The following is a 63,199-nucleotide window of genomic DNA, read 5'->3' on the forward strand; positions in this document are numbered from 1 at the left end:
GCATTTCTCCCATAAACCCCTGCTGCAAGCATTGGTTTGATTCACATGTACATTATATCAACTTAGCATATTTGAACCCAACGTTTCAAACACTAAACTCATTCCCCTTTTCATTGGCAACAACTTCGATATCTGGCATTTAATTGTGTCTTTGCCATCATCATGGCCTGCTTTCAATTCAACAGCAAGATTCAATAAGTATTTACAATGCAGCTGTGGCCCCTCCCTCCCCACTGCCTTCAGTCAGCAATATTAGCAAAATATGTATTTACATGAGAAATAAATAAACGGAGAAATGAAACTATACAAGAAGTATAGTAGAAGTATCATATTGCATTACATGAATATAAAAAAATAAATTGTGATGCATTCACTCGATAAGTCCGTCCACACAATCTCACTGAGGTGACACAGAAAACACAAACAGGACAAATAAATAATAAAGTACCCACACACACACACACACACACACACACACACACTCTCTTCAGCTGGTCGGATGGAAAAAAAGCATCTCATGTCAATAAAATGGCCGTTGCATGTTAAGCATAGACAAACGAGAGATGATGAAGAAGTCATCAGCTCAAAGAAAGAAACAAAGAGAAATGAATCGACAGGGAGAAGCCCCCCCCCCCCCGGTCACTGGTCAGCTTGGTTTGCCCCATACGATAACCAATCACAGCTGACTGGCCATTGTTCATATGTACATAGGCGTCTCCTGTCCTGTGAGAAGTCTGAACATGGCTGCCGGCATGGTCTTCATGTGAATCTGGCAGTGAGAGGAAGAAAGAAACAATCTCAGTTAAAAGGCAAAACATTTTCAAACAAAGTATTTTCTTAGAGATATTTTGAGGATTGTGTGCGCGTTTATTTGAATGTCTAATGAGAATCATTATACCCTAGTATACCTCTTATACCCTCGTTACTCCAGCTTCTGAAACGTCTAAGGAACTGAAGTTGTTTACATTATGATGGTTTCAAAGTATAACCCAAAAAGCCAGAAACTGCAAAAATACCTTTGCACTTTTTTTGGTGTAACTCTACTTTTATATGTTTTAAATGCTGGTTGATCTCCTGGTTTCTATACAGCAGACTTAAATTATCCCACAATGCAACATAAAAAGTAGTGTGAAATCAATGGTCACTAAAGAAGATTTATGTACCATCACGCAGTGCGCAGACAGTTAAAAACAGCTAAATTTATATGGCAGCTGGGTGAGAGGAATGACCTCAGTCGAGTTTTTGACTTCGCCATCTTTTACACTACAACGTCCTACTGTCCAGTTTCCTGTACAGTGAGTAGTGAATGATGAAGGAGTGAATGGTTTCAAACTCTCCTACTCAACACAGAAAACAACTCGACAAATCCTTTCCTTTTAAAAGCTTGTTGAAGCCATCCTTCCACAATGAGAGAAACTTGCATCCACATTTGCAATGTTTTTTTTCAGTAGTGTGACATGTTTGGCTCTGACTACTCTAGTGATATATTGCACCTCCAAAATGTTACAGGACTTGCCAGAGATAGAATTAAAAAAGAATCAAAGCAGCGCAGAGATATCCTGACGTTTAGCGTCCAAACACGCTGAATCCTACACTTATACCCATAATGGTGAATTGTTTGTAATGCAGGATTTCTGCGAAGCCCAGTCTGAAATAACCCATCATGGTTATCTTCTTGCTTAACTTCTAAGTTTCTCTATATATATACATTTGTACATTATTGTCCTCTGTGTGTGTGTTTGTGTGCATCAGTTTAACCTCGCCGACAGAGTTCGAGAGGGCCTGGACAATCTTCTCATGTGCTGTGGCCACGACACTCTGCCCATTGATCTCTATGATCCTGTGACCCACGCGGACCCCACCTCGCTCAGCAATGCCTCCTCGCATCAGGCTGCATATCTGACGGGCACACGCAAGGAAAAGTTCATTAATTACATGAATGCCACTGGAAGGGTAAAATGTCTGCAGTGATACGGTGATGGCATCTGAAACTGAGGCTGTGGGACCAGGAGAGATAGTTTCAACTGATAAACTGCACATTACATCCTTGCTAAAGATAATGGGTTTTTTGTAGCAGAGAATGTATTCGGTGTATAAATATTGTTCAAGGAAAAACAGCAATTTATCACAACACTGCAAATGACACAGTGTTTCTTCAGTGTATCCAATACAGAGAACATAAAATAATGAGCACATTAATCTAAACGGAGACAGGAATGTGAAACATGCACCTGCTGTTCGGTTCAAAATATATCAAACTAAACATCAAAGTTAACAATTTACACAACAAAGCAGTACATTTTAATAATAGTTTGCAAAATTACAGCTTTTGTTAATATTACTAATATCAAAGTAACCAGCATACATGTTCCTGGGTGACAGAAAGAAGTCAGAATTATACTTACAATGCCGTTCTGGACACTGAAGCCCAGCTGATACTTCAGATCTGGTCTCTTGATGAGGACAGTGGTAACAGGAGGGCAGCTGACAATGTTCATCTTCACCTGAACCTGGTTCTTCAAGCCCTTTAACACAGAGAAACACACACACACACACACACACACACATAAATAAATGGTTTATTGTGTAAGCACAATGTTTAATTATTATTTATTTCATGTAACTTTCAGCCACACTCTTGTGTACATCCTCAGTATCTCTGTACCTTAATGATTCCCTGACAGGTGGCGAGTGGCAGCCCCACTAGGCTAGTGTTGTTGATGGACATGATCTGGTCTCCGATGCTGAGCTTGCCAGAGCGAGCCGCTGGCCCGCCGTTCATCATATTGGCTAAGATAACTGTGGGCAGGATGGAGCCCCAGCCGGACTCCACAATCACCACACCCAGGATCTCCCCTTTACTCTTCTCCAGCTGCAGCTGTGGGGAGACAGGAGGACAGTTTGTTGGTCATTTTTATGTTTCATCAAGGACAGAAATATTTTTGTGTTGCTGCAGTTGATCTGAGAAGCACCTCATTATGCTACAAATTGCTGTAAAATGCGTAGAGAACTCGTTTTCAATGAAAACTATATGATTTTCCTTTTGATACCTGTCAGAAATGTCACTTTTCTAGCCCTCTTTCTTGGATATCTTTTTCTAAAGTTTCTGCTAGAGCCCTAAACATATGTTTGTATATAGCACATAAGTAGATGTGTAGATCAGTATATCAGTATAAGGCACTTTTGGTTAGAAAAGTGCTTTACAAATAACATAATACTATATCAGTCATTAATTTCCACATCAAATCAATAAACAGTCTTGAATCTGCACCTCAAACCTCCACCTGGTGTTATCTCAGTGAACAGTGTGAACCACTTCACCAAAATCAAGCTGATCTGAGCTGCAAGCCAGAAGAGTTATTTCTACATCAAGTTCTATTTAGCTTGAATATGTTATTTATATGTATTTATTTATGCATAAACTGTAAAAGATTACCGGTGATCTATTTATAGTAATTTATTACATCAGCATGTTAATTCACAGGCCTCACAGCAGATGCGTCTCGTGCACACGTGATGCCTTGAGAAATGAACTTATTCTCAACACAGTTGGTTAGGAAGCTTTAGTGCTTTAAGACAGCCCAGTTTCCCCATCACTAAAAATTACCCAGGTGCCTCTGAAATAGCAGCGGTGCGGTGGTGCCCATGCAGCCTCTCTGCTCATACAGCAGAAACTGTTTCACCGCTTCTAATTCTCCAAAAGCCTCCAGTAATGCTTTCAGGGCAGAGTGTTAGCTAAATAGGAAATGCTGCAGCAAAAAAAAAACAAGAGTTGACATGCTCTGAGTAGATTTTACTGCACCATCTGCCTCTTAATCTGTCTAATTAGTTAACAGCTACTATATACTTGTGTGTTTCTCTGATGGCCCTGCAGCATGAGTGCTGTTTGTGCCACACATGTTAAGTCTCACAGTGTTTATGTCCTGTTTTTTTTTCTTACACTGACACAAAACAACACACATCTGCAGAAAAGTCCTGCAAGTTGCAAGAAATGTTTGCGTGTACTGCACACTTAATGTAGACCAACCTCTTTGCAGTTTTCAGAGTTGGAGAAGTGAATGAGGTCGTCATTGTACATCTCCTGTGTGTTGATGATGTCACTATACTCCTTCTGGCTCAGGTCCTCGGGGTTAATGCCATTGGCTCTCAGGAACTCCTGGTAAGCGACGCTGAATGCCTGGCCGATGGACTGAGCGATGAGCTGGGCCTGCAGACAGAAGAAAAGCAGGAATCATGACATAAACATGTGTTTGTGATCTTGTTTTGTTAGATCCACAGAATATTCAATGAGTTGTGTATAAACAACAACATAGTGGAGGAAAAAAAGCATCCGGTGGCATCAAACAATAGTTGCACTGAGTGTGCTAAGAATATGTTAAAGCATAATATAAATTGATTTTCACTGCCATCAGCTATTTGTTCCCTTTGTGAGAGCAGAAAAAAACAGGTACACGTTCCTGCTCTAGTTTCAATGAGGAGGAATGAAGGTTAATGAAGACAAACAAAATCTACACAAAATGAATTGTCTGTCTTTACAAGTACTCAAGTGTGAGGTTTATCGATGGTCACAATAACCAATAACCTACCAGCTACAACACGTTACAACAGATAAATGGTTGACATGTGCAGCTTCAGCCACCCTAAGTGGTACTCATATGAAAGCAAACAACTATTGTAACAATATCCACTTTTATATAATTAACAGTGTTAAAAGACATCCAGTGAAAACATGACAGGTGGTGTGGGTGAAGGGGTACTTGAGCTCATCTGTTGGGACTGTGGGGGTGTACAAAAAAAATACAAAATACACCAAGGAAGAAGGAAAAGTGAATTTGGTACAACATGAACATGTAAAAAAAGATGAACATGTAAAGCTTTATCTTGGCTGTGAGCGATAAAATAGATCAAGAGAGTAAAGACGGTACATAACATGTCATTTTACAAGCTGTATTTTCCTTGTTAATAGAATTCCATACTTGCATATAAATCTCGCCGAATTTGCAGACATTAACGGCCCAAACTCTCAAAATCAGTCACTGTGAATTAGTTTTGCAGAACAATAAAAAACACTGCAAACAACCAGTGGAGCCACAATAACACAAACAGTTTATAAGTTGATGGATGAGCGGCTGAATGGTTCTATTATAACTCTGGCCGGCCTTTAAAACCTGGCAGCAAAATTAGATGAAGAAAGGACAGATTGGAGTCCAGCCTTTATACTGACTGGCAACAGACACTGAGTTGCTGGCTCCTCTGTTCATCACTGTACATGTTGCCAAGTCTTGCTGAATCTGCTTCAACAAGACAAGCAGCAGTTTGAAAAAAAAAAATAGAAATAAATAAAAAATGCCCAGCCAATTTACATCATTTCATGTCAGTGGGCTGCTCTAATCAGTTATTAAAAGTCGCACAACAACATTTTTCTGTATATTAGCAACAATATTTGTAATAATGTGGAGCAAATATGAAAAAAACAAAGTACAGTAAAGCAAATAAGATGATGTCCTGGAGATAAATGGAGAAAAAACATTAATATTGGTGATAACCGGGAAGCTGAAGCAATATCCGACAATCAAATAACACGTGTCATCTCTTCACTGTCTTTAGATGTTGGAGGATTTATCTACCAAATGAGTCCTCTTACATAATGACAGAAAGATAAGAATGTGACTTCCTTTAGTCGCTGTCGTCTGTGTGACATCTCACCTGCTCCCAGCCAGGGGGATTTAAAATAGACACATTAACAGACACAGCAGGTTTGTGAACTCGAAAACACACGGAGCACTTACATCTTCAGACTCAAAGACATGGCATATCATCTTGTACTGCTTCTTTGCCTCGGGTGCCCCGGGCGTAGTTTCAATACAGTCCTGTGAGGCTGTGCGCGGCATCCGACGTCTTGCCATCAGGACCACAATGTTCCCAATATCGGCAATGTAGGATATAGTGCGGAGTGCGTTGTCCATCATCGTCTCCTGTAGGGCACATCAGCCAAAATCACAAACGTCAAAGGCAAAACCATTAAACATCAACACTATTTTAGTTTTTATAACACTCTCCAGCTAAGTACAGTTTCAATTTGTGAATTTAAAAGCTGAACAGTAGAGGAAGAGACTGTAATGATGGCGTAGATATAAAACAACTCCTGTAACTGTATGACAGCGCGCATGTTCATTTTACCGGGATATAAAGACCTTTTTGATTCACAGCTGTGAGCCCTGGAATAAAATAATAAAATCCACCTGGACCTAACATCTGAAACAAAAACACAGAGGCAGTTAATAATTCAGTGTCTCCGGACCAACTCCCAAAAAGCTGGTGATGTCATCAATACAGGTCTTTATTCGCTGATTTCCAGTTGATAGAGACGACTGGGTTTATTACTGTAAATAGACTGCAACAGCTATGCACTGTAATGCAATGTACATACTACATTTTTTAGATTTGGTTCAATATTTGTATGCTGGAGCAACTCAGTATGATAAACCACTAAACTACAACCAGATGTATATGATATATGTACTAACAATATGTGCTGGAGAGGCTAGAGCCAATAAATAGACAAAACACTAAATAATTATCACAATTACACATTTTAATCAACAAAATGGTGTAATAACACATATCTATTTGCTCTATTTCCTTTGATCAGTCATTGTTGAGAACTGCAGTTCACCAGAGTGCAGCGTATTTGTTTCCTTTCTTTGCCAAAGCTGCATGATCCTTTTAGGGCAGAGAGTGAGATGAAAGTATTGTTGATAGAAAACATACAGGCCTACTTTTGAAAGTAGATCTCGAGTACGTGTTCACCTGAAAATAATCAACAAGTGCACAAAAAACTCAGAGGGGGTTTGATATCAGAGTGCTTGTGTTGATGAAACAAAGTGATTTCAGCGGTGTAATCATGTTTGTTCACTCAGCCAAATAATTGTCTTATGTCATAATGTAGATTTTATGAGGCGTTGTTTTCTGAACACAGCTATGGAACTGCAGTTCAGAGACGATGTGGACTTGGAATCTGTGGGTTTGCGGAGATGAACTTGTATTTGTTCGTGTTTCATGATAATATGCTAAATTCTATTTCCGTTTAGTTAACTTCACTTCATTAACTGTGTCTGGTGGTTTTATTCCATTAGCCTAATTAGTGTTGTTGTTCCAGCCCACCTTCGGAGTTGTTCTTATTATGAATCAATGTCAAAAACCCCATGCAAGCTTTTAATTGCAAAACGAAGGCTTTTTACTCCGAATCTTTCTCTCATGAGTGCCAGGACCAGTGGCAACCAGATGGAAAAGGGAGGAAGATAGACACTGCATTGCAGCACATTAGTTTCTGCCAGGCGGCTGCCCACACACACACACACACACACACACACACACACACACGCACGCACACGCACACACACACACACACATTCAGACACTCTGTTCAGACGGCCAGACAGCAACTCAGAGTGAAATACTGCAAATGAATCATCTATCACATATACATTTAGCTGTTACTGTAAGCACAAAGTCTCTATTTATGATCCCGAGAACTGCAAAGCTCTCAGAAACATATCTGCTGCTAGCAAAGACTCCACCTCCTGTGAAGACTTGTACTGCCGCGCCACACGGCTGCTTGTTGTGAAGCTAAAAGGCAAGACAACTTTGACAAAGCTTCTGCAAGCGTGGAGAGGAAGAAAATATCATGTAGTCAATATTGTAAATTTGACAGCCTTTTTACGAATGACTAAGTATAGATGTGGTCATGATTTGGATATCTATACTAATGTACAATTATGAAGAAACGTTCTTCTACAAGGAGGGTGGATTGTGCTGCAGTCACAGTCCATGCTCCCCGAGTCACCCTCCATGCGCAGATGTTTGTGCAGTATTTTTTGGCTTTGCATAGTTTATTCTTATCCTCAGTCAAAGAGAATTCTGACATCATGAGGTTAAATAAATAAATAACAATCAGTGTCGGGGTTTCATAAGAAGCAGTTTGTGTCAACAGTTAAGCTGCAGTTATGTCAGCTATGACACAACAACACTCCCCCGATGTTTAGCCCTGTATAGCTCAGTAGGCGGCCGAGGTACTGTCGGGGCAAACAGCTTTTATTCTCACTGGAGAGAAAAGACACTTTGGACAGAAACATGGTGTGCATGTTGGTACTCACCTGTGAGTCTGCGTTGAGGACTTTGATCCTCTGGGTGGAGATGAACAGATCCACCTCAGTCAGGGTTTGAGCATCTCCGTCTGCGTTCTGCGGAAAGATGAAAAAAACCAGAAGAGTTGGTCAAATCGTCTCCTTCGACTTTGTTCAAGTTGTTGTTGACTGTTCATGGTAAACAGTTAGTCACAACTGCCTGAATGGTGTCTGTGTTAAATGTAGGAAAGCATTAGTTTTGATATCCAAAAGGCATGCATGTATAGTTTAGGGTCCAGCTAGGGAAATGCTTGTTAAGATGGACAGGTTGTTGAGTCTAAAGGTGAGGTGGAAAAAGGCAGATAAAGGAAGCATTTGGCAGTGGTGTTACTTTACATCAACTGTCCTGGCACGAGGACGGCAAGCTGGCACGGAAACAAGAAACAGCTCAACACTAAACCCTTACCAGCTGGCTGTTTGTGCCAGTGAGAGCAATGTAGCTTCAGCACGGAACACACATTCCCCTCTAATCACTGTGTACGGCAGACTAATACAATTATATTCGATTTTGCTTGATTAAAATTGCCTGGTGCATTTCGAAATAAGGCAGTAGTGCTAAAAATATTAATAAAACACATATAGTTGTAATTAAATATTTAGTGTAACGAATGGTGCCATGTATTTGAAGCTGTGACTTGTAAAATTAATTAGTTATTTTATTTTTATCCCTACCAAGTGTCTGAAGATGCACGGAAACTAACCACAGTTGGAAAAAGATTATTATTACGAGATATAATTCACTTCATCCCATTGTCTATTTACATTAAAGAAGTGCAAGTTTCCTTTTGCCCGTCCCCAAAGAAAAGGTGTGTAGTTTCCAATCAGCTTGGCATACGGGGAACAGCTAGCTAATTTGTGATTCAAAATCCAACTTGTCTTGTGAATTTAAGGCGTAACGGTCTGCAGAGGCTGCTGTTACAGGAGAAATGTGAATCAGCCTCTTCTGTGACAGACTTCTGCCTGTATGATTGATGCCGTGCCAGATGATAAGTCTATGTGATTCTGAAAGCTCATACTAGAACCTGATGTTGCTAAACTGTGATGTCAAGTTATACAAAGGTAAAAAGAAATAAAACCAATATAAAACCAATAGACCAAAAATGGACAGCATCTTTTCTTTCTTTAAACAGTGTTTAATTGTTGCACGATTTGTATTTTAAGCTCTCCTCAGCTCCTCATAACATTAAGCCTAAAATGCAGCATGCAGTCGTAGCTGAGGTTGTTTACGGATGCTCCTTCTCTCTACTGTATCTCAGGATCATCAGAGTGTAAAGAAGCATGATATGAACTGAGAATTATAGCAAGAATTATTTTCTGCTCTAGCTGATCAAAACTGTGTTAATTACACAAAACTCACACGCGCTGAATTACAATCTCACACATACATAATTGAACTTACTTGAGGGTAACAGCAATGTAAGTACAAAATGTGACAAAGTACTCTTTGAAAATAGTAATTGCAAACACAAATTATTAGAGCAGCAGCTGATGACATGAGCTTTGCGTTGGGTGAAGTGATGATTCTCGCTGTATTTCTTTGGCCCTGAGGTAAAAGGTTATTACATTCACTGTGTTGTGCTTTTTTGTATTTGAATTTCTGTTATAATTCCCGGTTATCTCTGTATATTCATAATGTGAGGAAACTGTGCAAACTCACTGGCTCACTAAACCACCAAATCCTCTGATTCTTCAGTTTAAAAGAAGAAACTTAATTTGACTTTAAAGTGTCATTAATAGCACTTGAAAATTGTTCCTGCACTCAGCTAGAGAGTGAAATAGCAGGATTCAACTATACATCAAACACAACTAATATACTAAAGCTTGGGTAAGTGGTTAATGAAGTACAATACCTAATATGTTTTCTCTTAAACATACATTTATGATTTCATGAAACATAGTGCTATTGCACAGGTTAATACAATTAATTATATGGTAATTACGGCACTGTATGAAGAGAAACCCAATACGTAATACAGCTTGGAGCTTCTCCCATTGTGTCCTGCTGATATGTCTTCGGTTACCTTGTTGTCACAGTGGTTGCATATAAATTCATGTCAATGTGTTGTTTTTAAATTTGGCTTTGGCGGTTCTCAGTTCCCTTAAAACACATCTTCAACTTCAATCAGTGTGAAAAGTCCTTTTACAAAAACATTATATGATGTGTCTGGTTAAAATCTGTCATTCCAGTTTGCTGATATTGAGACATTTTAAGTTACATTATTGTAAGACATTATATAGACTTATGAAAGACCCTCACTGCCAAAATGCACAGCCGTTCACATAAAACAAAACATGCTTGTCTTAGTTCTGGAAAACCTGACAAATATTTGTTTGACTAAATTAATGAGCACGACAAATGTGACAAAGACACAGATGGGAGAGGATACATGGAAACAGACAGGCACAAATTAAATGAAAAAGAAAGGGTGAGAGTGGAGGGAAAGTGGCCAAAGGGTCTTCCTTTTGCTCTGTTTATTACACACCGCCTTTTTCTTGATTTTGGCAGCCTTCTGTACCCTCTGGCAGGCAGGCAGGCAGGCAGGCGTTGGGACAGGACAAGGTCAGCGGATACAGGAGCACAAAAAACAGGAGGAAGAGGAGGAGGAAATAAAGAAGGTAAATAAAAGAAGGTAAGACAGTAAAGCCCCAAACCAAACGGCAGGTCTGCTATCGCTGCTCTCAGAGACAGAGAGAGAGTGACACAGAGAGAGAGGAAGTGTGGGTGTGTGTGACTGTATATATGTGTGTGTGTGTGTGTGTGTGTGTGTGTGTGTTTGTTTGTGGAGATAGCGTTCGCACAGCCGTGTTGGTTATCAGATACAAATCAAAACAGCAATTACAGAGGGTAATAATTGCTTTTTCTCTTTTAAACACAACAAATCAAAAGCGTGCAGACATGAATTGACACTGTTCGTGCACTCTTAACATCTATGTAAAGCTCTATAAGGAGGGTCTAGAGGGTTTTTTGGATGTTGTTTATCTCTTACATTTACCAAAAGACAGACAAATTAAAAAAAAAATACAATCTAAAAACACTACAGCGAACAAAGACAACAAAGTCTACAATTCAGGTTGCGTGTATGTGCACTGCTCTTACAACCGTCCGTGTTCGTGTCACAGTCTAAACGCTATTAGCAGGAGAGACATGCTGGAAAACAATCAACAACACTCACAGAGGCAGGGGAGGGGATAAAGCCCCTAGCACGGATTTAAACTGTGCGCTTGGGGTTTGTCCTCTGGGCTGCATAAAAAAACGTCACTATGTTTGGAATTAAACAGCTTAGATCAACATGGAGGCAGTTTTACACAGCTAATGTGTTTGATTAGTTCATCAGTAATTCTGGTCTTGGCGTGGGCCCTACAGTTGTTAAGAACTTATACTGATAATCTTTTGGAGCACTTTGTAATCTTTCAAAATGAACCCTTCTGTATAAAGTTCAAGCTGAGCTACTGCCCCTCTCTCCATCTGCCATCGACCAGAGGAAATGATCTTGACCCTCATTACATTTCCGAGTGTGAGACTGGATGTTTGCCTGAGCCTGAAACTGCTAAGACAGTATTAGTAAAAAAAAAAAAAAAAGAGCAGAGAAAACAGCCCAAAGGGAAGAGTCTTTTTCGGGTTTTTGTTTTTAAAGTTTCCTCCTCCGTGATCAGCTCTCACGCAAGACAGACATCAGAGGCTTTCAGCATCTACTGCTCTGCTGAGGAGGAGCTGAGCAGGGAGGGGATAGACAGCAGGAACGGGTGAGTGGGGGGGGGGGGGGGGGGATGAAGCTGCATAAATATTACATCAAACAGAGTGAACATCATGCCAAAAAGATCTGCATAAATAACCTATACGGCCTTGCTACAATTTACCTGGCATCCTTCTTTTTGCTCAGTTCAGCACTACAGGGTCTAAGAGCACTCCTGTGCTTGGATATGCTACATGTGAGCTTGTTCAGGAGCAAATATACAAGTACGGCTGCACGTTACTGCATGTGTGGGTTTGTGTGCAGTCGTCTGAGTCCGTTTCAATGTCAAAGATTAAATGTTGTTTGCCGTGCAGCTACTCATTTGTCCAAGAGGGACAAATCAAGGAGATAATTGACGACTTCTTGTTCAATGGACCCGTTCCAAGCAGGGGAAAGCACTAAAAGGTGATAACTGTTGCCATGGTTTCATCCTGGCAAAACTTTTTGCGGGGAAGGCAATTGTGCATGGCAGAGAGTGAGTGAGTGAGAGAAGAACCAAACACAGATTGGATAGATGTCAAATGATGCCAGCAGACATCCTTATTGTGGTGAAGAGGGCTTTTAGGCTTTTTAGGCTTTTAGGCTGCCCCTTTTCTTTGTCTCAGAAAGCCCTTTGATTATGTTGTGACCCCTCAGAATGGGGTTATTAGGAATTTGGGGTTGAATCTACAAAATGCGATTGCACTTGTTTAAGCCAGTAGTGGATTACAAACACTTCATAATAGACTTGACGTTGTCGTCTTTCATGCCACATTCATGGTTACGATGTTGACATTGTTTAGTACTTTTTTTGTATGGAAACTGAGAGTCGAAAACTGTCAAGTACCAAAAGTTGACACCAAATACCTAGTCTTTAATCAGATCCCAAGTAATGTTTTGACATCAGTACCAAAATTCTGGTTTTGTATCTGGAATTGTCCCTTAAATTGTCATATTCCTACAGATTTTACGTTTACGTTTTTTTTGCATAATTATATAAATACTTGAAGGTATCAGTAGCTATTTCAAGCACTCTTCAGCCACAATTTGATATACATTAAGACACATTTTTTGAGCCTGCACGAGGACCACTAACCCTCAATCCTAAGTAGAAGTGGGACAAATTACACTGAAGCCTGTAAAATGAAAGGGGCTGAGTGGCAGGACTATTGGCGTATTAGGACAAAGCCTTAATCATCAGTCTGCCCCTTAATTCAAGGACCAAACTATGTGTTTATTTACTTACCGTTACCAAACATAAGGAACCTGCTAAATGTGGTTAAATTAGAGACGATGCGACTAATTTTAGAGGCCAGAACAGATCTCTTCACTGGCACAGAGAGTGCATTTAAACTGGCGTGATGTTTGCTGATATCATGTACCTGGAACCTGATCATGATTTTTGACCTAATACTTCCAACTTCAGACACATTCAGCACAATAAGTTTCTCTGTCTCTCTTTCTCTACTCTTTTAACTCCTGACGTTTCCCACTGGACAACCGCACTCACGTATATCTATCTCATCAGTGACAAGTCTCATTACAGCATGTAACTTTCTAAAAGTAGACTACTACATGGGAGGTCATTTAATATTTAGAAATACAGCCAAGCTTGTGTTCACATGAGAGGGAGATGAAAGAGACTGGTGTCTGGGTAGCAACTGTGCACCAAAACATCAGTGCAGCATTATGTCATCACGTCTCGGAAAGACCTGCTTTCATCACACAATGTTATGGACCTGGGGTTTTCTCCCTCTCTTTTCCCTGTGTTTTCCTCTCTTCCCCCTCCCTCTTGTCTCCTGTTTCGTGTGTCTCTCCCATGTGTCCGCTTGGGTGGAGCTGCTGGCCCTGCTGATTCACCTACACACCTGTAAGTCTGCTCATCACCACACCTGTCATCAATCCACAATCAACCCTGCAGCGTATATACACCGGCTCTTCTCTCCAGTCTTCACCAGTTCGTCCGTTTACCTGCGTGGTAGTGAGTCTCGGCCTACTTATCCTATGATCTCCTGTGTCTCAGGTCAACCTGCATTCTCTCCGTTCTGCTCCGCTCTGCTCCGCTCTGCTCCGCTCAAGTGTTTCCCTGGATCTCCCTCAAGCCTCCGCCACTACACCCCTCTGCACGCCAGCCTTTCTGCTCTCCTCGGTCGCCATTCACTGCCTCCTTCTCCCATCACTGGACCTCCTCTCCCTCACCTGGACCCCGGACATCTGAACATCCCCTGCTCCTCGTTCCACAGCCCTTCACCTCCCTCTCTGCCCTCACCTGTAAGATAATAAACCACTTAACTCTGTCAACTGCCTCTGAGTCTGCTCTTGAATCCAAGCTCTGTAGTAACCCTAACATACAAGGAGTCCACGACTAGGAAATGTGAAAAAGCTGAAAGTCTACCTTTCTTAGGGCAGCTGTTTTTTTTTTCTTGGACACAAGCAGTTTGGGCAGAGTAACAGTGATGAAGAGAGCAATCAAGCTAATCAAAACTAATATGAGTCGAGCTCCTCTATGCTGCACTGGTACCATCCACAGTATTTCTCTGAAACTGCACTGGAATATCATCATCACAACAACATTAGTGAACAGCAGGGAGTGAGTGTCAACGAGGGAAATATAAGGTTCACATGCCAACAGACCCATTATCCAGCCAGCTGTGTCAAATACAGGCCCTGTGGCCCAATCTGGCTAAGTTCTTTAGCTGCCCTAAAAGACCACTCATGCCTAATATATGACTGCAATGTTCTGCTCTACACGCAAACAGCACTGATGTCCACGTACATTTCATTAGGAGCAAAATGGACCAGGCTAAAGCTAAAAATACCTCATAACTATCAAGTTACAAATAGATAAAGATAAAATATTGTAACAATGTTAAAATAGCAGAGTTTCTTTACTTGAGTATGTGTAAAATGCATCTTTGTTCCCTCCCAGATATGTACAGTAATGTGAGAAATGAATTCAGATACTGTATGACAAATACGATCAAACATGCAGTATTAGCCATGTAAAGCCGCTGGACATATTTTGACACAGTGTTACCAATGCAGCTTAAATAACAACAAGACGACTGTAACATTATGCTGGCACCTCTGGGGAGAAGAGAGAGAACCACCATCATATAAAATGCTCTCTTAGAGTGGGACAGCAAACCATCAGCACTGATCGGATGCTGTCTCCTGGGGTGTGAACAAACACGTCTCAACAACACCTCTAAGAGCCTGGAATAAGTTAGAGGGGAATAGGCTCTCAAATAGCTGTTTTCTACTGCAGGAACTTTCTAGGTACTCAGGAAACACAAAATCTAAACATCTAAATTTGTTTTCTGGTTCCAAAAATGTTCTTTCCATGACTCTGGAACTACTGGGGTAGAGTGTCATTGATTGGTCAAACACAAACCTCAAGGCTGCTATAACCCTTGTATAAACCACTCATGCATACAGTAAGAAAGCATTAGTTTACAGAAATATCAATATTAGGACAAAAGATGTTTTAACATGCATGTTTATTAGATTAAAAACCAAGTTACAGTCTGTAGTCAACTTCACTCTCTTTATTCTCTCATCGTTGCTGCCTCTCTCTCGTTCATTCACAAGCTCTGTCGACCACAGCTCTCTCTCGTTTCCTTTTTGCGCTCTTGGCTCATTCACACTTTCTATTTCACTCTTTCTTTTTAACTTGTGGGAAAGCCAACAACATGACCCTGTTTTTAATGTTAACAAACAACAAGAAATGTCCACCCTCCATCCTAATATTAATACTAGTGGTGCCCAGTATTTCTTTATTATGTGAATGAAGCTGTACATCAGTTAAGCAGCTGCAGTGTCTGTGTTTGACCAGTCAGCAACATTTGGCCCTGCAAACTCCACCCCAATAGTTCCTGAATCCGAAAGTACAACCCCCGGAGCAGGGACTCTCTTTACATATGGAACTATCGTACAGGAACTAAATGTAGTCCCTGGTTCTTCTGGTCAAAATGCACTAATAGTAATTTTTTTTCTTTTTTCAGAAAATTACTATTAGTTCCTGAGGTTAGTTTCTGGGACGTTTTGGTCAAAAAGGGCGAAGGATCATTATTTCAATATGTACAACTCCTCCAGAGGAAAACAACAGCATAACTGGTAAAAACACAGCGTGCTGAATGAGAAGAAGTATGAATATGGATATCTTCAGGCCAAAAACTAGTGAGTCAGTGTGGCTGGGTCTGAGTGGGTGTGTTTTTGAGTACCTTGACCCTGCTGACAGCCTCCTGGGCCTGCATCATGCGTATGTTCTTGGAGGGGTTCCTCTCAGACAGCAGCTGAGTGGAGCCCAGGTAGTTAGCAGCAAAGATAATTCCATCAATCAGGTCTTCTGGTTCGCAGGGTCCTGGGACTGGGCCAGGGAGAAGCAGAGAGGATGATGATTAACAGGGAGACACAGGGAAGGACAGAGAGCGGTTAGACTGAAAGGGTCGGGTGTGCGTCGGAGAGGGTATGGTAATCACTGCAGTCAACGAGCTGTGTGGAGAAATAGAGCCAAACACTGTTGCTCTGGAGATGGAGAGATGGTGATAACAGGCCAGTTGGACCGAGCAGTGAGATGGCCACTGGCTGTGAGCTGATGGAGGTGCAGTGCTGGTGGGAGGCTGGGCTGAGATTAATCTGCGTCTGTGATATGTAGATGTGGACTCTCAAACACCCACTCAGGGACATAATGCGCTGTCATGATCTGAAGGAGCAGACAGGCAGCTAAGCCCCTCACACATTATTAGTCCTAGCATCTGCCCAGATGCATTGAAAGAGCACTAGAAGACTTATATCAGGCCTGCGATATGACAGACTGAAGTCAAAGCAATACTTGGAATGGTTCCATGCAATTACAATATTTTGATTTCATCACCAAACAGGTGTGCAGACAGATTGACTTACCATCGACAAAGCTGGGGAAGGATGCAACCTTCTTTGTTGGCTGGAAGACAAAAACAGGATATGACAGATAAATAGGTTTACATTGAGTTGAGCATTTCTCTCCAGTCTCGAATAAACCAAACAAAACCTTTAAGTTTCAATCTGTTTGTTATTGTTGTCAGGTGTTACACTTACACTAAGATCTGCTGCACAAAACTGTATTCAAATGGCATGTGTCAGTTCATGGAATCAAGGAGAAAATCCTATAGATTTAATTTTAAAGAGCACCTCCCAATTTTTGACATGATGAGCTGCTGCTTTACTTCAAGTTAAGTATTAGAAAACCTGGATGAGGAGAGAATCTTCAAGGAAAAGGAGCATCCCATCCTGTAAAACCTTTTCTGTTTTTTATTGAGGCAGTCTAAGAAAGGACAGGTTACATTTTATTGCTTTTTACGTCCGCTTTGCAAGACAGTGATTGTGATTCGTCCCTGACCTTCCACAAACATGCAAGCTGACCCTCCTGTCATGCGAGACACGATGCCCTTCTACCATTTTGGCTGGTAGTTGGTTTTCACAAACTGCCACGACAAAACCAATCCTGTGTGAACAGTATAAGCGACTTGACACTTAAAGTTTGACATGACATGTTATGAAAACAGTTTAAGATGTCGCCCTGCTACAACAATAACTGTGTTTTATTTTCATGACTTTCCTATCATTGCCCTCAATGATTGTTCTACCTGACTGCAGAGATGCAAACAAACCCCCTCGCCTGGTTCAAAAGATCGAGGACACAGAACAGCTCTGACACTCACAAAGTTTAGTCATGTATGAACACAAGAAAGGCTCAACGTGTAAAAGTGTGCATTTGAAAAGAAGCAGAATTAAGATCAATTACCAACAAGGCAGGAACCCCATCAGAAATGAATAATCTGACACTCTTGATCCCTGTGGAGGAATTCCCTTTGGTGCTTTTACTTGGAATAGGCATCATAAATATTCAGACATTTCTGTTATATTCCAGCAATGCTCTGCCCCACATTCACACAGTTACATAGATATACACCTTGGTACTTCTCCTGTTGCAGAAACTGGGTATACTGTATGTGCCTCACTCAAGGGCACTGCGAAAGTGGGTGTGGAGACTCTGTCTGTGCAAAGCGTTACTCATCCACTTCACACATTGACATTGCTGTGGGAGGCGGGAGAGAGGAGGATGTAAAGGAAGGAGGAGTACGCTATAGACAAGAGATGGCCACAGAGAGGGCAGAGAATTGTGAAGTGGTTCAAACAGTCAACCCACTGGATCTATTGGATCCTCTGTCCTGCTCCCTACACGTTCAGAAAGTTTACTCTGCCCCAAGGACGGGGATGTGTGGTTGGAGCATGTACAGGAAGCATCCATTCAGCTGTGTGACATCTCGGTGAAAAATGGCTCTCATAAAACCGCAAGCACACAAGCTGCTCAATTACCAGGACGCGATCACGGCGTAAGCAGATGACATGAGCTGAGGTTGTAATTACACAATTACTAATTTGCTCAGGCAGTCACACACACACATGTACGCACACACAAACATAAACAACAATATCCTCTGTCTGAAGTGTGAATGACCTTGCCACAGATCTAAATGGTGATGAAGGAAACACCACGATACAACATCCAGCAACATCTTACCTCTGGTACGTTGTTGTTCTCCAGGGGAACGTTGAGGTCGGAGCGCTGCTGTTTTCTGGGTTGCTCTGCACCATTGCTCACCTGGCAGGTCAACACAGAAGAACAGGTGCAAGCAGATAAGAATTAGAATAGGATAAACCGAATACTAAGAGAGTAATATTGTATAAGATAAGTCAAACACATGGAAAACATTTCCTTTTCATGTGTGGTGGTTTGAAAGGCCTGCTACAAACAAGGTGTGTGTGAGAATCATTCACTGTCAAAACACTTTGGACCAATAATGACAAATAAATGTATAAATAAAATTAAACAAAATCATCTCAAGAGTGAAGCATTCTTTTGAGGAACACAAGCAGTGTCTGTGTTCAAACTGCTGTAAGCTGGCACATGGTTAACTTCTGTCTTTTACTTGTCCTCTAGCTAGCTTTTTCTTTTGTCTCATCTCTCATCACATATATGGACATATACAATACATCCAGCATACAATCACACAGAGGGAGGATTACATTTATTCTCCTGGATATCCATCTTGTAGTCCACAACTGCTCATTAACATTCAATCGTGTAACTGGTTGAAATGAAATCCTCCTGCCAATAAAACCTCTTACTCCTTGGTGTGGCAGTGAATAAGTGACATTCAGAGGAACAGATCATAGTGTTGTGCATCTGGAATTGAAATTAATTACCAATAACATGACATTAGTGGCCTCCTTTGCAAAAAGACAGCAAAATGTAAAGTCCTCATCAGTATTCATCCTGCTGCCTAACTCAGTTGTGCAAACAACCATTAAATTAATGAGATCTGTGTTGTTGTTTGGTGGGATAGCATGCTAAACATGTACAGAATCCTCAGTGAAGCCAGTCAAACCTTGTGCATGCCTTCATCTGTAATAAGAAATCCTAAAGAGGCTACATGTAGAACTTCATCATCCATAAATCAGCACCACATCCATTTTAATCTATTAGCATAATTAACACTCACAAGACCACCACCGAGAGGACTGGCAGCCTCTGCCAACGTGTACATGTGTAGACAACAGGACAGATTTAGTGTCTGATATTGCACTCCTGTAACTACTCATCAAATCCACCTAAAGTTAAAACAAAAATCATGTGGCGTTTGCAACTTTTCCATGTAGTAGGCAACACTGAAGCCACCAGACCCCTCCACCACAGCAGTCGATTGTCTGACAGAAGAGCTATTACTGTAAAATACTGAGGGCATTCTCAGCAATAAACAATGTTCATTATGCTTCGGGAAATACTCAACAGATTATCTAACTGAAGGGATAAGCTTTTATTATATTAAAGATTTATTTAATCTTCAAAGTTAAATATATGAGTGCTTATTCTTATGGACACGTGTCTATCTGACACTCTCTATCTGATGAATATACATGTTAGCAGGCTTTTATCAGATTGTCAGTGGTATTTAACAGTCGGTGGTTCATGGAAGAAATTCTTATCACAGATTACTTTAATACTACATACACATAGCATAGTCTTTTAACATCAATGGATAAAAGTGAACCTATTTAAGAAAACTGGTGTAATTAAACTATACAACACTTTCTGTCATTGAGAAAAGCCCTAGAAACGTGCTGGATTCCTTTACGACAGAAAGGAAAATGTCAATTACAACTCAAAACAAGTAAAAAGGAAAACTTTTGACTGCAGAAGCAGAATATTACGGGAAATGCAGTCTAAATGTTTAGGCTGCAAAAGCATTTGATCATTGTCTTATTGGTGATCATACCAACATGTCACAAATAATTGAACACTGACATACTGACAGTTAAAGCATGTAGCACCATTTAAAATAAGATTACAATACTGTGTAGTATACTTCCTCAAATCCATCATGCTAACAGAATGTGTGAGGATCACCTCCCTCTGTTTTGTAACTCTTCTTTTAACACAATCTTTAGGCTCCACACTGTGCAGCAAAGTTCTTATCTAATTCATTGATGTCCTGGTTCATTTAAGGGTCATGTCGAAGTGTTGTACAGAGAACATTTCATTTGATAACAGAGGACGAAAGGACAGAATCATCTCAGTGAGTCTCAGAGTAATCTAGATCTGCAGTGTACTTTACATTCTTCCAATTTAATCTAGTTATACTGTCTGACCCAGTTCTGTGCTACAAATGAGCTACACAGTGAATGTACAAGCACATGTGCGCAGTGTGGAGCAGGTGTGTATCAGCATGCTGCCCACAGGAGACTATGTCTGTTCTCCTTTTACCATCTGACTTTTAGAAAATGGGGGAGCTCTGCATGTGTTTGAGTCTATCGATGTGTCTGTACAGTGTGTGTGTGTGTGTGTGTGTGTGTGTGCATTCATTTATGTTGATACTGTTGGTGTGTTCTGTCTTTTCATCTATGTGCCTTTCTCTGTATATGTAGAAGTTATTCAGCACATTATATATATATATATATATATATATATATTGTATATTGTATAATTTCCCCCCAGGGATCAATCAAGTATTTCTGATTGTGATTCTGATTGTGATTCTACTTGTGTTGGTTTTATGTTCATGTTTTGGAAAAAACAAACCAACAGGGATGCTGTAAGAGGGTAAATGTGGACTCAATGGAAAATAACAATGGCCACAGCTTTAACCTCTCAAAAACAGCTCACCTGCTCCTGTGTCCATCTCTGTCTGTCTTCAGGAGAGCGTGGATGTGCCTTGATGCCCCTCTGGAGGTCAGGGTTGTTGTGGTGCATGGAGGGCAGGTTCAGGGACTTGGGCCTGCTGTCGTGACGATGGTGAGCTGGTGGGTAGGGGGCTGCATCAGGCTTGGGGTGAGGGTAGTCACTTGGTGCAGGGTCCTGCGCCAGTTCCTCTGGGCTTTGGTCAGTGCCACTGCTTAGACTCCCCATGCTCATACTCATCTTGATCTCCGCAACAATTTGGTCAATGTCCTCCTCCGCCTCCTCCCCCGTCTCCCCCTCTACCACCAGCACCTTACGGCTACGGTACGGAGAGACTCGCACTGAGTTCCCATTGTCCTCTGGGGCATAGTAGTCTCCAGTGTAGGCCCTTCCGTGTCTCTCCTCCTCATCACCATCCTCATCTTCGTCCTCATTAGGGCAGTACTCCTCGCTCTCTGCCTCCTCCTCTTCCTCTCGGGTGTGGAGGGTGTCTTGCAGGGAGGGTTGGTGGTGGAGATGATGGTGATGGTGATGGTCCAGGATGGGTTCTGGTCTTCCATTGTATATTTGCTCGTCCGGATCTTGCTCCACCACCTCGCAGCGAACCTCCCCCTCTCCCTCAGCCCACTCCTCCACCCTGTGCCTCTCTCGCCCCGCCCACTGCTCCTGCCTGACCTGGCCCTCCTCTCTCCACTCCTCCCTCGCCTCCTCGTCTCCGTCTCTCCACTCTTCCCTCACTTCCTCCTCTTCTCTCCACTCTTCCCTCACTGCTCCCTCTTCCTCCACGTCTTCCACCCATTCTTCCTCTCTCACCTCCCCCTCACCCTCTCCCTCCTCGGCCCACCCTTCCACAGCCTCCTGGCATTCATCAGTGTGGGCTCCGCCCGGCTGCATGGTCCCGGCACAGTCCCCCTGGCTGTGGCTGTGGCTGTGGTTGCAGTCTCCCTGGCTGCTGCAATCCATACCTTCCAGGTAGCTGTCATCCTCCGGGCAGTAGCGGATGTAGTAAGTCACACCTTCATCCTCCTCAGCCAGCCCTGCAAGGATTTATGATCGCAAACAGACATGTTTCTCAACACCTGGGGCTTGTTCCCATTTACAATGGGTTCCAAATTTGTAAAGAATCCCGAGATTCATTCAGGTTATATTTGCCATTATCAATTTAACTTACTGATGTCTCAATTGCATATAGCTACTCAACACTGGGATACAAGGTTTCAAAGTTTATTTCAATGTTGAACTTCAGTCATGCTGCACAGAAAAAGATGTTTGAACTTGTGGGGATTTTTTTGCCAAATTGCACCCTTGCTTGAATTCACAAGAAAAGCATATTTGTGGAAGTGCCAACATTTTTGTATTGAATTTTAACTTTTTTTTGAATACCTGAAAAATGTACTACTTTCGATGATGCTGCGGCCTCTGACTGTTATTTTTTAGTTTAGTTTTCTGCTTTCCTGTATATGCTGTTACATATTTTTTCAATTTAGTTTTTCCTCTACGATTCAAGTGTACTCTTTTGTCTCCCTTCACATTTTATCAAACAGAGATGAATGGAGAGTTCAGAATAAATAATGGAAGAATGGATAATGGAGGGGTACGGATAAAATAAAAAATTAACATTGTACTCACCGTCATCATAGTCTTCCTCGTCATCAGAGGTGTTGTTAATGTAGTCAGAGCTGGAGTCGTCATCGAGGCTGTCAGCTCCAGCGTGGAAGTCTGCCCGCTCATGGTCACGGTCATGTTCATGTTCTGGCGTGGAGGGTGTTGCTGGCCGCTGATCCTCCACTTCCGCATCTACTTGGTTGCTGTACCGCTTTACTTCAACCTTTGCATCTGCATCCACTTCTGGATGGTTGCGACTCACGTCTTGAGACTTGGGGGAAGAATATTGTGCCTTACAGGAACGGGGGAGGGATTTCGGATCATGTGACTCTTTGGGGTAGCGGACTGGGCGTTGCCGAGGGGGGAGGGCTTTCAGATCACATGACTCAGTATGATGAGGGGTGGGACAGGAGGCGGGGCCTGGAGCAGCCATACTGTTTCCTCCGTTGGTCCCCGGCCTCTTCCTATGAGCCATGATTGGCTGCTTAAAGGCCATGCATTGTTATTAGTTTGATCCTAGGAGACAGATAAAGACAGAGGGGCACGGCGTTAGAGCAACATCAAACACAACTGTTAATCCATCCGTGCAAGTGCATACACAAGAGAGGAACATACTACAATAAAACTGAATAAAATGTGTTCAAGAATAAAGCCGATAAGCGTTCGAGCTTTTAAGACAAGTACAACTGTGTGCACACAATAGATTCTTTTTATCAAACACACACATACATACAGCACACCCTTACAAACAAAGTCCTCCATTTATCTCTCTGCACTTTGCATACAGCTGCAACACATTTTCAGTGCCTGACAAACCAATCTATTCCTGTAATTGAGCACGACAGTCTCTGGTTTACTTCAGCCACATTCAGAGCACAACACGTTTGTGCTTACTTAGCACAACTTTGGTTTCAAATACACAACAATGGACTCAATATATCGCTCAGGCTCACCCTCAGCCTCAGAGCAATAGACACAAAGAGCAGAGCCTTTCAAAGCATACTGCTTTCACATATATCTAACGGGACACTGCCAGAGAAAGAATCAATAGTTAAATCAAGGTCATCTACACATAGGTCCTACACATGTGGCCTGACACCACTGGGCTTGCAGATGTCTATCGAGACTTGTATTGATCCTTCAGTAGCTTGTTGGCTGAGAATGGTCAACCCGGGAGACAAGTCTCTCCCTGAACAAGACCTGGATAAGTAGTGCAGGTGAGAAGACAGCAAGATGTTTCTTGCTGTGGTGAGCAAGCAGCCTGATAGCTTTCACAAATAAAATCCCAAATGTACATGTTTGTTCCCATGTGAACCAAAACATCATGAAGTTGAACCTCTACCTGCCTCAGTGTTGTGTGATTACTGTGATGAAACTCATGGAAACAAACAACTAATTTTACCATAAAATATCAAAAACTAAACTGTCAAAAATCATGGCCAGTCTTTTAACAGCTACATAATCCAGTTAGATAGACAAGAAGGTATTCTAACATTGGTTATATCAGCATTCAGAGCAACCAAGAGCAGGCTGTGCAACTATGACAAGAACAGATAGATATAAAGTATTAAGTTCACTTTCCCCAAATACAAAAATGGATGTTATTAAAAAGAAATGGTACTCAAACAAGATAAAGCTATCCAATAAATCATGAATGAAAGCTATTACAGACATAAAGGAGAAACACACAAACATGAAAGCCAGCATCACCACAAACAAACAGATTCCAGGATTAGAGCCAGGAGAGCACATTACTATTAGTTGTACTGCATTTTCACAACCAACTGAAAAAGTTCAAAGTATGTGTTCTGTATTTGTCTTTCTGTTTGTGCCCTGTCATCCACTTCGTCGCCATCCCCACTCTGTTGTGCCATCCAGTTGCCATGAACAACTGCCCTCAGAGGGGTGTTGTTGCTGCTTTCCCCCATTTTCCTTCACCATAATTACATTTTCCACCACCAGTGATTACGCTGGTTAATTAGTTTTGCACAACCTGGCACAAACACATCCCATCTCAAACACAAACACACAAATAAAGATACGCAGACACACATGCACACAGCTGGTTGTTCCACAGGTAGCCAAGACAGAGGACTAAGATTACATGCGCACACAAAGCACATGTACTGGGCTGACTGGCTCTTGCTGCTGTGTGGCACAGAAATGTTATAAATACAGTAAATAACAGCACTTCCATGGCGGTTACTGATCACACAGTATTTGTAAATGTACACACAGATACAAGGACACACATGTTCTCTGCACCTGATGAAATATAGCAACATGTACATCTAGTGAAGAAATTTTGTTAATAATTTAAAACATGGAAGGTTTTCACTCCAAACTTTTGTCAATGACCTAAAAGTGACCTCAGCTTGTTAACATCTAGGAAACATTACATTGACTATATCTCTTACCTGAGGTCCTGAGCTGAGATGTGGTATACAATAGCACTGGGATCTGCAGTAACAACGGCCTATCCTCCCTCCCTCCCTCCCATCTCTTTTCGCTCCTCCCTTCCCCCACCAGCTGCTACACAGCATGCACCTCCTTGACTCCACCCTCCTTCTACTTCCATATTATATCCCAGCATCCTCCTGTAGAGACCTAACCCCGCCTCGTCCAATTCCCTAGAGCTGTGGGTAAGGATTGGTAACTATGGGTAACTGCATCCCCTGAGGACTGATACCCTTTGACCTCCTCTTTGTTGGCTTTGTAGCTCCACAAGCCCTGGAGTGGGGTTGTCTAACTGTTGCCGTATTTATGTTTCATATCATGTTTTTGATTTTTTACATTTTTCCCAGAGTATATTTTTACAACTGCTATGTAAATGTGAAAATCCTGTAAGTCTGTAACCAGGTGGCTTTTCCCAAATCTGCTTTGTCTGCCATGTGTTTCAGATTTTACTGTGTTTATTGAATTTGCATGCATTTGTACGTGAACGGTAATGCCATCATCAAGACACAGAGGGGATCTATCCAACCTGTATAGTACCATTAGGACAGATTTAGTATGAATTATGATATATAGTATAAATATGCTTATACACACAGGATGTCTACATGTCATGAGGCTACTTTGTACCTGCATTTTTATGAGCTTTCAATTTACTTATCTGTTTGTCCACTTACCAACCAATCCATAACCCCCACTTTAACTAACTGTATGAGCACAATCACCCTCTCTTGAATACTAATACATTTCTATATGAACTCCACTGTAAATGCTGCCTACTGCTCAACAAAGTATTCTTAATTTTACTTGGAAAGTAGATCAGGAGAACATTTGTTTCATAGCAGCTACTTAAAATGCAGGGGAAGGAAAGTTTACACGCATACAGCTGACTAGTACATTCACAGGCGCTGAACACCTTTAACAACTGACTGGAAGCTCACTGCCTTGCTCATGAGCACTTTGTCAGGTTCCTTTTTTGTTTCACTGCCAACAACCATATTTATTTTTAGAGGACATTACGATTATATGGTCTGCATCTTGAACCCTAGGCCACTAGGACACCCCTACTTCCACAACTCTAATGCGTCAAATTAAGTCCTTCGTGAAGAGGTTATATTCTTATATTCTGGATTCCTCCTACAAGATCTCTAGATTACCCGTAGCCACACGTGAGTTTAAAAGATTGTATATCTGAGTTAGTCTCTCCTGGACAGGTTGTTTTCTCTGCTTTCTGTCTAATGTATGCAGGGATATGCTCCGGCGCCATGGGAGCCTGAATAAAAATGGAGTGGCTAAAGAAAATGAATCAATGATTGGTGCAAAAAGAAGTAAGAATCCAGCTGGCTCCATCACTGTACACTTCTTTCTACATCCCACCTGCACACAAACACACACACACACACACACACACACACACACACACACACACACACACACACACACACACAAAGTATCTGTCTCCCACATAAATGCGCTGAAATGTAGGCACTGATTCAAACTGTTACCTCCATCACTAAAAAAGGCTTGACACACAGACACACCGACAGTACTAACAGCAGCATACTAGCCGGCCTGCCTGTAGTATCCCAATTTTGAGTTGCAGCTGGGGACCACTTGTGCAGGCCAGTCTCCACAGACAGACCTATTCATGTCTGCCACGAAAACACTTCATCTACAGTAAGATAAAGCTTTGAATTATCCTCAAACACTCCCTTTGCTTGACAGACACATGTCTTCAAAGTGTGTGTGTATGTGCTTAAAAGCAGGGCTGAGGGGAGGACGGAGGGCGAGAGAAGCAGTCCGAAAGCAGCAGATGGCTCGGTCAGAGTGTGGGCCTCGGGAATACTAATGTCTCTCTGACTTGAATTCTAAGTTATGACCTCTGTTCACACCAGTGAATTAGTCAGGCTTCAACAGGGAAGAGGAAAGACAGAATAGATGACAGAGTCGTTTACCCTGCAGACTGTGAAAGAAAAGAAAAGAAGATTATGAGCCAAACTGTAACCTAGCTATTCAAGTCTTCTTTAAATGCAATAAGACAAAAATAAGAATCTCTATTGATTTCATTAGCATATGAATGAATTAATTTCTCTTAGGGTGTGGGAAAGTAATGATCAAAATCACTGAGGTATTTAACTGAGAGGTCTCCAACACTCACGTACGTGGAGAGGTGAAAACATGACAAAGCAAAGTGTGGGAAAATGTCCTCACCGTCATCCCTAATAATAAACTACTAAACTAAAATTAGTAGTTTAAAGGGTAACTCAACACCTGATTGAAAAGCAGCGTTTCACTGCCATCCCTGGTTGATAGTTTGAAGTCTATTGCATCTCTCCCAACATTTCTGATGTCACTTAGTACTGACACACCCTGGAGTACACCAGTACATCACTGCGATATGAGCAAGAACAAGATTTTCATCTGCTGTTAAGCTGCAGTTTAAGTTCTTACTTTACTTTTTTGAATTTTTGATGCATAGCAGTGGAACACAGTTCATTGCAATAAACATCAATTTGATTATTGAAGACTGCTTTGCAAACATTTGCATATTGTGATAGATCAATATCAGAAAATGTACGTTATTAATATTGTGATACTATTTTCAACCATTTAGCCGCACCCTAGCTTCACCTAAAAGATATTCAGACAGGAAACGTTTCCATAAGGGGATCATGTGATTTAATTTTTTAAAGTGATACTCAGTAATGTTAATTCCACCTTCTTTCACATCCCAGATCCAAACATGTTTTGTGTTGAAACAAACTCCTGCTCTGATCATTTTAGTCACTGATGGAAGTTCATGTAAAAACAGTATTTTGTTTTCTTGCATTAAAGAAACACTTTGTGCTTCTTATTTTGTGCCCTTGTCCAACGCCTCATTTTGACATTGATGCTGCAGGCTCAGCTGTGTACTAACAAGAACCATCATTTAAAAACTTGTACATACTGTTACTGACCCATGACTGTCTCACTCTGTCTGTATTGTTTCTGTCTGTATTGTATAGCATTGTATCTGTTCGGTTTTCATTAAGATTTCTTTACCCTGCAATTGATTCTGTTGATCTTTCTGCAAAACATCATCATCAAAATCATGTTGTCTCTTTCACTTCCTTTTGCTCTTTCTCTGGTGTTCGGGTTCTTAACATAAATAATGAAAAAAAAAGTTATAAGTAATAAGTTTAGTTTGGTTAAACAGTTCACAATTAAAAAGTAATGTTATGTAACCTACCAAGGAACTGAATTCATTATTTAATTCATATTTCACAACACTGTTGTCCAATTACTGCAAAGATGAAGTCCTGACGCTACAGAGCTAACTACAGTATTATAACCCTACTAAATGCAACTTGTTTTGTGCAGCTGTTCTAACTGACTGAAGGCAAACTGATTCTGCTTCTTTGACAGAATCAGGAAACATTAAACCTTGTTGGCATTTTACATGCTTGATCACAAATATAAAATGATTACCAGAAAAATTCTCTGTCATTTCCTTAACAAAGGAACCAGACCTAAGCTACTTTTAATGTGTCCAATAAGCATAAGACGAGCACAAACTACATGCATTTGTGTGGGTGCCTATATGCGCACACATTGTGGTCTAAATGATTACATAATACATTTTCATTCAGTCTATGGGGTTAAGTCTTACCTCTGCTTGTGGCTCATTTTTCACAGTGAAAGGAAAAATGAGACCTGTATGCTGACTTTAAAGTCAAAAGCAGGGATGGAATATGGAGGAGTTCACTGTGAGTTTCCAGAGAGAAAGTGATAATGGGGAGAAAGAATCTTCTCCATTTCATTTCTTTTAAAGATGGAGACCTGGCTACCTGCTGCTACACAGCACAGAGGAAATTACTGTTTCAATTGAAGTGCGCTTTCTGCTTGGTGCTCTCTCTCTTTCTCTATCTTGCACGAACAGACACACACACTTGCAGAGAAAAATATGCACAGAACATACAGTTTTTTGCTTAAAAATGGTATTTTTTAAAAACTACACACACAAATGCCCACATAAATACATGTCTGTTCCAGATGTCTCTGTTCTTTAAGGACCTACAGGGATGTAATGGAGGATAAACTCAGTTAAACTGCCTTTAATCAGCATTTAATCAGTGCAGAATAAATTTACCCTTTCTTTAGGCCTGATTTAAATTCATGGTAGACGTCATATAAGCATTGAATGGTGTAAGTCACTAAACATAGCAGCTGTGGCTGTAGTGAAATCACGACGGCTCTGCTTCTAACCCAAGGCATGCTGGGAGAGGCTCCAGACCCTTGCAACTATGGTAAAATGATGATGTTAGCAGCATGTAAGTACCTCTTATATAAATTAAAATCTCATTTTCAATTACTGCCAAACAGATCAAAGCACAAGGACCGACATCTGAAATTAACTGTTATCAAAAAAACATTTTAAAATCCCCAGTTTACCAGTTTTTTAAATGTTGATGCAAATGACACTACCGTTTCAGTGACAGTATCCCAAATATTCCTAAAATATCCCAGTTGTGTGAATTTGAGGTATCTGCATTGAGCCTCAAATAGTTATAATTTCATAATATTAAGCTGTTTTGCAAATTGATTTCACTGATACCTGGAACACAGTGGTTGATGGTTTGATGGCTGACTGAGCTGAATTTATCTCCTAATGGGGATATTGTGTACTGTGGAAAAAACAATGATTTCCTGTGAATCAAACTGATTTTCTGTTTACATCAGTGGTTGGAGAAATGGCACCAAATCAGAAAAAGCCTTTTTGACTAGTGGTCGACTATAAACCACTGCCGCAATCCTACCTTCTCTTCTGCTAGCGGCAGCATAACTGTAATATACCCACTTCCTACTGTACCATCTTGATATTCATCTTTCCAAAGACCAGCAGTGCTAAAATTGTTAGTTTCAAATTTTGGCTGGCTGACTGACTATATACTGAAGAGATGTATAAATGTTATGGGGAGAAATCTGAATTTCTGATATACCAAGTATGTCAAACTTAAAATTTTGTGATCCATGAAATAATCTCTGTTACCTTTCATGCAGCTGCCATCCATCATCTTTATTAGGGTCAGCTCTGATCACATGATCTTGTAAACATTTAACTGCATACAATAACATTAAACCACCCTCACGACACTTCCACACCATTAAACATATGTTGACAAATTGTGTAATAACCTGACCATGCTGCTTGTAAATAAAGAATAAAGGCACTATCAGAGAGAGACAGAGCGAGAAAATTAGTTTCCTCTCAGCTGTCTCATTGAGATTCAGCGTTTGTTCTCTTTACAGCCTCCCACTCACTTCAGGACGACAACAAGAGAGAGCGACGTGGGAGACAGGAAGAGAAGGAAAGCAGAGACTTGGTGAGCAGCAGGAATGGCACAGGACCACAGAACGCATCGCTCGCTCCCCCGCCATTCTGCCTGCCAATGCCCATCTCGCCACTTGAAGCACACCACAGACACACCCTCCTCCTTCACCCTTGACTGTTACCATGACAACTCTTTGTTTTCCAGCGCAGTCTCTCAGAGGAGGATTGTCTCAGCCAATCATCAAATAACCTTCCACAGAACAACACACACATGCATGGCACACATTATTCAAACAATGCTACTGTGCTAATATAGCCTCAGTTTTGGAAACATAAGAAAGAGCAACACTTGGGGTGTCAGCTGTGATGAGGAAATGTGCCCCCTCACAACAAATGAAGGCAGAATGAATCCACCAGATGGACATTTTTCGTTTTGGGTGGCCCAGCATCAGAGCACCACATTTTCTAGCTTGAGGGACACAAACAACAAGCCTCCATACAGATTCACAGTTTTGTAAAATGGTATCCAAGTCAAGACTAAAGGGGAGACTTTTACACAAAGAGGACACTATCAAATCTGGGTCTGGATAAAACTAAAGACAATACAGATATTAAGGTAGAAATGTATACCAAAATTGTTTTTACTTTTTTGTTAATGTTTATTTTAAGCCACGCTGAAGTATCTTAACAACTGTTGGCTGGATTGCCTTGAATTTTCTATGACATTTATGGTGCCCAGAAGATGAAGCTTCATGACTTTGGTGATCCATGAGGTTGACATTTGTGGTTTTGAGTGAAATGTCTCGACAACTATTGGATGGATTACTGTGAAAAACATTCATGTTCGGATGTTCCCCTCAGGATGTGTTGTGTTAACTTTTGGTTTCCGGGCTATTCCTCTACCACCATCATCAAGGCAAAACAAATTTGTCCAAACCTTTGTGACCAAATACCTGCACAGATAATGACATTCCCATCAGCCTCGGCTGTACTTGTTCAGAGCTAAATTTGGTGAAAACACACCCATATGAACATCTCTGAAATTACACGCCCTTTCATGTTTTGTTTATCTTTCCACTCTTATTCACAGCTGACGTGATCATGCAGACAAAAATTCCGATTATGGCACTAATGCCAGCCAGACTGACAAAAGATTAATGAATGATTCTTACAAGTTCTGCAATTCATGACAGTATACTGAAGGCCTTTCCTTTGCTCTGGTGACTCTGTTCAAAGCCATCTGAAGGCAGCAGGTATCGGTTCCATCTGTAGTCTCTAATTGGAGTGATGTTGAACACTGTCAAGTCACAATTACACATGGCAAATCTGCTGGTTAAAACTTTGCAGCATCAGATGGTTGCAAAATAACCACAGAAAACATCATCAAACTTGCCGTTTTGATTAATCATTCTACAGTTTCTACTGCAAATCAACAGGCGTGTTGAAGACGGATGCATCGAAAACAGGTCACACTGTTCCGTGAAAAAAATCATAGATCAATTAAAACTTCTCTCTCCGCTAATAATTGCCTCAGGTTCTGTCTCTGAGTCTGGCCAAAGAGTCGCCTGGAGCTCTACTTTTTTAATTACAATGCAGGTAGACGTGTGGCTATGAATACCAACATGATGTGATAGAGATTGTTAAATTATATAGTGGTGTTCCCACAAAAAAAAGCTTGTTATTTCAAAATTCCTAATTTATTTGTGGATCATTAACGGGATCACGTTCATGTTGCAATATGAAGATTAATAGGAAACTATTTAATTCCCAGATTGTCAACAATCCTCTTCGTATGTAGAATAGTCAAATAATGTAGAATAGTCATACAATTTGAAAAGAACAAGACCGTATTTTTTATCTTACCTTCATTGCAATACAGTGGTAATTAACTGCAGATGGTTATTGTATGGATTACGATGAGAAATAAAATACGCACAGAAAACATGATAGGATCTTCTCCAAAAATGTAAATTCAATTGAATTCAGTCATCTGTTCGTGACAAGATATCTGTTCTGCTGTATTCATATTTGAAACTCTGCATGTACCAGACACTGGTCAGGTTTCCATCTAAATGTAGCACAAATTCTTAACCGAATTTCAAGAAAACTTGCGAAAGAAAATGCTAATTAAATGTCCATCAACTACCGTTACGTGAATATTAGTATGATGAAGAGAAGATGAGGGCGCAACAAAATTAAAATTAAAAGAGCACCAGTCAAACCTCTTGCTTGGACTGTGGATACAGACAGGTTATTTGATTCCCAGGATTCACAGCTGTTGACTTTAGCCTTTGCGGTGTGTTTAAGTTCAACTTTAAACAAGACGCAAGGCAATGCAGTGTTTTTTATCAGTTGGCCTTTGAGTCAACAAGCATATCAGCTAAATAAAGAAATTATTCTAATAATATTTAACAGCAGGAGAATAATATACACTGTGCCCTTTTCACACTTGTTGCATGTAACCACTAAAAACAACCAGAGCAAACTATCACCCAGGTTAGCTCAAGAGTGTGAACACATACTTCAGTTAGTGGGCTCTGAGGCTGGCCAGGTGGCACATGGGGCTAGGCTGGCCTACATTTTAAGAAGGAACATGAAACAGTCTCTAAAGTTTGCCTGGCGACAAGCCCAGCTTGCAGAGAGCTAAACACAGCTAAATGGCCCCAGAGGGAGACAGATACTGGGGTGATTTCACAGGGTTTAATTGAAGCTGTCAACTGGTTTGGTTACTGATGAGAGGGAATGAGTGGGAGAGAGCGAGAAAAAGCATTAAGTTATTTCAATATGTAAATTATGAACTTGGGGAAAAACAGTAAAAGCAGCCTTGACATCACACTAATATCCATTCATTGTTGGGACTGCCACCACTGCACACACGTTAGCAGCATGAAAAACATTTTTGTTTTGGATTTAATGAGAAATCCTCCCACACCACTCTCTCCCAACCAGGCTGAAATCTGACAACAAAATAAATGGGTATTAATCCAATGGCCATATAATAAAAGGAGAGAGATAATAAAGATTATGGAGATGCCGCTAATTAGAAACTATGGTTGTTTCTTCTGTCTGCTGATAAAATATGGAATGAGAACATGCAGGACAAAAAAAGGTCCACTATTTATTTTTGTTCAAAAGGGGATTAGTCATTTTTTGTCCCGACAAAAACAGGACAGAGTGCATAAATCTCAGGAAATGAGAAGTGAGATTGAAAAATGATCTGACAAGCAAAAAGTAATTTTTTTATAAAACTTTATTATTGATCATTTAGATAGTAAGCATTCATTGAGTTGTATGACCCGAGTTTTAATGAGGAAAAGAGATATTTGAGTAAAGTATTTTGTTTTTATACTTCGCTATCATCAGTAACTTGTGACTACACACTATACATTGTAAGTTGACTATACTTAAGTGTAGGAGTTCTTACTTACTGCACCTTAAAAAAGCCACAGTACTGTTCATTTATTTGTTTCTAGCAGGAATCGCAGACTTGATGCTGTGATGTGCAAATCATTGGCTTAGGATTTTGGTCAGAAATGACCTGATGCATCAAATCCCAACGTTTTGCAAAAATCAGTGGTGACATTACATCGTATGGCAGATGTATGAATTAATGAACTTCACATTCAGGTGAGGCTAATTAGACTAATTGTGAAATTCCAGAACAGACTTTGTATTATTGTCATCGATTTGGCACTTAGATTTTCATCTTAAGTGAAAATATTAATTGTATTTTGTGGCTCCCACTGCATTATTTCCAACCCTTAAATGAGTAAAACCACATAAAGAAATGTCACAGGATGAACAGTAGCCATTTTATACTGTATGGACCTCAGCAAACAGCCACGGAGCAGAATGGACAATAACCCTAACCCATTCTGGTCTACTACACTGAACTGTCATTCCTCCTGAATTGTCACTTAAAGTCTGGAGAGATGAAGGTGAGAATTGCTCCCTGACTGACACAATGGTCCACCTGATCCCTCAGTTAGACTCCTGCTTCTTATTGACCCCTCTCCAGAAACAGCTGTCTCCTCCAGCCTCTAATCCTCATTCTTTGTCAACTTTTAATCAACAGCAGTTATTCCTCAGCTGCCTTCATTCTCTTAACCTCTGTCAGGTCCTTTCAAATTGAAAAAAAAAATGGCAGCAGCTTGAAACTACTGAGCCAGGTGACTTGTTGTTAATGACTGGCGATAATGGACGTTCGACAGCTGTCCAAAATTGCATTTAGGCTGGACAATACACCACAGTATCAACTCAGATATCAGACCACAGCAAAAACAGAATGTACTTCTTCTCCCACAAAGCTGTCTTCCACATTGACAGGATCCTGAGAAAAATGCTAATAATATTCATTGAATGTGGTGATGGTCATTGTATTCAGTGACAGCGCAGAACAGAGCAAGCAATATTGGGCTGGGAAATATCCCCTTATCTTGTTGAGAGACAGACAGGTTGAGCGGTAACGGCTGGGCCCGCTAATGCAGTTTGGTGGCAGGCACATGAAATAACTTCTAGGTTCGGTCAATCACACAACCCCTCGGGGAAAACAGGCGGAAAATATTCATCAGGTTTCACGTCACACAAGTGAGTACACACAAACACACACTCACTGTAGCGCACACTCCATCAGCACTGGCCTGCCATTTTCCACATCTATACATGGACGCTTAGGCTACACGCATTTGTGACTGAATTGCCTCGAAAACAACAGGCCAAAGTGTTGACTGTAATTAACTGTAAATTGAAAACAAAGCATGCTTGGTGCTCAGGTTCCCCATGTGTCAATGTTTGCCCCTGAAAAACACAACAGGGATGAATAATTTACTCTTCTTTGCTTTACAACCTGCACGCGTCTGCACATCCTGAAACGGACCATGAGAGCATGCACGCCGCTAAGCTCTGTGTGAGTTTTTGTTTGGTTTCAGTATCACTGCTGGCCAGCTGACCGGCTGAGGATTAATCACGCAGACAGGGCCTGCTCGGTCACACAGAGCAGCAGCGCCTCTCCTGACAAGAACAAAAGACAGACAGACAGACACAAAGAGGCTTGGTTTTGATTATCAGCCCAGTCCCATGTTGCACTGACATCTGTGTGTGCACAAATGTGTGTGTGTGTATTTGTGTCTCGGACCTGTAGGACAGTGTGTTCTAACAGTTGACACGGTGGCCCTAGTTTGTTGCATCTGACTGCCTGAGTGTGGTGTGTGCATTTGTGCGTGCGTGTGTGTGTGTGAAATTGTCACATCAATCCTCTTGAAGCAGTGGCAGGTTCAGGGGGGGGTGTCACACCTCCCAGCATCCTTTATGCTTTACTGAACCCAAGGGAAACACCCTGAGTCAGGCTGGAAGATTGAAATCTGCCCACCTCCACTGTCACTCCACTCACACACACTCACACATAATACATGCCCTCATGTTACAAAAGCAGCTCTGTATGTATTCCGTATTCCCCAGCAACTGTTCTTTTATACATTCAAACTTCAAAACATGACAATATCTATTCATGTGTGTTGCATAATCTACAACGTTTTTTTTCTTTTTTTTAAGTGCATTTAACTTTTGAGAGACAGAAAAGCCTGTCTTGTGAGTCTCTTCATATCAACTATAAAGGTATGCTAATGAGGTTGGGGAATCATTTCTGTGTGGAAGGTTGTAGAAAACAAGGAGACAATAATCACAGCAGCAAGTGCAGTTTGACAGAGGAGGCAGGCCTGCTATGTAATAATGTATGATTCAAAGCTATTTTAAGATTGCGGATTGCTAAACCTAGATTTCTTTGGGGAAATCTCGCTCACATTGCTCGGTGGAAACTGTGCCAAGCAGGAACACAGTCAGTGCCTGGGTTTAGAAATTAGGCTGGCTTCGGCTCAGTGTTATACCAGACAAGGTGGGAGAACATTTATCTGTTCAGGTTTGGCGTCACCACATTGCGTTTGTTCGGTTTGCCCTGGTTTAAAGAGTTCATGTTCCAAGAGTAGACCTGATCACAGTCGTCTCTGCTTAAATAAATCTCTTTTTTCGCTCTTTCTCTTCTATCTCTGTAAATCCCCAACGGGCCAAAACATAACAAACTGGATAATACTTCAAGATCAAGTAAGCAGTTAAGAAGATGGGATTTCATGTCATTTTATGATTATTAACTATCAAGACTCACTAAAACCCCTTGAAGGGGGAAAATCACAAAACGTTCAGATAAAATATGATGATGATTTAGGGTTTAGGATTGTTTTGTGAATATGAGTCAAACTAAAACTAAAAAAAGGGAACACAGAATAAAAAAGACATTTTTTTAATTTTTCATAGTCATCTGATTGTATTAATGTAGAGAGAGCTGCTAACAGGGCTAAAAAGCTGCTTATTGGCCAATATGCCAGCTGTGAAAATGGTTTTCACTCTCTGTGACAGGTGCAAGTATGTAAGCCAATGTTTTGGGTTGCAACTAGGATTAACGATTATTTTTACAATTGATTAGTCTGCCGTTTATTTTCTCAATTAACAGATTAATCCTTAGGGTCTATAAAATGTCACAAAACAACCAAAAATGGCTCTCAAAATTTCCAAGAGTACAAGGTGAAGTCTTCAAACCCCCAAATCTGAAGATATTTACTTTTTGTTCATTTTTGTTTCATTAATTTTTTGTTTAATATAATAATTGTTGTAATGGATTTATAGTAAATGTAAAGTAAAATGATAATCACTGGCAGGCAGCCATGGATGCCAGTTGGGTTTTGTGGTTATGAAGAGCTTTTGTCGTAACGCATTTTGAGATCCAAGTCTTGCCAAAATGTCCATATCCAAGCCACATTTCCAGCAATTTCATTATTTGTAGGCAGAACAAAACTGCGGTCTGTCCAGTCTTGTTCTTTGTATTAATACAGGAGTACACAGAAATGCACAATATTTTAGGAGTGAAGAAGCAATATGCAAGGAAATTAAAAGGGGACAACTGAATTGTGTAGTACTATATGTGCAAATTAATGGAGAGCAACGTCACCCAATTAAAAGAAACCAATGTATCATACATTTCACTGAAGTCACTGGTCTACAGTAATAATTGTATTTATAAAAATGTATTCATAGTTTATACTATACTGTATAGTATAGTTTATAGCATTAATATAAACATAAAATCAACATGCATAAACCTGAGTGGAATATAAAATTACAGGCAAATCTAGCAGGATAATCAATAAAATATACAGGGCACAAAATATAAAATGACTTAAGTAAAAGAAGACTGCAGACTATACAGATTGCAGAAACATGGATCCCAGAAAAAACACCACAAATCTATGGTACCATACAACATAAAGGAAAGGTAAACTGTAGATGTGGCTTCAACACACCACCCATTTGCCTGCAGATTTTGATGGCTTCTTGGCTGTAGCAATGAGGCGTTAATGCTTTCATGCTCTCAAGTGAAATGGATGAGACAATATGCAGAAAAAAGCTCATGAGTAATTAAACTAAGTGCAAACCAAAATTGTTGACTGGGGGGGGGGGGGGGGGGCAGAGGGTCATCAGCTACACTGGTTAGCTAAAGTTTTCCTGTTAAGTTATTCTTTTTCTCATGGCCGTGCAGCCCGGTTTGTGACAACTTGGTACGACTGGAGATCTACTTTGTATCTCTCATGTGTACAAAAATAATTTGATTTGCAATCAAAACAACCTTTAATTTACTTAATGTTGTGTATGTCTGCAGTAAAGATGCGAAAATCCAAAATGTTATCAAAAAATATTGAGAGTGCGTTGTGACTTACATAGTAAATATGGGATTATGTTTTCAATGGTGATGTTCACATTTCATCAGTACGTACAAATGGCTCATTGAGAGAACTGTCATGCTTTTATTTATCTTATGAAAGGTCAGATCTTAGAGAAATAAATCAATGCCAAAGATGGCAGCTTGTAGATACATTGCCTCAGTCATTTCGCTATGATGTGCTGAGTACTAATTTTACTGTCCCTTGGGGTGAAGCCAGAGATCGTAAGAGACAGCAAGGACAGAGAAGGGTCTGACAGGGCTCAGCAGGGCTGGCTGACCAAACAGAGCCAACAGCAGCACTGATCCCATGACGACAGAAATCTGGATTATTGCAGCTCTCATTTGAATCCCCTTACATCACATCACTCTGTATCTGGTCTCTCTACTAAAACCAAAACTGACCTTTCCCCCATTTAGTCCCTATAGTATTAAGGGGCAGTATAGTGACCTTGTGGATAAAAAAGGCTGTCCTTCGCTGTCCAGCTGCAAGTTCACCTGCTGAGGTTTCTCTGAGCACTGAGTCTCCACAGCTGCTGATTCAATATGCTGTACTTGACCCTACACTCTGACCTTCTCTTATCGACCTACACAAGTGAATGAAGTGATGACATTATCATCACACCATTGTAAGTACATAATTGCAGAGCTGAGGTAATCTGTACAATCACTGATGCAGTTTGGTTCTAGTTAATGTCTGTGCTGACTTTGGAGGGGAGCAGATCATTACCTCTTTGCTAGCTAATATCCAATAACTAACTCTGCTTTTTCAATACATTAGATCCAACCTCACTGCCACTGTCCATGTTATTGTCCAGTAATGGTTTTATCCTGGCAAATACTGCACACTTAATTGTTGAGGATCCTAAATCCTATTCATATATAATTTTTTATATTACTTGATTTTTTTTCCCTTTATAGGTTTTACATTTTGTGAGCCTTACGTGTTATTCTATGTCTTGTGCTTTTTGTTTTTTATTTGTATTATACATATTCAAAATATTTAATTAGTTTGACACATGTTTTGAGATTAACCCTGTATAATAAAAAGCAAAGAGCAGGTTTATGTGTTTTGAGGATAGCAGAGTCCACTCTAATCAAGGTACAATCTCAATCTTGTATGAAAGACTAGGATTAAATTTAAATTAACTGATTAAACAGTAAATTTTCTAGTGTGATTTTTACATATCTAGGAAGGATTTGGTCAGCCAATTCTTTGCTGGATATGCATGATGGCAACCAGACGTAGTTTCTACTCTCAAATTAAGAGTAACTAAGTAATTAAGTAAGAAGCTGTTTGTGATAACACTTTTTGAAATTTTAATTTCCACATCACAAAACATAAGATTGATTATATGAGTTTATAATTCAGATTATACCAGTATATTGGTGCACGTTAGTTGACCTACACTGGGCTCTAATCTGCCACCTGAGCAGGGGGATGAAAATATTAAATTTTAACTGTTTTTGTTCACAGCTTTCTCAGAGGACCTCATACATTTATGGCAACCTCATATATTTTGTGCCGCTGGGTTGGAAATTTGACTAAACGGCAATAAGCAGAATAATTTTCATGCTATATTATGATACAGACGCAGTCACATACATTGCATATATACACAAAATACTGACTGTGGATTCAGATAATTGCAATTCCTAAGAAGAGTGGAAGAAAGGAGAAGAGAGGGAAAGTACAGATGATTCCTCACACAGTTCACAGCATATGTGATGACAGATGTGACCGACTTCATAGCGTGGCATCAAATTCTACCATGACTTAGGGGTTAGTTACAAGTGCATTCACAGTGTGGTATCCCAGAATTGGTGAACACATTAAGGGAGCTGCTCTGGCTTTTGATGATTTATAAAAGTTACAGATTCTTTGTCCTTCCCTTCATCTTCAAAGGATTTAATCAGAATAAGTGAAGCATAGCAGCTAGCAGACTGAGCATACATCACTGCACTGCACTGGATGACTCAAACTCCAAAACTAGTCGACTGCTAAAGTTCCCTCTATGAATCCTCACAGCCATGGATTTCCCATATCAGTGACATGCAGATGGACGGAGACCTATTTTGAGGCTGATTACGGACCTTACTCAAGTGTGAGCGTGGCTGTGAGGCTCATGTCAGTGATCTGGTTCTGGAGTCACATCTCTTTTCAGACCACATTGTGGCTCATAGTCTGAAACCCAGAACACACAGCCCTGCCCTGTCTCTCTTTAATCCCTTCCCAGAAAAGGATGTGGTCAAAATCAACATGAAATAAGCAGACAAGTGGAAAGGAAGGAAGGAGTTGGTTGATGATGGATGATAGTCAAGTGACTACAATAACTGGCTGTGATACGCTGTTGAGTGTCAGGATGATACAGAGCTCTATTAATTTCTCCCTCTCTTAGGAGGATGGCGCTGTACCAGGGTGGATGAATATTCTAGCAGAATATTAATAAATGATGAGGGGAGGCAGTGTTGAGAAGCTCACAACACTTTGGATTGCTCAACTGTTGTTTTTGCATCCTTTTTCTCCACCCCTGTACAGTACGTCTTCAGTTGGGTGCTCTCATGATGCACTCCCTCCTCTTCCATCAGCACATAAGCTGCCTGCTTCCTCACTCTCTCCTCCCTCTCTATTTCATTCCTTACTTCTCAGGTGATGTGGGCATCTATCTATCAAGACATGTTTTCTTCAATATCAATAATGTGGCTGTTATTTCTTCACATATTTACTCTTAACACAACTTTAACTATCATTAGTAATGTGGTATGACAACCAAGCAGGTTCATTTTACTTAGCCAGTACAGCCACTGAATTATATATAACTATACAGCAACAATGCAAAATTAACAAATATTGCATAGTTGTTGTGAAGGTTTGTGTGGTAGTAGCTGTTTGTTTTCTAATCAGCCATGGCAAAACATTAAAGATGCACCAGCTAGGGAGTGTGATATCAATTAATGAGCTTTGTCTCTGATGCGTAAAAATACTAACATAGTGTAAAGTGTGTGAGTTGCTCTGTCTGGAACGGAGTTTACTGGCCTTGTCAAGGACTGGTGTAAGCTCACAAGCCAATCAGTGTTACTATAATAGTAGAGGATTTCTGTTTTTGCAATGCTCCGCCATAGAGATGGATATACTACGTAAAAACATTGTAGATATGAGCTTTAACACAGCCCTAAACACCAAGAAAAGTCACCTTGCTAAATAAACCTCCACACAACAAAATCTCTTGCCCCTTCCCTTCCCTTATCTTTTTCCATCCTTTTACTCCTTACTCCCTCTCCCCATCTCCTCCCTTCTTTGTTTGTTTCTACGCAGACAGGCAAGTGAAGGAGCTCCCTAGGGCCCAGAGGTTGCTATGTCTGCCTGTTCAGTTCCCAGCAACATGTATGAGTGTACCAGTACACTGAAACACACAACATTGGAGAATGGTCAACCTCTCATTATTGTGGCCAAGTCTGAACTGTCTCTAAAATTTGGGAGAACTTGACAACTTTTCAGGTGGCACTGTAAGAATTCCTCCCACACTCTTCAGTATATCATTATACTGTAATAACCTGCCAAAGCACAGTAAAGCTAACTTACTGATATGCGTAGGTAGGCAGAGCAGCTCTACTGTTTGCTCCAGGCGATGACCTAAAACACAAAAGGAGAGAGAGCGTCACACCGAGCATCTAACTGACAACCCGCATGAAAGACACACAGTTCAGCATGAGGATTGAGCTTTGATCTCTTTCTCCTGCCTGGATGTGCAGAAGGTACGAGGGGCTAATGATGAGAAATGGGATTGTTGGGTCATAGCGGTAAGAGGACGTCTGGAGAAAAATAAGAGAAAATAAACAGAGAGTGTCACTGTGAGCAGCTGTCAATCAACTCCGAAATAAGGACCAGAATTCATAATATATGTTTTTGCCATGCTAGGGTGAAAATAGGCTGTCCAAATCCTGTACAAAGTTTCCTGACACAGATCCACACTCATCACTGCACTGAAATTATATAAAATAGTATAGGATATTATACATTATAAGAATATTTTTATAGGAAAGTAATAAAGCACTGTTAAGTGAAGTGAAGTTACATTGGATTGGCTATGGTCATTTTTGATGTAAGTCTATAAATGCCCAGAGAGAAAATATAAACATCAAGCCAATACGTAATCAATTAGGTAAAACATAAAACAAACAAATGAAACTTATGCAAACAATAATGAACAATATTTGAAATTTGATTGGCTCTAATCAGCATCTAGACCTAGGCAAAGCTGAAGCGAGATGTGCTTTGAAGTGAGATGTGCTTTTGAGAGTTTTTTTTTATCATTATTTTTCTATGACAGCAATTTTTCCAGACCTCCATTGTTTGAGACAGATGTGTGGCTACATGAGAGTGACTGGGCAGTAACAAGACTTCAGGAAACCTATTGATACAGCAAGAGTAGCTCTGCTGTATTCTCCCGAACTCTGACAGCAGGGCTTCACCATCTGTCACTAAGGCAAGCCCACATGACACAACTCATCCTCACCGCTTGAGTCTCCTTATGACAACCTCAAGTTACTGTCCCCACTCAGCAGTTGGATCAGAACACACCAGCAGCACACACCTCGTTGGTGTCAGTATGATAGCTCTTTTACAACAGCCAGTGGGGTTTATGTTGAGTGAAGTGATAGGGTCAGGTCAGAAGGGGGTAAAAGAAGTAGGTAGGTGTAAGATGGTGAAGACAACAACAGTGGCAGTTATTTGTGAAATAACAGAATGGCTAATTCCTACATGACACAACATCATATCAAGAGATTTCCACTTGGCTATGCAATAATTACTGATTAAAGTGATTGCTAATTGAAAAATAGCTTAAAAAACAGCTGGCTTTAAACAAAAACAATGTATATGCTGTTGGGCCCTCAGCAGATGTGTATTGGTTAATCTGGCCAAATGTAGGAGAGAGGGCATAAAGAGAAGAGCAAAATGGTCTTTTGCACTGCAAGTGATCAACACTTTCTGACTCATTCTTCTAAGGGCATACAAAGTTTGGTAGATAGGAGAAGAAGAGACGAGCAATGCCTGAGCGTAATATAAAGAACAAAGCAGCTGTAGAAAAGTGTTGGGAGGGAAAACAGCAACTCTTACTTCTCCAGCCATTTGCTACTAAAAATATCTCTATATATCTCATATTAAATGGGAATTTTTATTTGAATAAGATGTTTTATTATCAGAGGAGTTTTATATTGACTTTTACTTGTGCCCATTAGATTAAAGATGGTTATTCTTGTGGGGAAGGTAGGTGAGTCCCCACAAAGTGATAATGTGAACAGATTTTTGTCCCCACAAAGTGAGAAATAAATAATACACACAGATCGTGTTCAAAGTAGTTACAATGACAGTGTCTCTCCCATCTAACCATTGCTGTAGCTCACCATGGATCCCCTCCTCCTACTTGCATACAGCCCTGAGGCTTGTATTGGTCCCACAGGTCCAACTCACACTGCAGCACACTGCAGCTATACAGAGTTTGAGACAAAACACTCAGCAGATCACACTTACGACCAACCCAGAGGGGGAAAAAAAACATTTAGAAAGAGGAGATACTAGAGTCAGCTGTAATCTAGGAATCTTAGGCTATTGTATAGCCTCATTCCCAGCAATATATTATCTTTGATACTGTGAAGCAAACATAGCAAAACCCTATTTGTTTCGCCGTTTCTGTATTAGCCTGAATCCAGATAGATAAATCCCAATTTTGTATTAATAACTGCTACTATTGCTGCCTTTGTTTCTGCTTCCTTTAATTCCCTTACCAGTGTCATAGATCATTCCTGACTAATCACAGTTTTAAAGAGTTGTTTTACTGTAACAATTGGCTGTAAGCATTCAACCCAGAAACTAAACAGGAATCAGAGTGCACATGAGCATGTGAATGAATACAAAATAAACATTTTACAGAGAAAACTGAGCAATTCAGGGACAGATTACGAGACACCCCCACCAACTATAACCCCTATACCTATTCCAGCCTCAAGACACATTATAAAAATGAAAATTATCCCACACAAGCAGTCTTAAAAGATGATGATAATAGGCTTAATAATAGCATAATTATCTGCAATTAAAAAGGGCATCCTTTGTTTTTACAAACGCCCAAATCAGAGTAGTTACACATACCATGTAAGAAATTGTATTCAGTCCTAATTCAGGCTCAGCACTGAAAATTACTATATACAGACACCATGTAGGTTATCAAATATACCAAATATTAAAAGGTGCAAACCTACAACAGGGTAAAGTGTGACTCGCACTAACACAAAAAACAGCAATTTGTTAAAATGATGACACAGTTATGTCTTTTTGATTTATGCCAGCAGAGTACCGTATTGCCCAGTGCCACCCCCCCTCCTGCCAGCGCAAACAATGCAGGCCAGATGATTAGGACTGATGGTGAGAGTAAATGTGCATCCAGTTTAGCGTCCTCTCATTTTTTGTACCAAAACTGAATATCCACCATCTGTCTATCAGCAGTTAGTCTCGCATAGACTGGAATAGGGGAAAAATGCACTGGCATGTTTGTATTTCTTTAAACCAATCACAGTGATGGTACCCTTGCAAAACGGTAACACGCAGATTGCAGATGGGGAGCAGAATTACGACCGAAACAGTCGGCCAATGGCAGACCTACATCCGGTGAGTCAGACTCCTCAGCAGTGAAAACCTTAGTGCTCCTCACCACTGTATACTTCCATGAAGCGTTTCTCTGCAGTAAGCCACAAAAAAAAAAAATGAGACTGGACGAAAAAGAAAAAGACAGACCCTCCATCTGTTGCTAATATTGATCGTTCACGATGTGACCGCGAAGTTGTGAATATATCCACATTTGAGTTTGTGAGTTTAAGTTTACATGGTATCTAAATAAACTTGAGTTTCAGTTTCACACTTCTCTCCATCTGTCCATATATGCGCAAGTGTGCAAGTGTGATGTGGGAAGCCTGCAGGTCTCACGCACACACACACACACACACACACACACACTGATAATGGACTTTTCAGTGAAGTAGGACACAAGAAATGCTTCTTAAAAATGCTTTTTGTCATGAACCTGATATAGAGAAGGCATGTTAATGAGAATAGTCTGCAGACCTCAATACTATACATACATGTGTGCACACGAGCAAATACACAAGCTGACAGATGCACAACACATTTGTGCGCACACCTACATCTCAGCTCATCAGAATCCATCTCCAGCAGGAAATCTATCCACATTGATCTCCACCCTCCCTCCCTCCTCCGTCGGACAGGCAAAGGCTTACACTACACTGTTCACTTTAAAACCTTGCATAAGCTGTTCCCTGGCATTTTACACCCCGTCAACATTTTTACAAGGTTGCTCACTGCCATGCTGTCATGACCTCCTGTCCCTGAGCAATAACTAAGTTCTCTTTTCTGAATTACAGACCGAAGACACCTAAAAATGGAGCAGAGGAAGAAATGAGATGGCTCTAAGGCACAGCAGGGATAAACAAGACCAGTTAGAATGTCCCTGCCTGCAGCTTTGCTCTCAGTGCTGTTAACCAGTCAGTGTTAAGGGCAAACACATCCAATGTAACATATGCATTATGCCGGAGATCCTCTTCAAGTCTTATCAACAAATATGGTGCATAATATTGTGTATAACATAAAGACAGGGTAATGATAAAGTAGTACCATGAACACTGCCACAAGAACTCAAATTCATTATCTATTCAGTTCAAACCCACCTCTATTAATTCTCTCATTAGTATTCCTCAGCTAGCCTCAACTCACCCAAGGCTGAGAGGTCAGCTCCAATTTCAGCATGTAGGACCAAATCAACGGACTGTTTTTGAGCTTATTGCTGAGGTATGTGGAACCTCTCTTCTGACCTTTGAAATGCCTCCTGAACCAAAATCAGAAGGCATGTGAAACTCTTTGATGTAGTGCTTCAGCAATTAGTAAATTAGAAAAACAATGTAACATATCTATGTCCCTTTTAAGCACAGGTGTGCTTGTGTTGTAAAAGACAACAAAACCGGTGGCAGTTTGGTTTGCTCTGCTACTTTGAGTAAGCTATAATGGCTCAATCTAAAATCAAAATGTAAATAACAGGTTAACCCTACAACCAAACCAAACAGAAGATTCTCCCAAATTGATTGACAGCTCTTTAAATACATTTTACCAGCATTAGACAGCACTATTTTACATCACTTTCACCTTCCCACTGATGGAAGCATTATTCAGCATTTGACCCTGTGTGAGTGTGTACCCTCTAGAAGGCAGTGCACCCTTTTAGTCCGCAGTGCTGCATTTAAGATGCGACACCACCATATTTATTGTCTATCGACTTTATATTCATGGATAGCTGTTTATCTCTCAGAAAACTGAAAGCCATTTGTGAATGCTCGCAGTTCTCCAATATACAACTCTGGATGTCTTTCCTGTCTAATCCTGTCACATTAGCATGCACAAAGGACAACAGATAACAGTCAGGATTATATCAGCGACTGAGGTCTTATAAATTAGATGTTTGTATTTTGCTTTGTACTCTGATATTTGTGTGTAAAGAATTACATGCAACATTCAAAATAAACTCTTAAATATTAAATAAACAAACCAAATACAATAAATGTATCACTTCGTAACCAGACTGCAGTCAGAAAATCAGAGGTCTTTCATCAGGGTTTCAAAGCACTAAACCACTGTGTACATTGTATGTTTACATGCTCAACCTCAATAACAACAATAATTACTGGATATTGACATCCATGTAAAGACAAACACCACAGCCACCTAGACACCTAGACTCCTGTACTGATTTTCTTTCAAATGCAATTCCATGGGAAAACATCAGAAATGACAGTAACTACTAACAACAACAAAATAATAGATAAGAGTAATGCATACATGTGGCATTTTCCATTAATTTATTAAATAACTGATTGGCCAATAAGAAAAAATGGATGGGAAATGTTGGGAAATAAATGTCTTTTTGACAGTGTTCAAAGTGTATCTTATGTGCACTTAGTATTTTAGTACCTCAGATACTTTAAGGCTGTTATACATATTGCTGACATTTTCTTAAAAATATGTCACCACCGAAGCTGCCCTACAAATATCCTGATGTATTGTTACATCATCCATGTTTGACCGCATATCCATAGACCAGTAAACAACAGAATGGGACCACAAATAGAAGACATGTCCTCAATAGCTGCTTTTTGACAGTGCTAAAGTGTTATAGGATCATTCCTGCTTCCATACTGTAACCAATACGGTGAGTGAGTAATAGAAATAGAAAAGACGGCCTACTTAACAACACCACAGAACGAAGATGAAGGTTTGGGCGAAAGATATAAAGGCACCTGCTGAGTCTGGTCTTTGATTACTGAGGTTCTGAGGTGTCACATTTTTTTATCTCAACCTTCACCAGAACACACAACAGCAAAGCAGCATAGATGGATGTCCGCACATCCGTCTCTGCTTGACTGGCTGTCTCCTCAGACAACCTTACCACCCTTCCTCCAGTCAGAAGGTTAATGCTAATGTGCCATTTGTTGTGGAGGCGCACCCAGATGTCTGAGGTTACATCAAATGAAAACTGAATGTCACTGCTCTACAACAATTTTAAAAACATGTCGAAACAAATGCAATAACCACCTGTCATGTTCAGGTGGAGTCATTCAATGTTGTTTTCAGGTGTTTGCTATGTTTAATCTAAAAGAAACTAAGCTTGACTGGAACAATCAAAAGCAACGTGTATACTTACTAAATTAATTAGCATTCAACATCAAACAACTTCTTGTAGTGTAAGGGTTGCCAGTATTGCTGATCTCATTGAGAATCATAATCCCTGAGGATCAAGTAAGTTAAAAATCACTCTAACATACATATCTGCCCCTATTGTTTAAGAGAAAGTTATAGAATTAAATGTTTTTATTCTCTCTCTCTCTCTCTCTCTCTCTCTCGCTCTCTCTCTCTCATTTCTTGCAACTTCTATTTTTTATCAGCCTGGTCCCCTTATTCCCAGTTCAACTCTGAGCATATCTCACACTGTCAATAAAACAACCATCTGCTTGCTCCCCATCAACTTTATCACACAAATGATGAACAATCATCTGTACTGTCAATCAACAAACATGTCTGGCTATAGAAATAACAGCCCTGAGGCTGGTTCAAGATACAGCCTGATTCACATTCGTCATGCTTCAATAACAGCATGCTGCATTTCATGTGGAAATACATTACCTCTGCATCTATAGACGACATTGTTTCAATTCAAATAGCTGCAATCTCTCACTGTTGAGAAAAGACATTTACCAGATGTGAATTTGTCTGCGCAGCCCAACAATGACAGCAGCAGGTGAGGCTCTCTGCACATCTAAATGCTAATATCATGCTGCTCCTCAAAGAAATTCGGTAGCTAATGAGCTGGCTTGGTGAATGCATCTTAAGCCTAAGTAATGACATAAGTGACAGCATACCAAGGGAGAGGAGTCATCTTATGACTCATAACGCAGCAGGAGGGTTGGTAAAATGGGTATAGCAAGGCCACACATTACATTCACTAGCACTAACCCACAGACACACACACATATGACCAAAAAATTAGGAATGCCAACAGTTTGTCAAGGTTATGTCTGCATCTTCCTCTTAAGTCTGCATAAATCTCAAAATCTCACAACAAGGCATATTCTGGAGGATGACTTATCCTAGTCCTATTGACAACTGTTGACATCTACCATATGCTACCTGGGAAGTAGGTGACAACACTAAGAAAGCTAACAAATGCAGTGACAAAATGGCAACAAATATAACTGCAAATGAATAAAAAAATCAAGGGTAACGGTGTAACTAAAAGGACTAATGCCTGTTAGCCTGTGCCATGTCCTGACAGATTAATTAGTACTTTTGAGGAGGTAGGTGAGAGCAGAAACGGCTGTTTGGTGACAGGAGGCCTATGTGAACAACAAAATAAGGTCCCCTGCTTAAGTTTAAAACTTTCTATTACATTTATCAAAGATTGTAGTATGCATGTGTATATGAATACACATGTGCCTCTTCCTGATCATCAACCTGGCACACCTCCTGCAGCTTGTACTTCCAGTACTGGCATGTCCTCACTGTATCTATGAGCAATCTATTTTGGTTGATACACTCTGGCTTGGTGCCCTGGACTGCTGCTTGCAGTTATATTTATAGTCTACATTTTTCATGTTCTTGCACTCTGTAACACAAAAGTCATACATCATTATTAGGGTTGGTTACCATTTTGCATCCATACTGATAAAATGCTCAAGATACGATAAGCTCTGAAGCTAAATTAGCTACTTGTCATGAGGGTTATTACTCGGCTTGTGAAAACAGTTGTATAATGTTCTGTAGCTCTAGAAGGAGCTTTCTGCAATCTGAGACAATAACCAACCCCAAAAGAAACATCACTGTCTAAAATATCTGATGCACTTCATCTCATTATTATATTGTAGCAACAGGTTGTGAACATTAAGTTAATAAACCTGTCAGTCAAAACTGCAGTCCTTCTGTTTTCTCAGCCGACAAAATGGCATTATGGAGCTGGACTGAATCTTTGAACTTTAGTGATTTAAATCTTTAGTTACCAAGAAATTTTGGATTCTAATTTGATAAAATGCTATCAAACCACAAACCTAATCATTGGTCATTTAAATTACATAACTGGTTCTACATATTAGCCCTATTTAATTAATAATACAGTAGGGGGCCTTCAAACATTCAAGGAAATCAAAAGATACTAAAAAGTAGAGAAGAGTGAGTGAAAAGTGCATCATAGGTACATTTCTCAGATGTTTCAATTATACTGAGCTAGATCCCAGATGACACAACTGTGAAGGGAAAGCAGACGTGCAGACAGATCCAGTTAACGAATAAGACTGTTTCAATGCTTTTTCTCTCTCCGTCTCTCTCTCTCTCTCTCTGGGTGTCGCCTCAGAGCGATTCTTTAGTGCCACCCATGATTAATGCAGCTATGAATGGGTTTCTCTTCACCAAGCGCTGTGGGAGAAGGGTTTCTTTCGTCCTTTCTTTCTTTCTCTCTTTCTTTCTTTCTTAGCCATTTTGCTTTCCTCCCAATGTGACCTGATTTAGTCACAGAGTGTGAAACTGATTTGGACTCATTTACATGCTAATACCATAAAGAGAGGTGAAATGATGTGTATGCATCACCTCATTGATTCTAGGGGACACCACCGCACTTGAAAAAAATGATCTGCAGTTTAAACTATATGATTCACAGACTCATTATTTATAAATCTAACTCGGGAATAGCATGAAGGAACACGCTCTTTGTATAGTACAATGATGTACCATTCCATATTTCCACATTGACATGCAAAAAGAGAAATATGTTGTTGTTGGTTTATGGTAGAGGTAATATGTAGTGTTTGAAATGAATACCTGATAACAGTTCCAGATCTGCACCCAAGTCTCCTGCTCAGTGGTCTAAACTGTTCTACCCATCAACACAAAAAAAAGGTTTAAAATACCTCTGTGCCTATGCATATGTCCTATGTTCATGTTTGTGCCCCCCCCCCCTCCATCAAGTTTAATGAGATCTGTACCCTTGGTTCCAGATGGAGAGCAACATAAAGTTACTGCATTTATTGCCAGTAGCGATCCATGTGGGGACTTTGAATTTAATTTGAATCCTTGTCAAACAGCATATGATGCTGCTTGCTTCAGCATGAGCTCTATGCCAAGAGGTATATTAAATGGAGCAGTATTTTCAAAAATACCAAATTTCTAAGACGCATTGTATTGTTTTTAAAGAGTCACAAATCTTAATATTACAAATGTTCGTGTGCTAATCAGGATAAGTTACAAAGATTTCTTCGTTATGAGCTCATAGACAAATGATAATGTAAGATTTAATATAAAGCAAAAGTTGGGAATGAATCAATAGATCCAGCTTGCAAAGGCATGCTTTTATGTTATTGATTTCAAAACAAAGATTACTTTAAATTTAATTCTATTTGATGAGATAAAACATCATAAAATAGACAGCATGCATCTTCTGAGAAGACATGTCAAGTTTGAGATATTTCTTTCCCCATTCTTGTCATTAGCAGCAGTCAAAAAGAAGAATACCTATTATAAAGACTGGATTTGATTATGTAACTTCATGTGTGGAAGCAATGGGTTATTTAAAGCAGCAGTGAAGATACTATCATGTTTGTCTAGTAGGGAGACAGTCAAAAGAGATTTAGTCCACTACCTGTATGTTTTGAGGACCTCAGGCTAGAGACAATGTGGCCTTGGCCTTCACACTTGACTCAGCACAGTGTCATTTTGAACACTCAGAAAAGTAAAAAACAACACATCCTGCTGGCCTGCAACATCTCCCAGAAACCTCTTCATGCCTCAACTAGTCACTGCTTCGATATTGATTACTTGAGGGTGCAGGTCATTGATGTGCTGAAGAATGTCAAGGGAGAAGAGACAAGTGTTTGATACATTCTGGAGACTGACTTCTCAAACCATAATGGATTTTACAGCAGGTCCAGAGGAGCAGGACAGAGAGCTGTTTTTGACAAAGAGAGGGGAATATGGAAAGAAAAACAACATGTCATAGTGAAGACAGCTGATGCATGCTGTAGAAGTTGGCTTGCTGCTTTATCACTGGCACTGAGGTGATTTTCTTACTCTTTTCCTTTTTCTTTGAGTAGAAACTACGTTAAAAGTGACTTTGCACGCTATCTATACGCAAGCTTAACCATCACAGAGCTCTCTAGGTTCTTGTCCCCTCAGAGAAAAAAAACAACAATCAAAACAACTGTTCAAAGACTGGCTCACATTTTAGGAACTGTCACAAACAATGAAACAAGAAATCTCGAAACAGTGCCCCTTAAGCATGCCTGACACAGAATGTGACCTGGATTTCTGCATGTTTTCTTTACCTGCAAGTAAAGAGCAATGGTAACACGTTATACCCCTGAGCCAAAAGTCAACACTTCAGCAAGAATAAGGCTTGCCCTCTCAAAGACCAATCAAGCCACTTCAGATTGATAGTATCCAGTGGATGAAAGCTATAGGAGATAGCTTTGTGTAGCAGTCTAGTGAGAATTTAAAAAAAACAAGCATGTCAGAGGCAGAAACACAGATCACACTTTTAAAGAAAAGCAGAAATCGAATGAGACAGCGCTGTCAAAACAACTTGAGTAACACTGACATGGCTGTCATATTCATGTGTGTGATACTAGAACAATGTCAAGAGCTGGACAACAAGGGCTGACCCATCCATGCTTTATTTAGAGACAACTGACTGTATGACTAATGTTATACAGCCTGGCATTTTGTATGGTTATAGTATGGCAAATTATATCCTTGATCAGACATTACTTACTGACACAACTTTCAAAAGCAAAATCTATGTCAGGTTGCTCAAGCTTACAGAAAAATGAACCCATATATTGTGCCATGATCATTGGATACAAATTTGAATACAAAAGGTCAACTTTGTGGATGAATGTCAAATTGAATATGTAATGCGGATATTTCTTAGGAGCAACATCATCATCTGATATGTGGTGATGAGTCAGTTATCCTTGCAACTCTGACTAAGTTTCGATGCTGTAATCAAGCCCACATGTGAACCACAAAACCAGTTTCTCTTGTGATGAACAGTGAATTGTGATAAGTCTATAAACGCTGAGTAAAAAGGAAAAACAAAACAGCTGCTGGCAAGCTGGAAACCAGAAGATTAAAGTCCTTACTGTGCAAACAGAACAGCCAGCAAAGCTGTGCAGTGGAAGACGATGAACTGAAGTGCATGGGCTCTGTAGATATATTAGGTTTCCGTGCTTTTCAAATTACCTATGAAACACAACCAGTAGGGATAGAAAGGTTCAGCATATTTTCAATCAGTACATGTAGAGGTGAAATGCTTCTGTCAGCTCTAAATTCGTTCTCGCTGTTGACCACTCTAGCTGGCCGTAACAAAGTTTTTGCCTCGGTTTTATTTTAAAGTAAGCTTGATATGGCTGACTGCAAAATAAAACTGCATAGCACTCAAAGAGCACATACCTCTGCCAAGGCTGCACAATCCTCTAAATTTGGTATTTTAAGAGTATGAAATGTTTTGGTGACAAATATAAGGGTGACTTCAGGAGAAAAAAAATCCTGTATGGGAATATTAGGGCTTCATATAAAAAGGAATTGTACAAACATGAAAGTGATTCATGATCTCTCAGTTCAAATTCATATTTGATATTCATATGTGTGATTCATATGTATCTGATTTCTATACAATTGTACAGCTCAGTGTTGGTTTATGAATCTGAGCAGCAGCTTGTAGTGATGATGTCATCTGGAGATAAATCCTCCACAGACGTTGAATAATGGAACAACTCATAGGACAATACGACAGCGGCCATGGCGATCTTACTGGTGATTCACAGCAATGCACGCGACATTCACATAAAAACTATTTGGATACACTATCTCAAGTAAAGTAATATATGAGTCTGCAGGCACAACTGCAAAAAATGTTGCCTGATGTCATCATCAATTTAAGTCTTGATGCGCTGATTTCCACCTCATGTACATATTAACTGCTATTTATACTGCTACTACAGTATTAAATACTGCTGAAACATTCAGTCAATTAGTTGGAAGTCACAAGATGAATGGACAACAATTTTGAAAATCAAATCGTTTTAGTCACTCAGTTGTCCAAACTGGCATGCAATCTTTTTCTGTCAAAGTGGTCAGTTCCTTTGTTTTGAATGGAATTTACTCTATAACTAAACAGGTAAATTTATAGGTAGGTATATTCACATAAAGTAATTTCCAGCAGATTAACCTGCAAAAAGAACTAAACAGTGTAAACTATACCTAGCCCCCCTCATCTGTAATGCCTCAGCACGTCTCTGTTTGCAAGTTAACACACAACAGTGTGGTTCACAGCTCGTCCTCTACATGCTAATTACACACACAAAGCTTTTCTACAGCAATACAGTTGTCTGTAACGACACTACAGCACCACTTATCTTGCAAAAGCCTCATCGTATATCATCGTTTCAATTGCTTTCTTGGCTTTCTAACAGTTTTATGCAACATGAAAATCAACACCCACCATTTTGCCCTATCTATAGGTTTTCATTATCTTGGACTCTTTTGTTTTTGCCAAAGGACATAACATACCTCCGCCCACACCAATGTTAGGAACAGAGTAGAGAATGTAAATGTTTGGAATATGAAATCCATAGCTTACAGAGCAAAGCTTTTAAGAAGATATTATACATGATATTACATAATGGATAACTGATTTCCCTGTGGCATTGCCATCCACGATTTTAAGGCTGACTCATTTCCACTAAAGGAATATTTTTGTTTAGCTGAACCTAGTAACATGCATTTAGATTTATTTATCCATAGTTTTGTCTAGAATTGTCGTGATAGGCTAATGATTTAATCATAGATTTCAAAATAGTTATAATAATTATTATTATTATTATCTTTCATAATGTGTGCAGCAGGGCTACAGGCTGTTGCCCTATTCTGTTTCCTCCCTCAGAGTCCAATTTAGTATCCTCCGGCTGCAGCATGAATAAGATCCCAACAGGCTGCAGGGAGAGTGTTTGTCCTTCAGTGCAGGTGCTATACAGAAAACTATCCCGGGCTACGGAGATGGTGAGACAAAGCAGGGGAGTGAAAGAGATATGCACAAGAGGACAGTGCAGAGGAAGTGAGGACAGACCTAGAGGAAAAGGTGGGAAGTGAACATAGCAGCAAGTCAACATGCTGGGTGCGTCCTCCAAGGCCTTATAGGTTTCTATCATGGCTCTCCAGGGGCCCTTCACTTTCTCTAATAGCCATGCATTACTCTCCTCTATCTGCACTCATCCTCTATAGCACTGGACATCCTCAGCTGCGACACAGCCATTGTTCTCCTTCTCTTTCTGTCTGTCCTCTACTCCCCATCTTCCATCTTTATTCTGTCACACTGTTAACCTCTTTGTTTACATCAGTTTTACAGGAACGTTTCCACATTTTATCAGCTTTCCTCTTGTTGTCACATAACACTAAATGTCTCCGTCTACTCACTAGTAACAATACACAAATTCAGATCAGAGAATCAATTATAAAGGCGGAGATATGAGTGATTGTATCTTTTTTGTTGTTTTTGGCTAAATGGTTTGAGATTACTAATGTTTTTAATCAGGTGTACAGAGGTTCAATAAAGAGGCTGCAATGTTTTTGTTTTTTTTATCTCAGCAACCTACAATCCAAATGTTTACTTTTCATTTTAGTGGAATAGAAATGTAAATTATTCTGTTTTATTGCTCCAATGATCATAGATTACTGAGGTGACCTGATCATATTGATCACATTGAATCACTTGAAATAAAGCCAAATACTGAATGGAAGTCTTAAAGACTTAACATGTATATTCCACTGTGGGCCGGCATCGACTCCATCGTATTGTACTGTATCATCAAACAGCCCAAAGATATCATACAAGTGGATGATGGCTAATGAAATGCATTCTGCATGACTGGATGAGGACAAACACTAAGGACATAACATTGTATGATGCAAAGCAGACCCTTTGAGCCCGTCCCCTACTCCCTCTGAACAATGAACAGCCAGACACAACGCCTGTCAGCAACTGCCCTCCCCTGTGGCCAGGACTGGCACAGAGTGGTACACAGCAGGCACTAAAGCATACACAAATCCTCCACCAAATATAGACTTTAGATACCTACAAGCCTTACACAACGTTTAAGTCTTTAACAACTTGAAACCAGTATTTTCAGCAGGGGCTTGTGTAGTGTACCTCACACTGTTTTCAACTTCAATCTTGTGACTGGCACCATGAATGGGAGGAATTCAACTGAATATGAAATTCAAATGTTAGACAAGCACAGGGTAATATGATGTATATTAAAGAAAATGAGTAGATATCTGGGTTGAATAAGCCATTTCCACAAAGACAACTCAGAGTAGCCTGCACATGCCTGAGGTACCGTTTACTAAAACGATGCAGAAAAGGAATTGGACCATTAAGGACATCTAAAAATTAATGACCTTCCACATCTCATGAGACACTAAAGGCCCATTGGCAATACAACTACAATCGATAATTTTAGGCGTAGACTAGGCTGCTGCATGGATGAATCACATATAATTGTAGCATTGGGTGTGAATAGACTTCAAAACAGCTCAAATATTTGAAAACTGAGTTGCTCAGGAATACATATTGCCTAAATTATACGCACGACTTTTAAAGCAAGGAACGTTTTCGGTCAAAGCTCACCGCCCTGTTGTTAACACTGATGCTGAGGACAAATCCACAGGCAAAGCAGATCAGCATCCATCCTCCGCTCCTCCGGATGGCTTGTAGGAAGACTACTACAGCCTCGCTGACAGAGCGCTGTTCATCGATGTTTACCGATGATTCCCTGTCTCGTTATGACATTTTAATACATAAAAATATGTCTTACCTGGAGAATGTCATATGCTGATCGAGCCACCTCCTTTTGAGATTTGTGAGCGATGGTGCTGGCAGGTCGCGCATCACTCAGTGTGTGTTTCACCGACAGAAAGCGTACGGAGCACAGTGCCTGCCAGCGGCGCCCCGGAACGAGTATAATATAAAAAGAGCCCACTGCAGTTGTCTGGTCCGTGAATACACAGCTTGCACGAGAGCCAGCTACCCCACCCGAGCGGCGCGAGCTCGACCGTTACTTCGTCAAACAGTAATCCGTTACTCAGCAGTTACAACTTTCAATATAGGCTAACTTGTGGAAAATACACCTTCTACAATCGAATATCCAAAGTATCCCGCAACCAAACACTACATGTCTTTTTACAGCAAAATCACTAACATTATTTATAGCTTTATGTTACAACAGAGACCAAAATGTTTAAACAACATTTTACAAAATAACGTTACTTTAAAACAATTTAAAACTATTGCACTTTTTATTTTTGCTGCTCTAACTTGACACTATACATTTACATATAACCATGTAAAGGCTAATTTGGTTTTAACTGTGTAAGCTAAACGTTTTATGCAGCGTAGACGTTTGTGTACCTTAGCGTTAGCTAGATTATTAGCTAGCACGAGTTAGCTAGCTAACATTACATCAGAGCCCATGTATCCAAGATATAATAAGCCAACTCCAAGCCAAACTATGAAGAATCCTGCAATTTAATAACACTCACTACTTTGTTAAAGACATTTTTAGATTCCCCAAAACACACAACATATGAAGGAGAAAATATCCCACTGCTGCACAATAATACTTTTTTGATTATAGTGAATTTGCTACTTGAGTTACACCAAACCAAAATGGCTGCCGGGAAGTGACTATTCTCCAAACTAATTAGCTATGGTACAACAGAAATATTAATACTTTATTACCATATATAAGAAAATACAAAACTATAGAAAACAATACGATAAACTAAGAACAAAAAAAAAAAGATACTTTGAACACTGATATGCTATCTCCTGCTACTATCTTGGCCTGAAAAAAAGAGGTCTAACTTGTAAAACAGGTTCAAAGGTGGGATATTTTTTGTTCTAGCTTTAAAGCCCATATATTTTATGATGTATATAAAACATACATTTCATTTCCTCTAGTGTTATCTATGCAGCAGTCTTTGAGATATCCAGCTCACATTTCTCTGTTCACCCCTATACAATAGAGGTGAATGGAATTTAATTTGTGTTACCTTTTTAAATGCAATGTGAGACAGCAATGTGTCTTACCACAAATAAGGTTTACTTCTTCTGTAGAAAGTTCCAAAGAAAACTGAGGTGTGTGTATTATCCAGAGTACCCGCGACCCTGTTTCTGAAAAGACATGTCACTGTTTTGTTTCATTTTGGAGGTTAATTGTAATTGCATTTATTATCTCTGTTACAAACTGTATCAATCACAATGGATCAGCCTGGGCTTTATTGTGTTATCCATGCTGAGATGAAAAATGTTTGCTAAAATGCTTTTATTGGCATATAAATTGAACTAAATGTATACGTTAAGTCACATAACAAGGAAGATTCATTTTAAAGCGCTTCAGCCTCAGATGTCAGGTGGAGGCCAGCACTGCCACTGAGTGGCCATGTATTAACATTACAGCTCAATGAACACACCGAGAGCACAATCACAGATACACAGGGATGAAATCTGACACATTAAATCCACAAATGCCACAGAGAACCAGATTTATCCCTTTGTAAGGCAACATTATTTCACCAACAGAGAACTGGTTCTCACGTCAAAGAAAAACCAACTTAAGATCCCAAGTTGCAGAAAGGTTAAAATTACAAAAAAGAAAGATTTTATTAGTGATACACATTCCACCATCTGACAATATAGTGAGATCATTATGTTCATCTAAACATGTTCATCTAGGTTTGCTAAAAAAAAAAAAAAATAGTGAATGATGCTTTATCACTGTCCAGTGTCAAATCTTGTTGTCACTGCTGAATTATGTTTGTTAAAGACATAACATATCAGACTTATTATATTGTAATTAATCCGATATTGGATTAATTACTGCAATTATTAATGAACGTATACTTACTGCTCTTATTGCACCCCTGGGGATTTAACCTAATGTGTTAAATTCAGGGAATGGTGGCTTTTATACTAGAATTCGTCAGGAAGTCCCTCTGGCCTGAAAACGTTGGGATCTCCTCCCTCCCGCCCCCAATTGTTGGCTATCTGATCAGCAGCAGAGTCCGCGGGACTACCACCTCTTTTTATATCCAACCACTCTCTGGTATCACTGAAATGGGAAAATAGACAATGGATCAGCACGAGCAGACGACAAAACATGTACTTTTCAAAACCTACTTACAAAATGCTGCAAAAGGCCGAAGATCAGAAACACTTTAGATTAGAGGGGCATAATATATAAAATTGATAATAAATTCTTAATAAATGAAGAATATAATAATAATAATTATATTGGCTTAGGCAGGAATACAGATCATTGCAATAGTTGTTATTGCATCTGTAATAAGCTGCAGGAAGCAGGACTGCACCACTGATTTCACATTATTCCAAAGACAGTGTTAGAAGATCGTGAACTAATATGTGAGTATTAGGCTGTAGGAAGAGTCTGGATTTCTAATGGTCACCAAATTGATCAACATTTTACTAAGGAGGTTTTGAGATGGAGCCTCATTAAGGTAGGTGTGCAGACTGTTAAATCAGGGGATGTCATTGTAATAAAATGATCCGAACCAATCCAAATGGATCTTAAATCCATCTGCAGCTTTACTAACAAGAATTATTTCTTGTGGGGAAAAAAGTCTAAAATGCAACTGCCAACAATATAAAAGTGGATAATGCTTTGCTCCTCACCTGATAACCTCAGCTATCCACTGGCCCCCTGGTCCTCTCTGGGCAGCATCATAGTTTCCTCTGGCATGAAAGTATTTGTCAGAGTTTTTCCAATTGGCGTCCTTCATATCACTGTATGCTTGCCACATATCAAAAGCTCCTGGTCAGAAAAACAACAGACAGGGTTTAGTAAAATGAATGAGAAAATTCAGAAAAAAAACATGCCATCGTCATGTAAAACATGTAATCCTGGATATATATATCTATATACATTCAGTTACACATTGTTCTTGTGGAGATGTTAAAAGGCCATCTTATGAGTGAGGACTCTGATCTGGCTCTTCTTATATTCTGTTCTGAAACAAGCCATAACAAGTCTTGACAAGGATTCCTAAATGATGGGAAATTCCAGTCCATTTGAGGGACGGTTAGAGGATTTTCCCTAGTTGTGTAATTGCACCTATCAACAAAGGCAGGAGCAACAAGCTTTAGTTTTAGTTTCTTTTTGATTTGCAATTTGTGTTGTTCTGCACCTCCAAAGCAATAGATAGCAGTAGTAAACTAGTGCTGATGGACCTGAATAACAGCAGTCAGCAGTAACACCTTAGAGACTAACAAGAAAGTAATTTGTGCAAAACCACTAAATTAAACACTATTTGAGAGAAAGACCTACATCATGAGAAAAGAACTTGTGCATGCATATGTGAACAAAATTTACAAAAATTTAATTTAGAATCAACTTTGCTCATTCTGCATATTTTATTTTAATGAGGACCTTTATTGCTCTTATGGAAAAATGACTTAGACACTTTACACAGTATATACATACATATACATCAAACATATTTGGACATTTGCAGTATATGAAAACATCACACACAAGCGCTTTAATAGTTGAGGTTTCTTGAGCAGTTAAATTGTGTGTGAGTAAAGTAGTGCATCCTAGATATAATGTACATACAGCATGTCCTTCAGTCCTCTACAATCATTTTATCCCTTCATTTTAATATCTGATACGCTGCAGAACGTCCCGAGCCACCGAGGTTTGTTATTGTGTCACTCTTCTTTAATCTTATGTGATGGTGGAAAACTTAAGCCCATAGAAATCTCAGGGCTGTTTCAGATCTTATAAAAAGTGTAATACAAAATAATAGTTTGGGGGAACAATGAGATAGACAACAAAAAAAGATGACATGTTAAATTAGATAAAATTTTGGTAATTCAGTTCAAAATCTTGTGACAATAAGTCTTAATAGATCGTAGAGTATCTTATCCGTGTGGACTCTGCTGATCTGATTCTTCTTATATTCTGTAACAAGCTGGTTTGTAGGATTTCTAAATGATGGAAATTCCAGTATATTTGAGGAACGGTTAGAGATCTGAAATGTCATAAAAACACACTGAGGATATTTCCAAGTTCCCTAATTGCACATATCAACAAGGGCAGGGACAACAACAAGCTTTAGTTTTAGTTTCTGTTTGACGTGTGCTGACAAGTCGGGCTGTGTTGTACCTCCAAAGCAATATATGGCAGTAGTAAGCTAGTGCCGATGGACCTGAATAGCACAGGTCCTGGAAATAAGTGCCGGTGCAGCTGCAGCCAAAAGGAGAATAATAACATATATATAAAAAGAAAAATCAATCAGCAGTAACACCCTTAGAAATGAACAAGAAAGATATTTATGCAAAACCACTTAATTAAAAATCATTTGAGAGAAAGAGCTACATGATGAAAAAGTACATGTGTATGTATGTTTTCTTCTTCTTACACAGAACAGAATCAGACACAATGTCTTCAACCATCAACATTTCATTCATGGTATGTGAATTCATCAGTACCAAATGAATTTTGTTATGGTACAAATGTGACTGTTTGTCTTCATGTTACTGAACTTGTATTTTCAGGAGCTCTTAAGAAGGCTTAATGCAAACAATCTATTGTTATTGATGGATTTTTCCTACAAAATATCATGAGCTCCTGATCAGAAAGTGATGGGTGATTTGTTAAATGATTATTTATAAAATGTGATGAAGACAGTATATTGAATATCTTACATAATATTTCACATTGAGTAATTGTAATTATAGAGACCAAGAAAAGGTGACGCTTCTGACCTTGAGTGACAGTAAAGCAGCACCAATGAATATTGATAACTGGAATCAGCTGTCCTGCTAGCAGCAACCTCGTGGGTATTTATGTCCATCCTGACAAATACACCATGTCCTGTCTTTTAAGAGTAAATGGGAAATCAGTTTTTATCCACATTCTATGTTTATTGATTACATTTTATTAGATTGATTTTGTTACTTGGTTTATGATAAACCCTTCCTAATAGCTCTGTTACTGCCTGTTGGAATCAAAACAAACCTGTTACACAATAGATAAATAGGTTTATTGAAGTAAAGAGCAGAACACTGCATGCTATCAGAGCCTGTATGTTTACTTTACTGTGTTGACCGAATCAGTATAAAAAAACAAGCTTCTCTTACATGAAGGATCAGTTGCTGTGTGGAAAACTGCTCATTGACCACTGCACAGAAAAGTTCAAATTTCTCTGGAGCCTTATCTCAGTTTTGTCAGAGTATTGACCTTTCATCAAATAGGAGAAGCCAGACTGTAATTTAGTCCTTTGATGACCGCACAAAGTCCACAAAAATGTATTTTAAAGTGAACTTTGCTAATTTTGCATATGTTACACAGACATGTATTGGCCCTCGGCGAAAATGACTTTAACATTTAAAACAGTAAACAATTCAAGTATGCTCAAATAAATAGAGGAGGAATATTCTTTTCAATATGATAGCTTTTTGATTGCAGGTTAAAAAGGTTAAATTGACTAAAAGAAGCATAGCAGCCGATTTTATTACACAGTAGGATCAGAAACTGTTTCTGATGTGGGCAAATAAGAACATTTATTTAATCGGTTAAGTTATTTTGAACTACTATACTACTATGCTATAGCTGTGTTGTCAATGACTCCAACACTAGACATTTATTTCATTAGTTTTATTACAAGTTGATGGCTTTGATACAAATTTTTGGCAGGAAGTCCCGCTGGCCTGAAAATGTTCTCCTCCCTCCCGCCCCTAATCATTTGCCCTCTAATCAGCAGCAGAGTCCCCGCCATCACCGCCCATTTTTACATCCACCCACTCTCTGAAATCTCTGAAATGGGAAAATAGACAATGAATATCAGTCCGAGCAGATGAAAAACAAGTACAAGTTCTGTAAAAGGCCCAGATCAGAAATTAGAGGGGCATAAAATGTAAAATTAATAAATAAATGTACTTTGTACATTGTGGAGTAAGGTACTCCACAATTTACCAAAGGCAAAACAAAAGGGCCTTTGGGAGAGATAAGAAAAAAACAATCCAAATGGCTCTTAGATCCATCTGCAGCTTTACTAACAAGAATTGTTTCTTGTGGAGAAAAAAAGAACTAATATGCAACAGCCAACAATATATATGTGGATAATGCTTTTCAATTCTTTGCTCCTCACCTGATAATCTTAGATGCCCAATAGCCCCCTGCTCCCGCCAAGACATCATCATAGTTTCCTCCTGCATGAGGCTTTGGTTCTCTATTTGAGTATTTGTAGTTGGCCTCCCTCAT

The 63,199-nt window shown here is 39.9% G+C and overlaps 2 protein-coding genes across 3 annotated transcripts in view; both read right to left on the bottom strand.

Annotated features, from left to right (window-relative positions):
* Window positions 1–697: 697 nt before the first annotated feature.
* On the bottom strand, window positions 698–23,223 carry apba2b (amyloid beta (A4) precursor protein-binding, family A, member 2b). Its single transcript, XM_070902676.1, has 13 exons — window positions 22,752–23,223; window positions 21,108–22,159; window positions 18,465–18,545; window positions 16,805–16,844; window positions 16,123–16,268; window positions 10,670–10,705; window positions 8,157–8,243; window positions 5,790–5,975; window positions 4,028–4,207; window positions 2,666–2,878; window positions 2,406–2,525; window positions 1,759–1,899; window positions 698–769 (listed from the first exon to the last, which is right to left on the bottom strand). Exons 1-13 carry the CDS (start codon window positions 23,221–23,223, stop codon window positions 698–700), a joined length of 2,826 nt encoding a protein of 941 aa, XP_070758777.1.
* A 35,607-nt stretch (window positions 23,224–58,830) lies between these two features.
* saa (serum amyloid A) overlaps window positions 58,831–63,199 on the bottom strand; it is a 9,226-nt gene continuing 4,857 nt past the window's right edge. Inside the window, exons 1-3 of one of the 2 annotated variants that reach the window (XM_070902605.1) lie at window positions 59,858–59,894; window positions 59,608–59,746; window positions 58,831–59,026 (exon numbers count right to left, since the gene is read on the bottom strand). In XM_070902605.1, the coding sequence (XP_070758706.1) occupies window positions 58,888–59,026; window positions 59,608–59,735 (267 nt within the window). In that variant the 5' untranslated portion in view covers window positions 59,736–59,746; window positions 59,858–59,894 and the 3' untranslated portion in view covers window positions 58,831–58,887. Of the gene's footprint in view, window positions 59,027–59,607; window positions 59,747–59,857; window positions 59,895–63,199 lie in introns of those variants that run through there. The other variant, XM_070902586.1, reaches the window with a different exon arrangement.

This window comes from Enoplosus armatus, chromosome 1 (genome assembly GCF_043641665.1).
Source record: "Enoplosus armatus isolate fEnoArm2 chromosome 1, fEnoArm2.hap1, whole genome shotgun sequence".
Lineage (NCBI taxonomy): Eukaryota > Metazoa > Chordata > Actinopteri > Centrarchiformes > Enoplosidae > Enoplosus > Enoplosus armatus.

Bases quoted from the DNA above. Each gene is read 5' to 3' on its own strand.
- apba2b (XM_070902676.1), bottom strand. From the start codon at position 23,223: ATGGCCTTTAAGCAGCCAATCATGGCTCATAGGAAGAGGCCGGGGACC. The intron at 10,706-16,122 runs GTACTCAAAAAC...CCTGCCTGCCAG, and splicing joins AGGCTGTCAGCAGGGTCAAG to AGGGTACAGAAGGCTGCCAA. The intron at 5,976-8,156 runs GTGAGTACCAAC...TGTGCCCTACAG, and splicing joins TCCTCAACGCAGACTCACAG to GAGACGATGATGGACAACGC.